At 35.3% G+C, this 53,136-nt stretch overlaps 2 protein-coding genes across 3 annotated transcripts in view; one reads left to right on the forward strand and one right to left on the reverse strand.

Moving 5' to 3' along the window:
• cd40 (CD40 molecule, TNF receptor superfamily member 5) overlaps positions 1–259 on the reverse strand; it is an 8,894-nt gene extending 8,635 nt beyond the window's left edge. Inside the window, exon 1 of the mRNA XM_051880303.1 lies at positions 88–259. Coding sequence (XP_051736263.1) covers positions 88–177 — 90 coding nt within the window. The 5' untranslated portion in view covers positions 178–259. The remainder of the gene's footprint in view (positions 1–87) is intronic.
• A 5,077-nt stretch (positions 260–5,336) lies between these two features.
• On the forward strand, positions 5,337–45,073 carry LOC127505047 (formin-H). 2 transcript variants are annotated; one of them, XM_051880301.1, is made up of 18 exons: positions 5,337–5,509; positions 5,597–5,709; positions 6,251–6,373; positions 6,787–6,861; positions 6,955–7,128; positions 7,610–7,767; positions 9,481–9,741; positions 9,851–10,415; positions 12,358–12,520; positions 20,797–20,908; positions 24,296–24,386; positions 28,995–29,081; positions 34,367–34,519; positions 39,880–40,009; positions 40,114–40,146; positions 40,435–40,532; positions 41,828–41,911; positions 43,899–45,073. In XM_051880301.1, the coding sequence occupies exons 2-18, from the start codon at positions 5,683–5,685 to the stop codon at positions 44,001–44,003; spliced, it is 2,439 nt and encodes an 812-aa protein (XP_051736261.1). In that variant the 5' UTR covers positions 5,337–5,509; positions 5,597–5,682; the 3' UTR covers positions 44,004–45,073. The 2 variants fall into 2 exon arrangements, with proteins under 2 accessions (XP_051736261.1, XP_051736260.1); XM_051880300.1 differs by lacking the exon at positions 5,337–5,509 and having other exon boundaries at positions 5,565–5,709.
• Positions 45,074–53,136: the final 8,063 nt, after the last annotated feature.

Consider the following 53,136-nt stretch of genomic DNA (forward strand, 5'->3'; position numbering starts at 1 on the left):
CAATGTAAATAACAAAAGACACTGACATTCATGCGCAGTTATCGTGCACGCGCAAAGCGTTACTCAAGCGCAAAAGACACCACTTACCAGCAGATAAAGAACGAATACAGCCCTCATGATGGCAAAATCTGTAGAAACGGATCGTTGCAACCAGTTGTTAATGCCTCGCAAACCCATAAGACACTAAACAGTCTGCGACAGCTCCTCAACTAAATGATTCACGGGCGCGAGAGGGGGGGATTTCTTCCCGCAGACACGCCCACATCTGACATGTGACCATTTCCCATTTCCCCATACTATTCCAAGAAGTGAGAACACAAAATCTAAGCTATTGACAGACTAATTCATGACAAATTTGGCTATGACATGTCAATTATATTATTAGAAGTATTATTTTGAATTTTAGAGATAAAGTTGAAAGAGTAAATTATTATTTCAGTTATTTTTAAATTCAAAATTATTATTTTGTGACACAAACAAACAAAACAGAACATCCAAACAAACAATAAAGACACAGATTATAACATGTGAATGGATTATCTTTCAGTATAATTTGTAACTCAACCAGACAGAACTTCCCAGTTTGACTCTCACTTCCTCCAGATTCACGTCACCAGTGACAAAGCTTGTGCCTTACGTGCCTCTATCTATCTATCTATCTATCTGTCTATCTATCTATCTATCTATCTATCTGTCTGTCTGTCTGTCTGTCTGTCTGTCCAAGAATCTAGCAATCAATCTATCTATCCAAGAATCAATCAATCAATCAATCCATCCATCCATCCATCCATCCATCCATCCATCCATCTATCTATCTATCTATCTATCTATCTATCTATCTATCTATCTATCTATCTATCTATCTAAGAATCAATCAATCAATCAATCAATCAATCCATTCATCCATCCATGAATCAATCAATCAATCAATCAATCAATCATCTATCTATCTATCTATCTATCTATCTATCTATCTATCTATCTATCTATCTATCTATCTATCTATCCAAGAATCAATCAATCCATCCATCCATCCATCATCTATCTATCTATCTATCTATCTATCTATCTATCTATCTATCTATCTATCTATCTATCTATCTATCTATCCATCCATCCATCCATCCAACCAATCAACCAACCAACCATCTATCTATATAGTGTAATTTCACCTTATCATCTTCATAAGCAAAATATAAAATAATTTAGAATAGTAATAGTTTATCTAAGATTTACTGAATGGACTATGTGACTAATACAGAATGCTGACTAAAGCCTTCCATTGCATTTTGTGCTTTACTAAAAAAGACTAAAACAATAGAAATTGTCTCAAATTTATGTCAGTTATTTTTAGGGGGTGTAAACAGTTAGTGTTGACCCTTAGACTACTGTATCAGTGCAGTAACCTTATGTGATTGTAGCAAGCTGTGACTTCAAAGTGATTTTTTCCCCCACCAAAACTTTGAGTGTTAATGTGCTTGTGAACATAAATACATTTAAGTACAAGATACATTATATTTTTGTGTATGTGTGCAATACAGTATAAATAATATTCAAGTCTGATATAGTGCAGTGTTGTTATTCTTAAATAAAAATGTTCCTATTATTTTAAAAGAAAGCTGAAATAACATGAAATATAAATATTAGATCAAAAACTTAATCAAAAATTAATCAAACGTGTTGCCTTGGCAAATAACTAAAAATATAATATTAAATAAAATAAAATAAAAAATATTAAAAATGAAATAAAAAGAAACTATAGCTAAACAGAAATATTTTAAAAAAAGACTAATAAAAATTACAAAAGCACATAACAAATTTACTAAAACTTAAACTAAAATATAAAAAAAATATAAAAAGCTACTGTATCTAATATATATACAATAATTATGAATATATAATATAGTACAATAGCCTTTAAGACAAGAAAACAATTACATTAAAACAGTTCATGAAACAAAAATGTTTAGATAATGCCAGCATGCTTTGAAATAGTACATTTGCCACAGTTTGCCACTGTAAGAAAAGAGGAAATTTAGCAAAACAGTATATAGCATGAGAGTTTTAAAGCCATAGGTGAATCCCACCCCTAGGGCTCTCCCTTATAACAAGAAAAAAGCCCAGGTTTGGATTCAAGAGACAGCAGGAGGAAATCCCCATATTACAAGGAAGTTGTTTTGGAATATACACATGAGTAGTTTTGGGGACATACCATGGAAGAGAAGAAATTCTCTCTGATCATCAATGATTCAATAAGCCAGATCCCAGCACAATGACATCTGATTTTTGACAGACTTGGAAGATTTTCATAACATAAAACTTATTGTATCACTTCTGTACCAGGTACACAATCTGAGAATGATTTGAGGTGTGGCATACTATAATTAAACATTCTAGTGAAAAACCCTTTAGTCCCATGAGGAACAGTTCAGAGAATATGCGACGTCATATTTTACAGCGGTTCTCAGAGGAAGGCTCTTGTCAAGACACTTTACAGAGACTGTATAAAAGGCATTTACAAATTACAGTTATTAGACAATAAAAGGGAGCATACAGTCTGTATGTTAAATAATTGACAAGTATGCAAAAGATAGAAACACCAGTATACAAAATGCATGCATGTAAACTTGACAACAGTGGCAAATAAAATAGGATGTGCACACTTCCTTTTTGTCAGTCTGTCACTTTTTGATGCACAAGTTATTTTAAGCAAGTGTTAATTGACAACTATGAATATGTTTGGGGTTTTGGGGGCATTGCTACATAAGAACATGAACTTTAAACTTTGTTGAACTCTTAATGTGGTTATTAAATGCTTGAAAGTGTATTCAGAAAGTCAAGATAGAACTTATTTGTGAAAATAAAATGATAATTGACTATATGCACAGAGCGTTCTTTAGAATTTCCGCAATAATCTAAGCCAGCTGGAAAACGTCAGGTGAAATGTCACTTGCTGGTGTGTTGAGCATCAGTAGTGTAATACAATTAGTTTATAATCAGAATATAGTCACTTAAATAGTCAGGCATAGTATTAATTTTGTTATTCAAACGTAAGACGACAAACAAACAAACAAACAAATAAATAAATAAATAAATAAATAAGTAAGTAGGCTAAGTAAGTAGCCTAAATAAAGACATAGTGTTCACCTCCGCTAAATTCAATTCGACCATCAGTTTTCACACTTTTATGTGAAAAAAAAAGCGTCAAAATTAAATATTTATTGTGCATTTTATTTAGATTTATTGAATAAAATGTGTTTTCACATGTGTGCCAAAATCATTGAGCTTGCGCTGCAGTGACTGACAGTTTCTGTAACTACACAGGGAAAGCGCGGTGCACGCTTTCTGTGTAATTCATTCACAAGAAAAGTTATTGTTTTTCATGAGATTTTGTGAGTACTTCATACTTCACCTTGACAAAATGTATTTTTAAACCTATAGTTATTTTAATATTTATTCAAAAGCGAAAAAACTATTACAGGAAATGGCTGATAAATGCGCAAATAAATGCTACCGCCATCTGCTAGTTATAGTGGTAATTAATGTCTTTTTTATTTTTAAATAAGTGTTTTCTATCAAATGTTGGATTTCCTACATTTTTAATCGTTCGGTTTTACAAATGGGGACAATCTCAGTAGGAAGAACAAATAATGTTTGTGGTCATCACATTAAAAATAACATTTGAAGTGCTGGAAAAAAATGCGTGTGCGTGTCTAACTACAGACACGGCATTTCTTAAACGGTCCCAATAGTTTCGTCTTTATTGCAATCAATAAAACTGGTTTATTGGCAAATTCGGTAAATATGATAACTGCATTAAAATATGAATACAACATTAAAAAGTCAACCACTGATGGTTTTGTGTTGATGTACAGCAAGTACAGAATGAACAGCTACCATTTCACCGGAAATGCCCAAGCTGGTTTAACGACAACCAGGAAGTAACCGTGCATATAGTCACTTTCCCTCCAAATTATGGTATCCATTGTTTGCCAAAATACAGAAGTTAATAGTTATCTAAATGACAATGATCTAAGGCAGATGTTTTCAAAGTACAGCAACAGATCCTATATCTATTTGAATGGGGAAATATCAAAACCACAGAAGCTAGTTTAAATAAACAACAACAACATAACAACATTAATAAACAACATTAATATCATAAATGGTATCATAAACTGCTCACATCCCTCAAATGATATGATCAGTAAGTCAAGGCAACGTATGTTTTTACATTATACTTTAACTCATCAAAATAGCCTAATTTAAGCAATTTCAACATTTTTTTTTTTTTTTTTACAAGTTATACAAGATTCAACTCAGCTTTTTAAGTCAGTTAATATACGTTGAAATGACTTGTACAACCAAGGTGATTATATTTAAAAATTTAGGTAGCAAATGAACTTAAGTTTTTAAGGTGAAATAGGTGGATATTTTTACAGAGTACTTTTCAGACTGGTCTTGTGGATGCGCATGCGCATTTTATGGTAAACAACAAATGGGTGCGGGTCTACCGCATAGCGTTAGGATTAAGAAATAAATTAAAAATAGGTTATCTGGGGCCAGTTGCATGAACATAGCTATTAAGTTAAGACTTTGTCTTAAGAACTAGAATGACCAACTAGCAGTTAGTTAGGGGTAATCAGTCTTACTTTTGCGGTTTTCAGTAGGAAAGGTGTCATTTAAGCGGCCTCTAAAGTAATAACAGTTTTTACAACGGAAGTGATTCAATCAAAATCCAACTTTAGCTCGATAATAATTTTCCTATTGTCACTGTGAAGCTGCTTTGAAACAATATGTATTGAGAAAAGCGCTTGACTTGACTTTTCGGTATCAAATAGACCAATCTACGTTTTTATGTAACTGATTTAAAAATATATGAACAGTCTTAAAGGGAAAAAATTATGACTAACCTATATAAGACTAGTCTTAGTGTTTTATGCAACCGGCTCCTTATGATTATTGAATTAAAAGCAACTGTAGTAGTAACTAATATTTTGGCGGAATCTACATGTTTAACTTGGTGAAGTGTCGTCACGGCAACCACGAGGCGCTAAACATTACACTTTATTTAAGCTAAAATATGATTTTACAGCTGTAACAACTGCTTTAATGTTTGTTGTGGGTAAGTAACACACCACTTGCATGATCACAACACTAATATAGAACTAGTTTTTACTTTATTTCAAGTTTAGTTGTCTTTTACAGCGCCATAGTGATTTGTGTTGGCTGTACTCCATCTAGCGGTTGAACCATAGCTTTACAACTTGTAAACAAATTTGGACATCCGTGTTTTATTTTACTTAGGAAATTTGAGAGTACAACCAGCAACAGAGACAGCTTGTTCACAACAGCAGAGACAAAGACATAATATATAAGATAAACATTTTGCTTTTTAAATGACTCTCAACTGAGAGACAGACGTTTTGGTGTCTCTCACAGAAAAATGAGAAGTCTGATAAAGGGTGGAGGTGTATGACTTCATCTTTTTCTTTTTTTTTATCTTCAGGTAAGCCACATTTAAGGAAGTTGCCTAGTAATAAATACACATTCCATACAAGCAAGTTCTCTCTCACACAAACACACCCCTTTACAGATGTCTGCAATCCTCAGTCTAAGGGTGACAACACTTTATGGTTGATCTGACATAAGTCTTGGTCTCCTGAAGTCCAATGAAGAAACATGGATAACAAAAAGAATTTTCCTCAGGTAAGGGACATTTCTAATAGATATTATTCAAATATTCAGTTAAAAAGTCTGTTTAACTACAACTATACTGTGTTGAAAAAGAACAGACAATCATTAAACTGTTTAATTTTTTTATATTTAAATGAACAAAAATAATAGCAAACCTCAAAAACACAGTTCACTTTGCTGTATTGTGAATTCATTAAAAACAAGCTCTCTATGTTCTCTATTTTATTTACAGATTAATGCAATGCATTTGATGTACCACATTGATTGACTGCTGATTACATTAATCAAAAGAAGAATCATCCTCTGTCTATATAGTGTAATAAAAAGTTAAAATTTTACAAGAAGACCAAGCATGTGTCACAGGGGTGTCCGCACTAGCATGAAATACAAGATTACAGTGACGGTTAATTGTGTGCCAAAACATATAAATTATCAAAACTTCCTCATTTCAACAGTCTGTCGTCAGTGAGTTAAATGTTGCCAAACAATGACAGCATGTGCTTGTCTTAAGAAGAATCACAGTTCTTGACTTAAACTCGCATTGTTTCTACAGCTCAGCAACGAAATGCAGCTGAATCTCATGGACATGGTGAAATCGGGGAAACTGAGTATCGATGAAGCTGTAAATCAGGCAAGAAGTGGCACGATACAGAAGCAGAGGAACTTAGACCTCGAGGTGCAGTATGGGATATATCTAAAACTGACCTTCATGTTAAATGAAGATCTACAGTTGCCCAGAAAAAATCACAATGCAATAGAATGACAATGCAAAAAACGTTTGAAATAGATCTTTTATTTAGTTTTATTTAAAAAAAATATAAAATAACTTAGCAAAAAGGCTGTGTAACTCATTCAGAAAATACAGTCAGACTGAATTAGTTGAACATTTGTCAATGGAATGTTCTTGGAAGTGTTTGGCTAGCTTAGGCACAGTTCTGGTTAAGGAAATGATTTGTTGTTTAACCAGTCTTTGTGGGACGGGCCCTAATTTTAAAAGGGATTTTAAACATCCCCATTGTAAAGTGACCTTTTGTGCTGAGGAAGTATTCTTGAATTTTTTTTTTTTACATTGTCATGTTTCTGTTGTAGGAAGAACAGCCGTCACAGTATAACTTCAGTGTTCGCAAGTACAACCGCTACATATGGCAGAAACGAGTGCTGCAGGTGTGAATCTACGCACACTGAACTGCTCTAACACGTATTATTACATTTTAATGCACATAACAGACATAACAAATGCACGCTTCCATGCTTCAGATTGATTTCAGCACAAACCTAATGTGCAGCATCGAGAAAGGCATTGTGAAACGGCAGCTCCTGTTTTCTGATGTGAAAAACTGCCATGAAGCTACAGGTACCAGGTTCTCCATTTCGTTCAGAGGTCGGACTGACTATGAACTGGAAGCGGCATCTTTAGAGGACAAGCAGAAGGTGAGAACATCACGTGCAACGTGGATTGAATTCATAGTTTTTGGCAGATCATTAAACACGTATCAAATCTGCCATCTTTTTAAAACCATTATTATTAAAGGGTTAGTTCACGCAAAAATGAAAATCATCCCATGATTTACTCACCCTCAAGCCATCCTAGGTGTATATGACTTTCTTCTTTCAGCCAAACATAATCGGAGATATATTAAAAAATATTCTGACTCTTCCAAGCTTTATAATGAGAGTGAATAGTAACCAATATTTTGAAGCCCAAAAAAGCACATTCATCTATCATAAAATTAATCCATACAGCTCCAGGGGGTTAATAAAGGCCTTCTGAAGCGAAGCAATACCTTTTTGTAAGAAAAATATCCCTATTTACGTTTTTGGATGATCTAACCCTTTAATACGAGTCTGGATGGTCATTTGATGATGAACCATCTTTATTGATGTATTTAAACCCATGTAATCTCATCTTCAGATCATGCTGCTGGTAAATCAGATCATCTACAGTAACATATACAGCCCTCCTGTGAACTGGTCTGTTGAAAGGAAAACCTCACACTTATCTCCAGACAACCTCAAAGAGGGCCAGCTTTTACTCCAGAGAGGAGGACTGGCATCATTCAAATGGAAAAAGTATGAACATTTTTTGGACATTTCATGTTTTGACTGCTTCTTGCAAACCAGTTGTTATACTAGTTAGACTTGAACATACATCACAAACATCTTATCCCTAACATGATCAGCTTTAGGCCATGTTTGGTAACAGTTTAGTGGTGTTTACTCACTAAGGCAGGCTCATACTTTTTGAACAAACCCCTAACCATAAGTATTATACTATGCTATTTTTTTAAAAGTAATATTAGATATATTTTTTTTTAACCTCGTTTTTGCCCCCTATAAAACTAGCAAAAGAAAATCCCACAGGCTTCCATTGGATCATAAATAGCAACCAGAATATCAGCAACACCTAGAAATAAACTAGAATCGTACACCTTTGCAACTGCAAATTTCTGGCAAGTACCCAGCATTGTTGCGTCAAGTTTTGCACAGCAAGCACCACAAAATTTCTTCTATTGCAAATTTAATGCAAGTTCATATAGAAAATATGTTGGCATTAGAAATTTATACAAATTACTTTTTTTTTTTTTTTTTTCTTGGCACCTCTAGCCACATATCAACTATCTTAAAGACTTATTAAAAGCACAAACATTTTTTGTGATATATTTGTGATCCAGTAAATTAATAAGTATTAAGCAATAAGTATTTATGTTTTGTCAATGTACCGCCAATTTGATCCTAATGTAAAGATTACTGTTGTGGCCAGGTAAAAATATTAAAAAACTTGTAATCTAACATTATATATGTAACATATATAAAATTTATCACCTGTCTTTGTATATGCTGTTCAAAAGTTTTGGATCAGTAAGATTTTTAATTAAAGAAATTAATACTTTTATTCAGAAAGGATGCATTAAATTGACCAAAAGTGACAGTAAAGACATTTATAATATTAAAAAATATTTCTATTTCAAATAAATGCTGTTCTTTTGAATTTTCTGTTCCTCATAAAAAACAAAAACATGGAAAAATAAATAATAAGAAATGTTTCTTGAGCAGCAAATCGTCATATTAGAATGATTTCTGAAGGATCATGTGACACTGAAGACTGGAGTAATGATGCTGAAAATTCAGCTTTGACAACACATGAATAAGTTACATTTTAAAATGTATTAAAATAGAAAACATTTATTTTAAATTCTAATAATATTTCACAATATTACAGTTTTTACTGTATTTTTTATCAAATAAATGCAGTGATCATAAGAGACTTCTTTCAAAAACAAACAAACAAAAAATTATACAGACCCCAAACTTCACATGCACATTGGCTCATCTAGCCTGAAAAATAAGCTTTTTTATTGCTATTTGAGCATAAGAAACAACATTTATGGGACAGTTCATGTCAGATTTTGTTGATAATTTGAAATATTTAATTTAATTCTGAGTTCGGCAGTCAGTTTTTGAGATTTCAGGATTCCCCCATTCAGATAGATGGACTTGGTCTTGGATGACCAAAATAGCTGCCTGGAGGTGTTGCAAATATGGCTACCGAGTGAACAGACTTTCCTCGGAAGGGACTTTGATTAGGGGGCTCGTAGACGCGGTTTAGAGTCACGGACTAGATGTTCACATGCTCTGACACATTCAATTCCCATTCTCATCACTGATCCTGATCCTGTTCCCCAATTTTCTATTGTACAATTAATAAAAAAGATGAAAAATAACGGAAAATGTATGTTTTTTTTTAAAGATTACTAACAGTTAATCTATGTTCTGCACTATTAGATATGAAGCTCATCTTCAGACTGGTCAGCTGACCTTGTGGTCTGTTGCTCAGCAATCTGCCAGCAGTAATGCAGATGAGTTCGCTTCATCCAGCGAGACTATCTGGAATCTCTCCGACATTTACGACAGTGTGGGTGATAACAGGTGTGCTGGAAGTGACGGGACAGCTGTTATCATCCATCTCTCAGATGGTAATGTCAGGGTGGAGACCTTCTGCACCACCGACACGTTCATGCTGATCAACGACAAGAATGACTTCCTGTGAGTCATGTGCTCTTTCTTAATCTTTACCTCGAAAAATAGTAGTCAAGAGTAAATGATTGTGACCGAAAGATCTCAACAGCACTCTTTTTTTATTTATCTTTGTCAGGTTCCGAATACCAAGAAGCGACTATATGACCTCAGAGGCAATAAAATATGAGCGAGACGCCTGGGTGAAAGCGATCAAACAATTATGTGTGGACTGGAAACGAAAGTCACAACATGAAAACTTCTATGAAGCCCCTGAAACTGCTCTCATTGATGATACAAAGTCACAGAACAGCCACGTGCCAATCACACCTCCACCAGTGCCACCTTCACCGAGACCACGCTTATCCAAAACATCCCCAGCTGAGCCTGTAGATAATCCAACAACACTAGAGCCAGAAATCGTTTCCATGAAAGCATCAGAACCGGAACCGAAGCCATCCCTGACAGCACAGTTCAGATCTGAGCTCAAGCCAGCCGAGACGCCCTCAGCAGTGCCCGTGACCTCACCAGTGGCCACATGTTCTTTGACTTTGCCGTTTTTACTGCCCCCACCATTGCCTGTGCCGTCAGCAGTGTCAGGTCCTGCACCGCCTGCCCCTTTGCCCCCTCCACTGCCCATGAAATCCAAACAGCTTTCAGAGAGGACAAAAGCTTTTCACTGGGACCTAGTGGCTCAGGATAAGGTATCTGCTCTTTTGTTCTGTTTAATCTGTGGGAAGGGCTCTAGATGTGGCAGATTTTTGGTCAGATTTTTAGTGTAATTGAGATACTATTATAGTTTTTATTAATATTTTGAATTAGTTTTTTAATTTTATATTTTTCATTTCACTTTAATTTTAGTCAAGATTTAGTCATTTTAGTAATTTCACTGTGTTTTTGTCATTTTTATTAGTTTTTGCTTTTTAAAAAATGTCTATATATTAATTTTTTTTACTATATCAAGTTAAACTAAAAAGATGATAAATATTGCCTTGGCAACTAGTTGAAATAAAATACATAAGGTTAAAATTATTTAACGTTTATTTTATTGCAAGTAATGAGATGGCTTTTTTTTATGGTGTTAGCTTTAGTTTTAGTTAACAATAATAACTCTCAGTCAGACAAAATACTGTTTAAGCCATTAAGAATAAATGGATTTGTACAGTATAAAAACTGCTGCAATTAAATTGTTAGTTTATTCTAGAGCTGCCATGATTCTGAACAGACAATTAAACAAAGGCCCCGTTTACACTAGTGCGTTTATGTTTTAAAACGCATAACTTTTGCTACAGTTACGCCTGTCGCTTACTCTACTCCGGCGTTTTCGACCCTCAAAAACGGAGACTTTCGAAAACGCTGCAGAGCCATCATATATCATCAAATATCATGTAATTTACTAGAGGTTCTGACAAAATGTTAATTGCTGCAGTCTATTTAAAAAATATTTGAATGAATGATTCAATGACTCACTCAAAAAGACTTAACTTGTTTCATTAGCGTATTTGAGCGAATCTCTTAAATGAATGATTCAATGACAAATACAAGTTTTCAACGGTCACTTGTCGCCACCTACTGTTGTAACAATGTAATTGATTCAATTGTTATTTGAAACACCAAGTTACATTCTACGGAGCCCTGCACATGACATGCAGGGAAAAAAAAGTAACACAGTTTACTAATTTGTTCCCTCAATTTGCTTAATCATGCGCACGATTTATAAATCGAGGGAATGAAATAGTAAATCGTGTGCATGTTTTTTTTTTTCCTGCATGTCATGTGCAGGGCTCCGTAGAATGTAACTTGGTGTTTCAAATAACAATACCGTAGACATCAGAGTTTATATCTGAAATATAAACTTTTATCCCAATTCTTTGTTTAACTTACAATCAATTTATTGTGTCCTTGCTGAATAAATTTATTAATTTCTTTAACAAAAAATCTTACTGACCACAACTTTTGAACAGTAGTGTATGTATACTGTTCATAGTATGGACATTTCTGTATGCAGAGAATACACCATTCACCTTTTGCATTTGGAAAATGTGCAATATACAAACAATATTCCCAGAATGCAGTGCGCTTGCTTGACTTGACCTTCCATTTGTAGTGTTACAAATGAAACTTTCTCAATCAGACTTATTATTTGATTGGCCCATCAATAGTATTAAAAATTTAAAATGCAGATTTAACGGTATAGCTGTAGCAACGTGCAGTGAGATCACATGACAACAGTTAAACATTTTAAACATTTAATGTTGCATAATGTGTTCTTTTTCACATACTATTTTAACAAAATTATCTTAGTGTTCCATTTTGAACAACCATAGTTTTATGTACAAGAGACTTTATGTTTTTCGAGAGACCTTAGTTTACTTATTTTTGGTGAAAGAAGGCCCCAACAGGGGCTCATTTTTGTTAAATGTGTGTGATGATGCTGTTTGCTTGTAAATTCAGACAAAATGAGTCATTCAACATTTCATATTGCAATCGCAGCATGACATCATTGAAATAGTTGTTGTGCTAAATCTGTTTCTTAATATGTGATCATTTTTACATCTGCTAAAGATCACTTGCATTCAAGGCAATGCTTTGATATGAAATAATATCATATGAAATAATGGTATTGACTGTTCCTTGCCTGTGCAGATTGAGAAGTCAATGTGGTCTTGCAGAAACCCCAGGAAGATTGAAATTGACACCTCACGCTTGTACAAGCTGTTTGGAGTGAGAGAGACAGGCAGCTGCCGCGAAGTAGAGTCCACCAGTACTATGGAAATCATGTTGAATTCAAAGATCGCTCACAATTTCAGTAAGTAAAAGTACCCTTTCATTTTCATAATAGAAATTATCAGCCAGGATATTCTTCAAAAAAATGTACATGTACAGAAGAAAGTCATACATGTTTGGAACAGCATGAGGGCGAGTAAATGATGACAGATTTTCATTTGTAGGTGAGCTATTCCTTTAAAGTAAGAGGATCATGGCCTCATGTTGTTGCTTGAAGAGAAATGTCAGGCAGTGGCTCATTATAAATGGTGTATTTGTTGTAGAACTTGTGGAATCAGTCATGGTGGGTGGGTTATTGATCTCTGTGGGAGGATTAGAGCAGCAACAGAGAGGACCATTAAAAACCTCTTGTGGATTGACTTTGAATAACAATAGATCTGACAAAACAATTTACACATAGTTTAGTTCTCACATAGTTTAGTCCTCAATAGATTTTATAGTTTGACAAAACACTATAAATTGAAAACCAAGCTTCTTAGGAGACTGCTACGCTGATTACTTTAGAAGAGAGAATTGTTTCTTGACGTTTCCTATGCTCATGTGTTTATTAGAGGTGTTTGCAAAGGCAAATCTCACGGTAAGTATTGTTCATGCTCTTTTACAACCCAATTTGTTACTTGGACATGAATAATCATGTGACTTACTGAGGAGTGGTTTGCTATATTACCTTTCTCAGTTGAATATTTTTTGCCTTGCACTTAGAAGATTATAATATATATATATATATATATGTATATATGTATTTTCAGGTTGTCATTTGCTGTACAGCTCATTGATATGGAAACACATTGAGCCCAAAAAGCTGAGATCACATTGAAATTCTGACTATCAAATGCTAATTAAACCTGGAAACAAACCTTTAGCACTAGCATTTTGAAAAAAGTTAAAAAAAAAAAACGTTATGATGTAAAATGAAGAAGAAATGTGTAAGATTTTACTAAACTATTAAGAATGGTTTCCGTTATTAAGCTGAAATAAAATAAGTAAAATTAAATTAAAATTAAATTAAACAATTTAAAAACTACAGTTACAAATGTAAAAGTACTACACTAACTAAAACTGAAATAATAATAAAGTTAAATAGAAATATAAAAAATAGTGCTGTCAAATCGATTAATCACGATTAATCGCATCCAACATAAAAGTTTGTGAATATATGTATGTGTGTGTATATATATATATATATATATATATATATATAAACACACATATATATATATAACACACATATATATATATATATACACACACATATTATATATTTATAAACTTTTATATTAGATGCTATTAATCGCGATTAATCGATTTGACAGCAATAAAAAGCTAATAAAAATGACAAAAGCACAAAACAAGATTACTAAGATTTTAACTAAAATTAAAAATAAAAACCTTGAAAATATTTTAAAAAAGCCAATTCAAATATTAATGAATACTATAATAAAGTATAAATAATACTAAAATAACACTGGTACGGATGATTGAAATTCAGAGTTTCACTTAAATTGTTATACTGATACTATAATTTGTAATGAAATATTTTTAATTAGAAAAATGAAAATAGTGCAATTTTTCAGTAGTGCATTTTCTCAGACTTTTGGAATGTACTGTATGAGGCATTTAGCCTTAGCATTATGCATAGACAGAACAAATGCTCAGGAACAGTTTACATACTGACCACAAAAAAGGTCTAAACCTGATACATTTCTCTGTTGACCATCTAAACAGCTCTGAAAGCTACAACTAGGTGGCAGTGTTGCATCAAACTGACATATAGACTACTTGAAAATTGCAAAATAAAAAAGTTACTGCAACGTTCCAGTGTCCTCCAACTGACACTAAAGCATGGAATATGTTGATTCATCACAATGGGTTTCAAGTGTTCTGCTGAAAATACCTCTTTGTGATGCGTTTCCCTGAAGCCAAGCTCTATCTTGGATAATAAGGATGTTGATGTTCTCTTAAGCACGTCAGAGGTAGCACAAAGCATCTTATTTTTGACCACCTTATTTATTTGGGTCTAAAACATTTGCTTGAATCTTGCTAGCTTCAGAAGCTTTGTAATGCTGTTCACTGACTCAAAAAAAAAAGCATTAAAGATAAAAAAATGATTTGCAAATGGAAGAGGTCCTTGTGATCTCTGCTATTAATATTTAAAGCATCCCTAGAAAATGATATAAAAAAATTTGGGGCCACATCTTGTGTTTGATTGTTGGATTCTAATAGACAAGCACCATTTTATGTCTCTTTGAATGACCTAAAATGCACTTAAAACTAAATTGAGAATTGAAAGGGGCTTTTGTGCAAAGTTCTGCACCTAAACAAGACATTTCCACATTTTCAACTTAGCTCTTCACAAAACGGGCAAATCAAGGCCTCATCTACTAAGGAAGAAAAGAGATTGGATTTCAAAAGCGAGCAAATCCCTGTAAATCTGAACCACAATAATAACACCAGCAGCAACCAAACGGCTGTGAGTTTCTCACACAGGTGCCTCAATTAGGGAAGCAGTATGAAAAATGCATGGCATCCTTACAAGCCTGTGTGTCAGCTATCTCTTCCTTTCCAAGTGTCCTCTTCCCCTGTCTCTGACAAGTTGCGGTGGTAGGCAATCAGGGCCCAGAGCAACCCCCAGGCAATTTATCTCTCAGCCAGTCTAACACGAAGGGGCAAAGGGCTACGGAGCTCGGCAAAATGATAATGCCTTCTCAGATGAATATTGCATGTTGATCAGTAATAACTCAGCCAGAAAACTCCCCCGACTTCATGAAAAAGGAAAGAGACTCGCGGGGTGATTGAGCTCGTAGGAGTTCTTGGATGATGGCAACTGTGATAGCGTGGAAGGAAATGCCCCATCACATTTGTCCCGTTGTATAGTTTTTCACGCCTGTGACCTAACCAGGATTATGACATTCATTGTTTATGTACCTTTAAGTATCTCAGAATTTCGCTGAAGCATTACACGACACACCGACGGTTAGAAATGTGATGCCTTAGTTCATTACGGTGTAGCTTTATTCCACAGAGACACACTGTAGCAGAGCTTAAAGTTGCTCTGCGCACGGATGGCTATGCGGTGAAAATACAGATGGAGGAATTATGGGATTGTGTATTTCACTCGTGTCTGGGTCTTATCATGAATCAGCTTTCCATCCGTAAGTAGTAGTTTCGGCTAAACTTTACCACCCCCCTCGTGCGAATAAATAAACAAAACGACTACAAATCATAGCTCAGTGAGGTTTATTTGAATATAGAGTCCAGAAGGGTTATGTTATATATTATTATTATTAAAAAAAGGGTGAGTTGGTTTTGGAAGCTCACTAGGTTTTGGAACAGACCCATTATGTCCTGTAATATGACTACTTATTTTAGCTCTTGATATAATTTATTGAAGGTGTAGGTCCTAATAATATGACAAACTCAAAGACTAATCTGATGCCAGACACTTTTGAGGACTTTTAACACAACCTTAGAGTCATCATTAGCAGCAGCACTTTTATCCAGAGGACAGTTTTATTGCTTCGAGGTTGCTCTTTCATGTCTCTGGAGATTTAAGATAAGATCTCTGACTTGTAATTGCAGACTTTGGTATCTTGGCAAATCTGAGTTTGACATATCTTAAACTCTAGAGGTGACACATGAAGTGCTCGATTACTAGGAGAAAAAGTTTACTGTTATTGATGTCTTAAATGATATCTTAAGACATCAATAACAGTGAACTTTTTCTACCCACAGATATGGTTTTGTATTTAGTGGGGTCCAAAAGTCTGAGACTACATAGAATTTTTATTTAAACAAGAAAATAATCAGAAAGTTTTAGGATTTTGGAAGATTTTACATTTGGCATATAATGAAAAAGATTCTGCAGATTTCTAGATCACTAATATCAGCAATTTTGTGACTTTGAGCATTTAAACTTTGCACCAAAGGTCAGATTTTCATGCTTCCATTGAAGCACAAGATGCTCTTTGAAACATCTAAAAATTTCTGGATAATGATGTGTTGATGCCATTAAAGCTTAAGTACCAAATATTAAGATTCTGAAATTCATGTACATTTTCCATTTAACCTTTTCACTCATTATTGACTATATGGACAAAAGCATTGGGACACACCTCTTAATTACTGAATTCAGGTGTTTCAATCAGACCCATTAGCCCAGGTGTATAAAATCAAGCATCTAGCAATGCTGTCTGCATTTACAACATTTGTGAAAAAATGAGTCGTTCTGCTGAAGAGCTCAGTGAATTCAAGTGTGATACTGTGATAAGATGCCACCTTTGCAATAAGTCCGTTCGTGAAATTTCATCCCTGCAAGATATCCCACGGTCAACTGTATGTGTTATTATTGGAAAGTGGAAGCATTTAGGAACAGCAGCAACTCAGCCACAAAGCGGAAGACCACATAAAGTCACAGAGAGGGGGGTAATCGAGTGCTGAGGCACATGGTGCTGATTCCATAGCTGAAGAGTTCCAAACTTCCACTGGAATAATATTAGTGCTGGGACAATACATCGATTCTCAATTCGCGATACAATGAATCTGGATCGATTCTGATATTTTCTCCTTCGAATCGATTCAGAGCTTAGTTTTTAACAGCTCTAGGCTAGTTTTGAACCACACACTCAAATGCTCATGAAGAAGAGTGCTGGAGAGCGCTTGTGCATTCGGCTGAGTCATGGAAGTGGTTAAATATACTTGCTCCTCAGCTCAGAATGCTTTTATGACGCAAGATAAATGTAAACACAGTCTACTGCAAACACCCTTGTAATTTGCTTCGGACTTTTTGAACTTCTATTTCATCAGAATCGATCCAGATTCATTGTATTGCGAATCGATAATCAATGTATTGTCCCAGCCCTAATTAATATCAGCACAAAAACTGCGGCGGGAACTTCATGGAATGGGTTTCTATGGCCGAGCAGCTGCATGCAAGCCTCACATCACCAAATACAATGCCAAATGTCAGATGGATTGGTGTAAAGCACGCCACCACTGGACTCTGGAGCGGTGGAAACCTTCTGTGAAGTGACGAATCACACTTCTCTGTTTGGCAGTCTGATGGGCGAGTCCAGGAGAACGGTACTTGCCTGACTGCATTGTGCCAACTGTAAAGTTTGGTAGAGGAGGGATAATGGTATGGGGTTGTTTTTCAGGGGTTGGGCTAGGCCCCTGACTTTTAGTGAAGGGAAATCTTAATGCTTCATCATACCATGACATTTTGGACAATGCTTAGTCTCGTGTAGCCAGACCTTCAGACTGACGGCAGAAGTTCTGGACTCCATTGCAGCTTTCATTGGCCAAGGCATTTGACTGACATGTAACGCAACCAATCACAGTTTTATTCCACATCATGTTTAGGGGCTTGGAAATGTAAAGTCGATGTCCCTACAATAACAGACCGGCGTGCATCTAATAAATTATTAATTCAAGAACGTTGTGCAAGTTTACAGCGACAATGGAGCTGCGAATACTTTTGAAAATCCAGCGTTTAATTGATTTTGGTAAGCTCTCATTGTCACAGTTGTTAACATGACGGTGTTCTACTTCCACGAGGGGGTTTGGCGTCACAGCATTTGTTTCCAGGCGGACCATTAAAGAATGCAACATGTCTCCCGGACATCGTGTAGAATTCAGTTCAACCAACCAGATGACGACTTTGATAATCCTGAAGTGTTTCCAGTTAAGTGTGCCATATGCATCAGACGTTTAGCCAATGGTCCAATGGTCTGAGGCCGAGACTAGACAATGCTATGCTTCCAACTTTGTGGAAACAGTTTAGGGAAGGCCCTTTTCTACTCCAACATGACTGTGCACTTGCAAAGCAAGGTTCATAAAGACATGGTTGGATGAGTTTGGTGTGGAAGAACTTGACTGGCCTGCACAGAGCCCTGACCTCAACCCCATCGAACACCTTTGGGATGAACTGGAACGGAAATTGCGAGCCAGGCCTTCCCCTCCAACATCAGTGTTTGACCTCACTAATTCTCTACTGGATGAATGGGCAAAAATTCCCACAGAAATACTCCAAAATCTTTTGGAAAACCTTCCCAGAAGAGTGGAAGTTGTTATAGCTGACCAACTCCAATATTAATGTCTATGTATTTAGAATATGATGTCATTAGAGTCCCTGTTGGTGTAATGGTCAAGCGTCTATATAGTGTTTATTTGTATTGATTTTTTTGTGTTAAACTAGAAAACTGCTAAAGAGAAGCATTTTCACCAATGGTCTCAGTCATTTTTACTGATCTTTCAATCTTTCTTAGAGCTCTAGCTAATAGCTTTAAAGTGAACATCACCCTTGAGTCCACAGTCTTTATAAATAAAACAAAAAGTTCTGGCTGTTTCTGAATTCAAAGGCTGTATCATAGCATTCCATTTCAATGTATTTGAACTCTTTTGCTCCCACTGCATATACCACCCGTAAAGAAAATAAATCGCTAATTGAAAACCCATGATTAGAGCCGCAATTACAGCTTGAAGACTTCATAGGGGTTTGGCTGTTCAGCTGGTGGTGAGCTGCTGGAATCATGAGTGAGGAACTGTAGTCTGAAGTCCCTGTCAGTTCCTACAGCTCTGGCTGTTTTCAGTGCAATCACACACCTGGGAAATAAGGACAGCATATAATTTTACAAAAGTGGCACATAAAAGCACAAGTACAAAATTATATGTTAATGCAAGTGAAGATGTTATTCTCACTCATTTATTATTTTTTTCAGTTTAGGATTTGTGTTTTTTTAAACGGTTGTTTCCAAAAAATAAATAATTAGCTTTGAAATTGTCATTGTACTGAAGCAAATTATTTAAATATTATATTTATATTCATTAAAGGATTAGTTCACCCAAAAATGAAATTTCTGTCATTAAGTACTCACCCTCATGTCGTTCCAAACCTGTAAGACCTTCGGAACACAAATTAAGATATTTTTGATGAAATCAGCTACGCTATTTTTGTTGCAGAGCTTCAGTGTTTACGTCCAAACAGCGGCTCAGTATTGGCTGGCTCCTGCGTCAGCATCACACACTTGCGTCGTGCTGCTCACGTGACCAGAGACGGCCAATACTGAGTCGCCGTAAACACTGAAGCTCTGCAATGAAAATAGCGTAGCAGTACGACAGGGGACAGACGAATTTGTTGAATAAAGTCCTTATTTTTGTTTTGTTTTTGCCTACCAAAAATATTCTCGTCACTTCATAATATAAAGGTTGAACCACTGTAGTCACGTCGACTGTTTTAACAATGTCTTTAGTACCTTTCTGGACCTCAAAAGGTGCAATGTTGTTGATCAGATACCCTCGGTTTTTGTCAAAAATATCTTAATTTGTGTTCCGAAGAAAAACAAAGGTCTTACTGGTTTGGGACAACATGAGGGTGAGTACTTAATGACAGAAATTTCATTTTTGGGTGATGACAGCATATCTGAGATAAACACAAAGATAAATCAAAGCAGATTTTTTATGTAAACTGAAAACCAAAGTAACACATTTCAGAGAGAAATAAACTTTTATTAACTGCTTAAGTGTGCACACCTTTTTATAATTGGTTTTGTGAGTGTTCAGAATAAACTAATCATCAAGCTCACGTGAAGTAGTATTCACATTTTTTTTCTTTCTACAAAGAAATATACTGCAAATTCTGATATTAAAATGCACACTTTTCACGTTCGAATTGCCAGTGAGTGAATTCAACACCCACCCTTCATTTTTACCTTATCAAATATCAAAGTGGGCATCATGAATGCTAAATACTCTGTTAATATATTTTGTGTTTGAGAGGCTGTTGGTTTTTTATGATTTTTACATGGCCTCCTATGTTTATAAGTATGTATGAAATCAAGAAGATATCTTTGCTTCATATATGCTATGAAAGAACCTTCCTTTCATACTGGATTGAATGCTATTTTTTTCTCTGTTCTGCAACTTGGTGCAAACAGGAAAAAGAGGCTTAACATTGTAATTGTACCCTTGAACCTGGTGCCACTCAATCAAAGTGTGAATATGTTGCTGTAATGAGCGTCATCCCAGCTCCCATTATTCATGCCTTTTTTCTGTTTACAACTTCAGCACAGCTAGGTTTATTAGGTAAAATGAAATTCCCATCAATTCAGGTTTTGTACAATGCAAATCAGCATGGATCTGGCCCTCCCTGGATCATGTATAGAGAGGTAATTAAGCACACAACCCTTTTGTCTTCAAAATGCGCTTGCAGTTTTTCATTGCAGGTGCTGTCAGGAGAGGTTGTTTCAAGACTGAATATATGTGTGCGTGTGTAATTTTTTTTTATGTGTATTGTCCCCACAGATATTTTCCTCAAAAGTTTCCCTGTGCATCCAAAAGAGCTCAAGGACAAATTGTTGATTATAAATGAAGAGGAAGGGGGTCTCTCAGACGAGCATATTGCCTCTCTCAGGAGGTAAGTGATACATGGAGACAAAGCAGCCTGCCAGACTCCACACCTGACACAATAGTTCATGTCTTGAATGTGTATTGATTAATTGTTGGTCTATGAACACATACAGACTGATGTCTTTGACTGCTTTTTCAGCATCTCTTTAAGAGTGCCATGTTTTAAAGATGCCGTATCATATATCACATTCAGATCTTGGTTAAATGTTAGATAGCAAATAACACATGCTGTTATAACTATCAAAGAGACTATCATTATATACTGGCATGTATATAATCAAACAACTTACAGTCTTAAAAGTTTTGCAGCCCATCCTCAAACTAACCACATGCTCTACACTTCACCACGATGGTAACCCTACAAAACTAACATAACAGACCCCCTGTAAATCCCAACATAATGCAACATTAAACACTATTTTATGTCTCCCTATGTTAATATTGTGTAAAAACACACAAAATAACCCTTAATTTCACCATTTTATTTATACAGTCTGACACAAAGCTTGCTGGGAATTAGAAATCTGCTGCAACTCAACTTTATCATATTAGGTTCAGCTTACTACAATATAATTTTGAGTTCACACAACTTTTTTCAATTAACTTTCATTATTATTTGACTGAAACAAACTCATTTCATTTAAATAATTTCACTGTTTTGTCTGCCTCAGTTCATTTTTTTGTTCTTTATTTGTTTATTAGTTTATTAGCTTGTTGTCTATTTTTATCTTTGGGAAGTTTATATGACAAGTAGAGCAGTGATACAATACCGTTCAAAAGTTTGGAGTCAGTAAGATTTTTTAAAGATTTTGAAGTCTTTTTATAAGTTATTTGATCGAAAATACAGTAAAACTGTAATATTATGAAATATTACTACAATTTAACCCTTGTGCGACCTTATGGACATTTTTGTCTTTTTCAGTTTAGTTTTTTTCATCATTTTGCCTGTGTTAATGCCAACTGCATATATTTTGGCCCAGGTGTGTATTTTTATTGGAATTTTACTATTTCAGCCCCATTTCCTTTAAAAAATCTATTTTGCACTAGGTATAAAAAATAGTTCCTCTTAGGGCCTTAAAGACAAAAATGCCCCCATTGAAACCCATTAAAATGGCATTTTTTTAATCCAGGGGTCATTTAACTATAAATGACCCCTGGATTAAAAAAGGCTTTAAAATTAAATTACAATTTTTACTCTTTTTTTTTTTTTTTTACCAGATGGTGCCATTTTCTCAAGTTTGGCCCATAAAGCAAATATTCGCTTTATTCCTGATTTCTGCTTATGCATATTATAGAGCCAAGAGGATAAATTATGCAGCTATAATTGTGTGGGTGTGTGCTGCGTGTGTGTGCTTGTAATATTTCGCAGAGAAACTCTACTGCCAATCACAAATCCAACCACTGTGTGTACCAGTGGAGTTTTGCTGGCATCTTATGGGGAAAATTTGGTACTGCACCCAAACAAAATCTTACTGAAAGCTCATTTTATGAGATATCGACCTCAAATTTGGAACACAACTTGTTTATATTAATAGCTTTGATTTTCTAGCAGTTTTAGAGTTCAACAGGTTTCATAAAATATATATTTTATATAAAATAATGTTCATAAATAATTTTCATAATCTTAAACCTTTATAACTTTTTTTGGTTTCACTTTTTATTTATTTTTTCTTCATCAATAATCTGCCAAGGGTCTTCTTTAAAACGAGACCAAACTTAAGTCTGTGCTCCCAAGCTTCAAATTTTTATGAGCTTTTTGACATGGGCATTTTTGTCCACTATGGGCCTATGTGTAACTTTTTTTAATTGACACACAAGGGTTAAAACAACTGCTTTCTATTTTAGTGTAAATTTTTGTGTAAAATGTAATTTATTCCTATGATGCAAAGCTGAATTTACAGCAGTCTTCAGTGTCACATGATCCTTCAGAAATCATTCTAATATGCTGATTTGCTGCTCAAGAAACATTTCTTAATATTAGCAATGCATATTTATATATATATTTTTGGAAAGCGTGACACATTTATTTGAAATAGATTTTTTTGTAACATTATTAATGTCTTTCACTTTTGATCAGTTGAATGCATCCTTACTGAATAAAAATATTAATTTCTTTAAAAAAATCTTACTGACTTTAGAACAGTAGTGTAGCAGTGTGAGATGCTAAATTATACCTTTTAAATAAATTGTAAACACATTTTATATTTATTTGATAGTTTTTATGCACTTTTATGACCAGAAAAAACAGAAATATTTTAGTATTTTTTTTTTTTTAATCCTTTTAAGAAATTAAGGGTAGAAGGGTAGAAACTCTAAAAGAGTATACACACATCCAACTATACATGCATGCACACTGAAAAAAGATTCTTGTCCATGTTATTAGTCAATGACCCTTTTATAAAATATAAATGAACATATAGCGGTTGAGATCAGCAGACCAAAGTTAAATGTGAAAGAACAGAGTGAGGTCTGTGTTTTGTAAGATACTCCAGTGGTGGATGTAATGAAGACCACAGAGACACGAGAAGTCACGGGCAGTTCATGTTGAGGAAGACACCATAGCGTTTCTTTAATGCTAATATAAAAGAACATATGCCAGGCTCTCTTAACAGAGCAGCCTGCTTATAAAACTTTTATCTGATGTATTTGAGGAAAAGAAAACTATTGAGTTGCCCTGAGGGAAGCTGGAGAAATGCTTTCTCCTCTGCATTTGACTGCAAGAAACATCCTTAGATGACTGCTGGAGGCCGACCTGCATGCGGGAGGCATAATCTAATGTACCTACTGAGAGATTTATATTTATTTAGCCAAATACGACGAATATCTAAGTGCGGCCACATGGGCTTTTGAATACAATCTTAATCGAGATGGTCCCAGCAGAAACTGCAATATTAATGGAAGGTGGCTGTAGTTTCTCCATCGGAACATCCTTGGGCTCATGAAATAGTCAGTGTGGTATGGATTTGAAACACACTAAAACGACCTGAACACAGGTCTATTTTGGAGGTGAGCTGAGTTCAAACAGGATGCAAGTCAGGAACAGCCAAACATCAACTACCTGAGCACTTTATACAAGCTGACTGCAACTTGGCTTTTAATCAACCTCTGTTCCTCGGGCCACTGGAAATCAGAGTAGCATGCACCCTTTTCAGAGGACTAGATGGAGAGATGCAAAGAGAAAAAGAGGCAATCTTGCAGAAGAAAATAGGCTCGCTAGGCAGTCAACCTGTAAAAAAGGAACAAGGGTTGTGTGACATCCTTTTAGAATTGTGCACGCTTAAAATGGGCATCTGTGAAGTATTTATGAAGCAGAGAGGTTGGACCGATGTAAAATTAAATTAGGGCAGGCATTTCAGTGCTTTGCCATGTTTTCATTTGTTGTGTTCTTCATCAGATATGTGCCCACCGCAGATGACATTGAGATGTATAAATCGTACAAAGGAGACATGACTGAACTGCATGTGGTGGACCAGTACATGAAGGAGGTAAAGACATCACGCTCTGGTTAATCGCTGAAATAATGGAGCCGATAACAAGCAGATGTGATACTCATGTGATGTCTGCAGTATTTCAAATTCCTCTTTCTTCAGATATCTTCTTTAAATAATGCAACTTTTGGTTATTCAAACAAAAAGTATGCTATCATATACAGTAAGATTTCGTTTTTGCATTATCACATTATTTTCATGACATTCAATTATTAAATTATTTCTATATCATATACAATATATATATATATATATATATATATATATATATGGGTCATTGACGTGACGGGCCATTTTTTTTGTCCAAAGACCTTAGTAATAATAAAAATAGATAAAAAGATAAAAGATATGACAAAGATATGACATCCAAAGTATGTAAGGTAGTACAACTAGATCTCTTTTATTGAATCCAAAAGGTTTTAATTATAAAGGTATTTTACAGATTCTGAAGTGTCAAAAGGTCATTCGGTTTAACCGTCCAAAGGCCAATACAGCCATTTCATTTAAAATATCTTAAAATGTAATAAATGTATAATTTTTTTATTCTGGAATGATTTTATAACATCATATATCAACATAGTGCAAAATGGTAACAATTATGTATAGAAGTCGTTTCTGTTATGAGAAAGAATGTCCGGAAAAATGAATTTCATTGATGTCATTCGGAGTAACCAATATAAAGGGACCATTTTGGATAATGTCATGCGTTCAATATCATGTGACAGGATGTGACATCATTCAGACACCTGTACAGGACCACATGGTCGTGAAGAAAAGTAACTAACTCTCTCTTAACTATTTAAAAAATTTATGTTTTCACTTGCTCATACGCATGTGCCGAAACATCAGGTCATTCGGTACAACCGCTACAAAACATGGAAAATGTTGTAATATTTTAAAAACTTGTACTACTAAATATAAAATGTTTGATTGTCCTTTTGCTAGCTAGCTAGATATCAGCCTGTTAGCATTGTTTGAAAATATCGTCATTCGGTATAACCAAAAGTGTCATTCGGTAAAACCGAAATTTTGGTTAAACCGAATGACTTTTTTGGTGACAAATTTTGTCCATCTTGTGTTAATTGATTATAAAAACCACATAATCTCATTGTTAACACTGAATAAAACTTCAAAATTTTATATTTAATTTTATATTTAATTATGTCTCCAATAGTTTTTTTTTTTTTTTTTACACTTTTAAAAACGTTATTCGTCAATGACCCATATTTGCATATATATATATATATATATATATATATATTTGTGCTGCCAAATTGATTAATCATGATTAATCGCATCTAACATAAAAGTTTGTTTACATATTATATGTCTGTGTATATATATTTCTGTACACACACACACACACACACACACAGACATATAATATAAATTTAATAATATACACACATACACACACATATATTACTAGGGTTGGGAATCGTAAGAAATTTTCCAGTTTCGGTTCTGGTTCCATTTCTGCCGATTTCATTAAAGTGATTAAACAACTAATAAAAAAATAGCGGTAAGTAATAGAGTTGGGTATCATTTGAATTTTAACAATTCTGATTCTTATTGATTCCTAATTTAAGGTAAAACAACTCCTTAGATATCATTCACATTTATTTTAAGTCTTATTGCAGAACATTTCATTGTAGCTGAATATCATGAACAAAAATCAATAGGCTAAAAACATTTACACAAGGAACTTTTGCCTATGGTTTAAAAATACCATAGCAAAAACAACTAGCCTAACTAATATAAATTTCAAGCATTATTAAAGACAAGTAAACACTCATTAATTGAAATAGAACAAATAAAAAAATCGCAACAAATAAATGCAACTGAACAATTATACGATTGAAATAAACAGTGTTTTAAGATTCTCAGGTATTCAGGTTCAGAAACTAATCAAATGCAAAATAACACTGCACTTTATAAATAAAATTTACATTACAAATATAGTTACAAATGTTATTAAATCAAGAATGAGTAAATTTTCTCTGTCTTTTGTTGTTTGATTAGTGTTATTATAGAGACAGAAGCAGGAATGTTAGGCTGCTGTCACTTTAAGAGTTTCACGGATCCATTAAAGCGCAAGATGACTCGCGGCACTGTTTTCTGTGCTGCATGGATGTGTAACAGTATAAGTTTACAATTTAAAATCACTTTTTCTGTGAGCGGGCTTTGTGTGTGAAGCACAGAAAACCACGTGCAAATCTTTTGCGCTTGAATGGTTATTCAATCACATTAAAATGCACTCACAGGAACCGATAAGCAGAATCGCAATGCTCGTTTCTTATCGAATCACCGGTTCTCAATACCCATCCCTATATATTGCGTAAACACAAACTTTTATGTTAGATGCATTAGGGCTGTCAAATCAGTTAATCGCGATTAATCGCATCTAACATAAAAGTTTGTGTTTACGCATCTCATGACAACACTCGGAAGAGTTTAGTGCTGCTGCACAAATAGCATATATGAAATCATTTGTAGCAGATCTATACATACAGGTGGAGCTGGGGAAGTTGGAGGGTTTCAGAGGAGCATGCTGAAAACTGCTATAGGAAACAAAGGTCAACTATTTAAATGTTGAGCAGCAAGCTCATTGGCCGCAGATGCAACAGAGTATATATATATATGTCTCTGTGTATGTATATTTCAAATCAACATTTAAGAAATTTATATTAGCATGTACTACTGTCTTTGTAAATATATGATGTGTAAGTATTTTAGTAAGTACTTTATAAATACTAAGAATTGTGCATTGCTGTTTAGAGAAAATTTGAGAAAATATCACAAATCTAAATTAATAATGGTGCAAAGCAAGTTTCAATTGCAAAATATAAATTCTTATTTTATTTATTTTACTCTTGGGGTGAAATATGTCTGATATGTGAGATTCATCCAGACATTGTTGTTGACATTAATGGGTATTACTGCATTTTCTAAAAGCACCCCACACGGTTTTGTTGTTTGTGAACCATTCCCACTTATATGTAGATTCTCATGTGTTGGTTCGAAATTTCTCATGTATATTATTCTGCATTATGCATTACCTATAGATTCTGGGCCATCTAGTCAGTCGGCTAGGTTGGCTTATGTGCGCAGGGTCATGTTTTCATGTGTCTAAGTGCATCGAATTCTTCTGAACCTCATTATGTGAAAAATCCATGCGGGGATTTAATTTGACAGCTGTTGGTTTGAATTCTTAACCTTCATCTTCACACTGCAAATGAACCACTCGACTTGATAAAGGGATTTTATATGAGAATTTAGCAGTTGCTGTCTTCTGTTTCAGAGGAATCTTTAGTAATTTTAACAACCATGGACATGCCGTTTGTGATGCATTAATCAAAGTGCCAGTCCATTCCAAAGGTCTGAGACTGGGATTTATAGAAGTGATTTTTTTAGTGTTTCACAAATTTCTGCAAACATCGTTCCTGGATAATGAGCCCTGCATAATGATATCTTACTGGAACACCTTCCAGCAATGGTGGTCACTTAAAATGCATCAGATATGTGAGATACATAATACATAAAACATGTAAAATATAAATGTCTTTACCTTGAAATATGTATATGTGTGTATCTAACCTGAGGGCAATACATCGTTTGTTGTATTTCAGCCGATATCTTGCAACCTGTTGAATGTGTATGACTGAATCTCTGGCAAAAACATGTCATATTTCACCCAAAAATCAAAAAACTAAAATTATAAAGTATGTTCTGTTTAATAAAAACCAGGATCATTGTGGTTTTTGTGCATTGTGACATTATTTTCATGAAAATTAAGCTAATTTCCTGCCAAATTCTCAAGAGCATAATGCAAAAAAATCTTTTTCATTACCATAATGTGAGATAGTATATATATTTAAATGGAAAAGTACTTAAAGATATATTTTTACTGATTTTAATAAAAATATAATTGTGTTACATAATTTTTGCCTCTAATACTGTATTACAATAAAGACGATCACTATTAAAAGTAATGTGAATGAAAAAAATAATCATTAAAACAAATTTTCACTTAATTGTCATGAAAATAATGCATCAAAATGCAAAAATATATTTTAACATTTAGTTTATTAAATAATAAATGCTATAAAAAATGTATTATTCAGTGTTACTTCATGATTCCTTCGCTGTAAAAAAGAATTGTTGGTTTAACTTAAAGTAAGTTACCTGGTCGTCTTAGTTTTAAGTTCATTGAAATTAAAAATTTCAGTTAATACAATGAATGCGATTGGTTTAATCAACAGAAACTCAAAATATTATGTTATCTGAACCACATTATTAAAGTTGATTTGACAAAAGAAAAAAATTGTTGTGATGATAAACTTTTTACAGTGTATGCATCAATAATCTTAACATGTAGAATCCTATTGTAAAGTGTTTAAAGGGGTCCTAAAATATACTCATATAAATATATAATTTATTGGTTTTTGTTCGCTTTTGATTTCGGTGTGAAATATGACCTGGATTTTTTCATTTTCTTTTTGTGAGATTCACCAGTATGAACCAACCTGAGCATGTGTGAAGGTGTTGCTGCATATATTTGTGACATTGTTCAGGCTGTCTTATGATATATCACCTCTTCCTCAGATGTGTAACATCCCGAACCTGAGCGCCCGCCTGGACCTGCTCCTCACGCTGCGAGAGCTGCCCATCTGTATGGAGGACCTCACGCCGGTCAGACTCGCATTACAAACACCTCATATGCACCTGTCAGTCATGTTTGTGTCAGGCTGTCTCGGTTTCTCTTGCCTTTTGCCTCTCTTTTTCACTCTACTGAATTACTTACAGATAGGGCACATTCAGAATACGCCGCCAATATTATTTTTTTCAGATGATACAAGAAAAGAGAGGCACTTTTGGATGCATTCATTATTACTTTTAAGTTATGATAAGCAGCATGTATGTATATGTGCATTCATTTGCATTTTTGTGTGTGCGCTGGCATTTGATTTGCAGTTAGCACTGCACTGATGATTATGATTGACAGAAGAAGAAAATGAAAAGTTTGTTTGTGGAAAAACAATCTCATGTGAACTCAAGTCTCACAGTACGCCTGGAGGAAATCAGTATTGAAGCTTCGCAAAGGTGGCTCCTGAGGCACACAGCTGAACGAAGGGGGGAAAAACAAAGAGAAAGAATAAAAAGCTCATTTACTAATGCAAAAGATAATCTTGCCAGACAGCAGGTGCTTGGAAAAAATAAATGAAATGGACTTGAGGTGAAAAAAAGTATCGTGCATTAATACACAGGGGTTCTGTTCCCAATGAATCAGCACTTAGAGTGGGCTGAAGGAGTTTCTAATGGCAAATTTCCTTCAAGTCATTTATTAGTTAGAGAGAAGTAGTGCCGGGGAGAAGGAGATATAGCCCAAAGAGCACTCTGAAGGCTTTTTCTACCTGCGAGTAAAAAAAACTGGAAATCACTCTTGTACTTTCAGTGCATCTCAAAAGTTAGTTTTTATTTGAGTCCCTTATACCCACCTGGCTCCTCTACTCTGCACCATTAATACATTTCTCTCTCATGTTAAGTTCACTCAGTGCTCCGAAATCCCTCTAATGAACAAATGTAGTGTTTTATAGGTATGCAGACAGAGACGTGACATTCATTTTCAGAAGATTTTCTGTGGGAGCAGATGATTATATACTGGATGAGTCCTGTGGAGGTCAGGATCATGGACATGTGGGGGATTTTTTCAGAGGTTATGGGTGTTATATGGCATCGAAATAGGCCTGACTCAGCATTTGAGTGTCAGTAAGGGCTTACGTTTTTTTGCCTCAGGGAATTGACAGCTATTTTAGCCGATGTTGCTGTTCTGTCCACCTTGCCCTGCTCGGTGGTGTCACAGACTGTCGTCAAAGATACCGGAATTTGAATATGTGTTGGTAGTGAGAATGTATATCTGAAAATTCACTTGCATATAGCATTTAGTTTGACAAGCCCGGCTACTTTATTTATTTAGACTCTCAAAAAAACAAAAACAAACAATATATTCAACAATATCTTCCCTTTTGTGTCATTCTCATACGTTGTTTACATCCAGCACTTCCAAGTTCTATGTCAGAACGCAAACTCATTATTGGCCGGCTTCTGCGTCAGCATCACATGCATGTGTCGTGCTGCTCATGTGATCAGTTTTGATCAATACTGAGCTGGCATTCGGACATAAACATGGAAGCCTTAACTGTGCTTACTGCAACAACTACGCAAGGATAATGACAGGGAAGAGAAGAGATTGTTGAATAAAGTCGCTATTTTTGTTTTGTTTTTGCGCACAAAAAGTATTTTCGTCGCTTCAAAAAAAACGTTGAAACACCATAGTGACATGGACTAATTTAACAATGTCTTTAGTACCTTTCTGGACCTTGAAAATGTTGGTTAAATTGCTGTTGAGTCGATTTCATCAAAAATATCTTAATTTGTGTTCTGAAGATGAACGAAGGTCTTACGGGTGTGGAACGACATGAGGGTGAGTAATTAATGACAAAATTTTCATTTTTGGGTGAACTAACCCTTTAATGTTAACCAGCAATAAATTGCTAAGTATTGTAACGATTTTAGAAATGCTGCATTGTTTACAACAGAAATCTAAAATAATTCCTAAATAGCTATTTGGTTACTGCTTAACATCATTTATGCTCTTGTCAGCTCAAAAGGCGAGTTATTATTTCGATTTTTTGGAATAACTGCATCAATAAACGTGTTTTAAGGTAATAAATTGAGTGCGTTTTGATTTCATGTTCTCTTTAAAGGAACATAAGATTAAATAAATGGATAATTCACCCAAATTTGAAAATTCTGTCATCTTTTACTCACCCTCATGTTGTTCCAACCCTGTATGACTTGCTTTATTCTGTGGAACATAAATGTTTTGTCTATACAGTGAAAGTCAATGGGGTCCAATGTTGTCAATGTCAACGTTCTTCAAAATATCTCCTTTTGTGTTCCGCAGAAGAAAGAAAGTCATACAGGTTTCGAACAACATGAGTCATCATGTTTGGGTGATCTATCCCTTTAACATCCATGCTATTTGTTATAGCGTAACTTAGTTTGGACCCCACGAAAAGGTCTTCCATTGTTAAGAGTTCCCAAAACAAGTACCCAGAGTTCTGTTTCCACCACTGCTATTAAATCCACGGGATTGTCTGACATGGTTGACTTTTTAAACCTGTAACATTAAGGCGGATTTAGCCACCATCTGACAGGCTGGGTGCTAGGGTGTAAAATTGGTCTGGCTTAGAGTGGGGAATACTGAAGAGCTCTCTAGGTGTGTTGTGCTTTGTCTAAAAGCTGTCAAAGGAATGCTAACTCCTTGTGGCATTGTGAGCTTTTAGTAAACAGAGAGTGTGCAACGCTCAAAGAGCTCATGAGGTTAGCAAAACACAGGAGTTTGAGAGAACCAAAGTAAAAAATGCAAGAAGATCACTTATTTGGAGTGTTGGGAAGAAGCTTAGTTGAAGTTTCTGCCCACTGGGACTTGATTAGCATAGCTAGCTTTGGTTAAATTGGTGTTTAAGGGTGTGAAACACCAGGTGGAAATGAAGGAGAGGGCTCAAAGGTAATGGATTGAAGCTGAGGTTATGATGGAAACAGATGAACATATGGTCTCATAGATCGTAGACGTCAAATCAAGCTGTGTGTGAGGACCTTTTCCTTCGGATGCTCTCTCCGCTGTTGCTTTTTTCTCAGGGGTTCAGTACACTAGCTTGTTAGAAAGGCTGGAAAATAACAAACTAATACCACAAACAGCGATGGCAATTAATGCTAGCAGCTCACAATGCCTCCTTTCGGCCTAACCTGTTTATCTTGGCTAAAACACAAGGGCCTTTCCCCAAAAGAACCATAAACTTGTTACTTGTGGTATTAACAGGAATGTTAATCAGCCAGCCTAAAATGAATATGGTGTATCTAATTTGGTGAAGTTAATTTGAAGTAATCCACTGTGGTTCTGGGAATATTACACATTCACATCCTGATCCACTGTGAGTTTACTATTCACAAATGCAATCTATCAGACTAAACCTAATACGTTATTTCTAGACAAGTGCAGTGGTGTGAATATGGACATTTATGCATTTTGGTATCTGTACATCACCATGAAATCCTGAGACACCATTTTTCAGCATGAAACGTCATTTGGAGGCCATTTTGATTATGTCAAGTATTTCAAAATTTCAAAACAGATGTTATTTATTTATTAAAAAATGATTTTATATTCTGAGTTTTTGATAAACGATTACAATTTTTTTCTTTATGCACAAGAACAGGGTCAATTTTGATTTTTTTATGTTGACTTTAAGTCACCGAAATTACCCGGAACAATTTCTCCCAGGAACTTTTTTCCCCCAGACCTGTTGCCATCTGCGTTTCCATCAGCAAATAAGTCCGGTGATGTAGGACTGTGCACGACTTCCCAGTTCCCGCTGGATTTCGTCCTCCGCATATAAGCTTAATAAAACCTGAACCTCGTTGTCGGTCTGTCTGTCATATTTAAACTCCATTGTTGATTCGAGCAAATAACTCTTACTGCACGGACCGCAACAGACTTTTAAAAATGGTGGTTGAAATAAAATGCTGCATGGAGTCAACCAATCAAAATGCTGCGTGAACTCAACCAATCAGCATGTTCAGTGCCCAAGTCCCACCCTCGAAAGTTCCTGAAGTACTACCTCTTGAGCAGGGACTTTCTGAGGGGGAAATTTTTACCCGGAACTTCATTTAGACCCTGGTCCCTGCGGTTGAAACACACCGAATACTACCCCAAAGTCCCTAGTTCCTGGGGAAAGTTCCTGCGGTGGAAACGCAGCTTTATGGCTTGTTCACACCAAGAAAGATAACTATAAATATAACGATAAAGATATACTTCTAAAAATCATTCTAAATATAAAAGAATAGCACTGTCCACACCACAGCTATAACGATATAGAGAAACAATATCGTTGGGATCACTTTCAGAACAATTTTGTTCCAGCTGTTGAATGATAAAACACCGACAGCCAATCAGAATCCATTCTAATTTAAGCGCTTGCGCATTTAAAATGGCAGATGACATTGAGGAGAAGTTAATCGCTGACATCCAGAAAAAGCCACCACTGTTTGACAGTTCAAACCTCCTTTTCAAGGATACTTTAAAGAAAATGGATATACAGTATGAAAAACAATCGGTCATACCCTCGGAATAAATGGTGAGAAGTATTAACGATGAGATCATAATGCCAGACTAGCAAACAGCGTAGCATAAAAACACCCTTAGGTATCCAGCGCTAGTTTCGACAACATTGTCTTGCTTCCTTTGAAGTTGCAGTGAAATAGACTAGGCGTTGTTTTTATTCCACTATATTGACTTCGTCAGCTAAATTCACTAAAAGATTAGATCGATTACACTAGCTATTCACTCGAAACATAGCATGCTGAGGACATCTGCTGGTTAAAGCCGTGTAAATGCAGCAAGAACAGCAAAAACATGTTGTACACACTTTGAAACCGCAGCACGTGAGCATGTGAACAGACCGCTATTGTTCGTTGGTGTGGACGCAAATATAGTTATCGTTATAGTTATTGTTATTGGTGTGAACGGGCCTTTAGTCATACACCATTCCATTCCAGAGCTTTGATTTAACACGTATATTGTCAAGCGGTCTTGTAATAGCCCTGATTTAAGTGTGTTGTTGACGTATGGTACTTGTTGATGGTACCTTGTACTTCTTACTTTAGTAAGAACCCCTTAACCTAACAACTACCGATCCTCAGGTTTAACTTTCTTTCCAGCTTCAAATAATATATTACAACACTTCCTGTGTAGGCTCTAATATACACTTGACAAGAACGGTCTGTGTCAACAAGACCGCTGAGAAATCCTCTCTGTGCTTAAGTGTCTATGGCTGTTAAGTGAGAGGCAGGAAAAAGTTTGCAGTTCGATTAGTTGGAGATGACATGTTCTGGCCTCTCTGTTTGTCTTGCAGCTGATTATCCAGAAGATCCGCATGTGCCAGCAGCTGTGGGCTTGTGAGTCATTTGTCAGTGTGCTGGAGTACCTTCTGGCTGTGGGCAATTACCTCAACCAGAACGCAGGCAAGGACAGGGCCAAGGGATTTCGCCTCTCATCCTTAACTAAGGTAGGACCCGCATCGCCAGCAAATGACATTTGGGGGATGGCGAGGAATCTTATTGGCATACAGGTTTTATTTCTCTTTCTTTTTCTACAAGATTTCATTTCTCCTCCAGTTGTTTAATCTGTTCAGCCTTGGTAACAGCATTGAGGGTAACTAATAATATGGGTTGAATTTTTTTTCAAAATGTAGCTTTTCCAGTTTTTTAGCAAATAGCAGTTTTTGGTCATACTGTGTTGCTCGCACAGCTTTGCACACAAACTGAAATAATAGTCACATCTCCTGAAATACCCTCTCTCACATATTCTACCATTCAAAACCAGTAGTGTTTTTTGTTTTTGTTTTTTTAAAGAAATGAACACTTTTATTCAACAAGGCCACATTAAATGGATTAAAAGTAACAATAAAGACAGTTATAATGTTACAAAAGATTTCTATTTCAAATAAAATGCTGTTATTTTGAACTTGCATCATGAAATGCATCATGGTGTACACAAAATTGTTTTCAATATTAATAACAATAGGAAATATTTCCTGAGCAGCAAATCAGTTATCATGGTCAGTCTGTCTTAAAACGTTGGTGTTAAAAATCAATTTACATATAGAGAAAGGGAATAAGATTTTAAGTTCTGAAAGGCTTGAAAACAAACTGATTAAGAAATACAAAATATTTTATTTTGTTGAACATGATAAAAAGTCCTTTTGGCACAGATGCCCGTCTGTGCAGTCAGAAGGAGGAAGACGGAGAGCCATCAGAGCCTGCCGTTAGATGGCAGGGGCGAGAGCCTATCCTTCGACTTTGACCCAGCCTGGAGGCAATAAACTGAGGCCGTTATCTAGAAGTTTTTTGTTAGACAGGGACCTAGACTGGTGGGCGTTGGAGTGGTGGTGGGAAATAACATACTCGGCGAACTGTTAGCATAGAAAAACATACCATTAATGGGGTTTTAAAGACAAAAGAGACATTGTGATTGGCTGGACAATGGGATGAATGAGTGGCATAATTACTACTATTTACAGATACCTATTTTTTGCCTGAGTGATGTCTATCATATTGTGACATAATTCCCAATACCCTGTGGCTTTGTCCTATGTACCTATGAGTTTCTCTTTGTTGTTAATTTCTACAAACTCTTGCCGCAGTGGCCCAATTCATTAGCCACACGGCATGGCTTTTTTTCCCTAGCTCGCTGAGTCATTAGTGACACACGGTGGTAATTTGTATCGATTTTTGCAGCCAGGATGCTGAAAACCCAGTTTCTCAGTGGCAAGATTTAAGGGCACTTGCACAATAAGCTGAATGACTTCCTCCTTTGCTAATGAGGTATTTGAGTGCACCACCTCTGTGCTTCCTCCATAGAAACATGACTTAGAAGAAGATAACATTCTTACTCTGTGATGAAGTAAAACACTACAGGGCAGCTTTGGCGATGAATGAAACACCCTACCCTGGCATGTTCATCATGAATGTCATTTCATCATTTAATATCATGTTACCACACTGAAAAAAATAACTTGTAGGATTTACTTGATAAAATCCTTGTAGCACATTTTAAGTACATTTTACTGCTACTGCTCTGTACAACTTACCTGTTATTATCAAGTAAAATCTACTTACTATTGAACTTAACATTCATAAAGAAATTAAGTAAATATAACTTAATTATATTTAATTTCACATATAGGTGTAAAATCTGCTTAACTAAGTTAAGTAAATTTAACAAAATTAACTTTTCACTCAAATAATATAACATTGAATTAAACCATGCTTTTAAAGTGTTTGAAACATAAGTAAATAATACAAAAGATATCGTGGAGACAACATATCTACATCATCTACAATAATGCGGCGCTCACCCGAACACAGTGACTTTAATACTTGGTACACAGTGACGGTAACATTCGATAAGTCGTTTTTGAATATGAATTTGTCATTTTGAGAAGAAAATGAACTCCAAATGTCACAAAATCGCAAGTTACTAAACCTAACAACAAAAGCAATGATAAAACAGTGTGAATACAACTGAAAAACAGCAAAACCTTATAATTCAGGTCCCAGTGCATGATGGGAACACCAGTATCAGAAAAGTTGAGTAGGTTTTACTTAATTTTATATCATTGATATTTACCCTTTAATTTCTACAAGCTTGAATTGAGTACTAATATAGAATTTACTTTTTACAATTCTTCAAGTTTTTCATATAGAAATAAATTAGTTTTTTTCTGTAGTATTTACCACCAATTGTTTTTATCAGTGCAGTGTATGAAATTTTCATGTTCAGTCTTAACTCTATAAATTGACATTTGAACTTTGTCACAGTTTAAAGTAAAACATTTAAGACCTATATATATATTTAAAGCTGCTGTCCGTAAGATTTGCCTCTTTGTCGCCATCTCTGTTTGAAACCTGCAATTGCAGTTATCTTCGGAATTATTATCTTTACGTGCGTTGTGCATCGGCACGGCTCCTCAGCGCGGATGAATCAAATGTTTGCTGTCAGTCACCATACCGGTGTGGATACTGTACTTAAGAATCACAGATTGTAGTCTTGAAGTATGACCAAAGTATGAATTTTCACCGGAAAATGTCATCTGAACAAGTAAGCAACATGTCTGCCACTTTTGTTCTGACCAACTGAGGGAAAAAGCATTAGCCTACAATAAATCGCGCTGCCAATGGTGATTAAATCTAGCGATCGCTTAGCTCAAAATACAGTAAAATATTGTGAAATATTATTACAATTTAGAATAACTGTTTTCTATTTTAATATAATTTATAATGCAATTTATTTTTGTGATCAATGCTGAATTTTCAGCATAATTACTCCAGTCTTCAGTGTCACATGATCCTTCTGAAATCATTCTAATATGATGATTTGCTGCTCAAGAAACATTTCTTATTATTATCAATGTTGAAAACAGTTAATATTAATATTTGTGAAAACCATACATTTTGAAGAATTATTTGACAAATAGAAAGCATCTATTTGAAATAAAAAAAACACAAAAAATGTGAAATTAATCAATTTAATGCATCCTTGCTGAATTTTTGGACTTTTTGAAACTGCAATAAATGCCTAAGCTTTGAACAAACAGTGTATTTGATTCCTTCTGGTCATCTTTTAGTTTTGTAGAATGGTTCAACATTGAAATAGTAAACAAAACAACCTATAAACAGAGTACAAGTGTACCTAGAAACCCTTTCCACCCATCTGAAGATAAGCATTTAGCCCCCTGTGAGTTTTAAATGAGCGGCTGCTGAAATTGTGGCAGTGGCTTCATGTCTACATGCATTACCATAAAGAATGGGTCTAGAGAGCTTGATATATCACCGCTCTTGTTCTCTACAGGCCACTTCATATGGAGAGCAGTTGAAACAATCGCTCTTGAACATGCTCGCTGGTTTTTGTGGCATGCATACTCGCTTTACATTTTCTTTCTTTAAGAAGATGCAATTGAGATTGGAGTGTTTTGTGTTTAGCACTATTTGATTAATATTTAGTGCTTAAGTTATTCACATTACCATTTGATAAGAGTTAAACCTTTTTGAATTAGCAGCTATATTTATTCTGCATGATGACTCAACATGCATTCCTTATCATCATCACCCTTTACTGTACAAATTCTCAATCTTTAAAAACACACACACGTGAGGCTGCGGTACTCCAACAGCATTTGCATTGTGTCTGTATGGTTAATCAGAGAGCAGAGCCTTACAGATGTCAAGGAGATCCTTTTGGAAAAATGTTAACCGGTTTTTCACATGTGCACAATAGAGGTGCTCTTCAGTACAAGGACATTATCTTCTGCCATTTTTAGTTGATGGTAATATGCACGTGGGTGTTGAATTGTCAAACCTCGCTCTTTCTCTGGCCTTGGGCAAGGTATTGGTATTCAAAGATGCGTGCGTGTGCGTGCATAAACTCTCACAAATGCACACTCACACCCAAGATAAATATTTGTTTACCTGATCCTCTAAATTTAACACCCTCAGGTCAGATGGGATATTTGATTGGGGATATATGACCAATCGTTCTCAAACCTCTGCCTCATTGCCTACATAGACAGCTACCTTCTAAGAAAGCATCCCGACGATTATGGACCCTTATAAGTGACCGATTTGGAACACATTGGCAACTCTCTGTCACACGAATAGACAGACAACTGATTCCAATAGAATTTGTTGTTAATATGTTGCTAATGGCATTAATAAGCATTAAAATACATCACACACATTTTTAATATATAAAACAATATGTTTATTACATATTATAATTATATATTTTGTATTTATAAATTATATTAAATTATATATTTTTATCATCTAGTATTTCTGCATTAAATGGAATGCAAGTTTATTTATAGTTATTTCTCTTGCCTCTTCTGCCATCTTGAATTTATTATTTAATTTTCACTGAGTTTGTCACAATTCAATTCAGGGATTGCCTTCACTGCAATCAAAATAAGTGTCTATGATACCTTAAAGTGCTGCCTAAAGCTCACTAGGTTATGGACACCAAGCAAATCTATCATAAAATAATACATTTTTTATCACACATTATAATGATATAATACAGTATATTTTATATTTATTTTATATTTATAAATGATATGAAATAAAAAAAAAAAATTTCGGTATTGAATTGAATACAAGTTTATTTATAATTATTTATTTATATATATTTTTTTTAGTGAGTTTGTCACAATGCAATTCTGGAATTGCCTTCACTGCAACTTGGTTAATTCGAAATACAGCGACTATGATGCCTTAAAATGCTCCCTACATAGGCAGCTCACTAGGTTTTGGACACACAGCAAATTTGTTATAAAATAATAAATTTTTATTACATATTATAAAAATCTAATACATTTTATATTTGTTTATTTAAAATTTATAAATTACATTAAGTAAATATTTTTATCAACCCATGTATTTATTCATAGTTATTTATTTATTTTCAGTGAGTTTGTGACAATGCAATTTAAGGATTGACTTAACTGCAGTTTGGCTAAATAAAAATAAGTGTCTATGATGCTTTAAAATGCTCCCTACATAGGCAGCTCACTAGGTTTTGAACACAGTAAATCTGTCATAAAATCATAAATGTTTTATCACATATTATAATTATATTATATATGTTAGATGAGTTTATTTTATATTTATAAATTATATTGAATTAAATATTTTTATTAACTATTGTTTTCGGTATTAAATGGAATACAAGTGTCAAAATAAGTGTCTTTGATGCCTTAAAATGCTCCCTACATAGGCAGCTCAATAAGTTTTGGAACAGCAAATTTACCATCTTTTTTCAAGTGCAGGTGCATGGAAAAACACATTCATTATTTTTCCCTCTTTTTTCCAGCTTTCTCAGCTGCGCGGGAACGATCGGAAGTTCACCTTGCTGCATGCCCTTGTGGAGCAGATCATGTTGCGAGAACCACGTTTGGCCACCTTTTTCCTGGAGCTTGCAGAATTCGAGACTGTTCCTGGGGGTACTCTAATCAAAATTTCATTGGAAGGGAAGATGTGATAGATGTTTTTTGGGCTGATTTGATTGAATGCCTTCTGATTGTGTGTATCTGTGGTTTTCCTGCAGCTTCGGTTAAAGGTCTAACAGCAGAGGTGGATGGTACGTGGTCTTATCTGATGTATTTTGTTTTGTAGATGCTTTTGATGCTTGATTGAGCACTTTTGCTTTCAGAATATCAACAAACCCTTTTGCTGTTATTTTCAAGTGTGGTCAAGCATTTCATACAATTTATAACTTTTTAATCAGCTGAGCGTTAGATTCAAACCTGTTGCTGCTTGGCTTGCTTGTGCATTAATGCATAAAAGCATGGCAATTTTATTCATAGAGTTTAGTTGGTCCATTATAAATGTCCACTAACAGAGATTTCCCCCTTTTGTGACCATTTAGTTGTGAAGAATGAGTTTCAGAAGGTCATCCAGTACAGGAAAGCACAAAAACGGAAAAACGCAGCCAATCAGCACCCCAAATTTGTCAAAGACTTAAAGGTAAAATTACAGATTTACCTAATCATCTTTGCGTTGTATTATTGCACATCACATTATTTAAGCTTGTTTCCGCCACTGAATAAAAAATAAAAAAAAGTATAATTGCGACTTTTTATCTCACAATTCTGACCTTTTTTCTCGCGATTGCAAGTATCTCGCAATTCGGACTTTTTTTTCTCAGAATTGTGAGTTATAATGTCAGAATTGAGATATAAACTCGCAATTCTGAGAAAAAAGTCTTTATAATTCACAATTGCGAGTTTATATCTCACAATTGCAAGAAAAAACATCCGAATTGCGAGTTTTTATCTCACAACTATGAGTTTATAACTCACAATTCTGACTATTTCTCTCAATTGTGAGTTTATATCTCACAATTTTGAGAAAAGAAGCCAGAATTGTGGGATAAAAAGTCGCAATTACCTTTTTTATTTAGTGGCGGAAATAAGCTTCCATATCACATTATCTAATTACTTGTTCTGAATATGAATTTGAAAGAAAACAGATATTAATGTCATGTTTTCTTATTAATATGATTTATTCAAGTGGTTTCTTCTGTGGAACTCGAACACAAAATATTGAATTATGTACTAGTCTCTATTTTTCATGCAATAACCATAAATGGGGATTTAAGTTTTTTCCTTTCTACAAAAAAATGCAAAAAAATCTATATTATATGTGTGATATATTCTAAATCTTTGCAATTTAAGTCATCACTCTTTCAGTGAGCTGATAATGACTGTGATTGTATCACTAATTCAGTGAGTTGAACTTCAAAATCAATCAGATTTTGTGAACTGAATCAAAAGATCTGATTCAAAAGAATGACTCAAATTGGACAAAGCTACTTCTCAGTGAACAATGACTCAAATTTCAGTCTTTTCCTCTCAGTAAGCTATCATATGACTTCAGAAGACTATATAATACATTATAATGCATGTATACTCCTTTTTAGTCCGTTAGGAGCTTGACAGCCCCTGTCCATATTTATTTTCATTATATTGAAAAGACTGGCCAGGATATTCTATAAAAAATCCAATGTACTGTGTTATTCTTGCACAACTCCATAGAGAAAGGAAGTTAATCTAGATCGTATAATGCACAAACCCTTGTGCGCTTGTGGTTTGATACACGTTTTGACTATATAAAAGCTTTTTCTGATGTGGTCTGGTTGGAGAGAAATATCAGTGATCAAAAGCCTCTGAGGCTGAGAATGCCAGTGCTACCTCTCAAAAAACGGAAAGAAGGAAAATGCATACCCGTAACACCTGCTCTTCCTTTATCTCCGGCTCTAGATGGCCATCGAGAAGCATGAGGCCGATTTCAGACAGCTGATGAAGAGGTGTGAGGAGATGAGGAAGCTCTACACTGACATATTGGTAATCCCTGAGTTATTATTTCAATATCTTCTGTTGTGATGCCTTGAGAGACGGATGGGCCGGAATCACCGGCTATCTGGAGATTGGCTTTTTCTGCTTATCTGTGCCAGGCGGACTTTGGGAAGGGGGAATATATTTCAGCCCACCCATTCACCAAGGTTACAGTGTTTTTTTCCTCACTGCGAGGGGCATGATGCTGGATTGAGACTGACTTATGATGACAATTCTTATGATGTTCATTGGTTGTTTATAGCACTAAATATGTTATGAGCACAGAAGATTGTCTTCGGGGAACCAGAGGGGTATTTGTTACAAAAATCTGAAATGAAACTAGAAATGCAGAATTTTAACAAATATGTTATTTACTTTTTCTTTTGCTATTTGTTTGCTATTGTTTTACTATTTTTGGAGCAATATTATAATGATTTCTAAAAGGATTGTGTGGCACTGAAGACTAGATGCTGAAAATTCAGCTTTGATCACAGGAATAAATTACATTTTTAAAAAATATTCAAACAGAAAACAATATTTGTAATATTATTGATCAAATAAATGCAGCCTTGGTGAGCATAAAAGACTTCTTTATCTTACTGACCCCAAACGTTTGAACAGTAGTGTATGTGTTATGTTTCTACTCATTTCTGACAGAAAACAAAACTGCTTTTTGCACTAAAAGTCCAGTTGGGCCCAAAAAACACTGCTTTCTTAATAATAAAGGAAAAGAACAAATTCTTAAGGAGAGTCCTTTTCCTCTGTTTGTAACATGTATTGTATTTCCCAACTGTCCCAATTTTCTTCAAGACCATCCATAAAGACTGTGAGTGTTTCATTGTGAACATTCAGCCCATTGTGGGTTTGACAGGATGAGGAGCGAGTCTCCTGCCAGGGATGAGAATTGCTTTAGTTTTACAATTACAGCCCAAACTTTCAGCCTTGGGCAAAAATACAGCAAACAGCAACTTGGGGCTGTGGAGACAGGAATAATGGGGAGAGTAGAGTCGGGATGAAGAGAGAAACTTAGAGTGATGGGAAAATAAACAGGTTTTTTGCTATTAAATAGTTGATTTCTCTTAGTTTATTAGCATTAAGGTTATAAATCTGGCCTTCCTGGTGTCTCTGCAGGTGTGAAGATGATGCCATTCAAAACTAGTTTGATGTTGTTTGTTAGGTGAATGATTAAGTTTAAAACTGAAAAATATTTCCATTTTAAAGAGGAATTGTTTTTCCCATTTTCAAAGTCTTACAGCACCTACGTTGTTTAAATAGCATTTGCACTCGCACCCATCTGTTCACCCATGGGTGTGCTGGTCTGAAAACGAGGTGTGTTCAGGTGCATTGTTGGCGTGTTGCTATTTTGAGGCAATTGAAATAGACTTCACCATTGACCAACAAAAAAATGCTCTAAAGTCAAAGGCTCAGTATTTTTTTTATTATTTAAAGAGCACGTTAGTAATATGCACCTATAGGCAGGTGCACAAAGCGCATACACTTGCTTGTTACACACACAGGGACACGCAACAGCACACAAACATGCCAAATATTAAAAATTTATTTAAACTGACTCGTCCGGTTGAGAGTGTCTATAATCCGCCATGGTGCAAGCGCACTTGGCTTTTAAAGGGAATGGGAGATGACACTCTGTTCAGTTCCTGTCTCTATGAAGACCCTTCTTCCGAATGTGCTCTGATTGGTCGGCTGGAGCAGCGTGTTGTGATTGGTCAAGCGCTTCAAGTGATTGGTCAAGCGGCCGACCGTCGGCTTGGTGTGTTCCGGGCTTTAAATAGTATGACTTATGGATTATTAGTGAAAAAATTCAAGGGAACAAGGTGATATTTGGATATTTTGATTTGATCAGAGGTACTTTATTAGAACTTTCATGTTTTGACTTTGAATTAGATGGTAAGAGTCACAATATGAAGCCATTTGAAGCGTTATATAAATAAACTTGACAATATCACTGTTCATTTGTTTTCTTTTTCTTCCACAGGTAAAATTCGGAGAGCCTTTGGATCAAGACTCCCAAGAACTTTTCGGATGGATTTGCCAATTTATCAGTGACTTCAAGAAAGCATACACTGAATGCTCTCAATGAACCTGAGTTTAGCCACATCCAATACAGTAGGTGTTGAATATGTATGTGTGAATATGCACCTGCTTTCTAAAGCATTTCAATCCAAAGGTGATATGAATGTCTGTAGAAACAGACTTACCTGCAGACTACAACCAATGTTTTCTGGATCTTTCCCATTGCTGGTGTTTGGTTTGATTAAAAGTCTTGGCGAGCTGGATCATGCGGTTCTTTGACCCAGTGCTACAGCAAACAGCTTGGATTGATTTTCCAAGCAGGAGCAAACGTTTACTGGAGGCACATATCATTTTTGTTCTTTTAGAGTGTATGTATAATGAATGTTAGTGATAAATTCACAGATGGCTGGTGTGAAAGAGGCATTCTGGTTCCGACAGCCAGTTGAACAGCTTCCACGCGTGTCTGCTGAATCTCAGACTCATTCTGTGGCCTTGAGCGAGTGTGTGTTTTCTCGATGATACAGAATCGAGTCCTCTGTGGCGGTTCAGCACAGGACATCTGCATTTCACACTATTCAGAACAGACCCCTCTTCATTTTTCTTTTCTGAGGATTTCATTCATAAAATGAAGAGGACGAATAAAAGAAGAAACACATCTTTTTGAAGTCTGATTTCCTTTGCATAACACTAGGATTTACATGCTCACGACTTGTAATCCTTTTGTAATGAACATCCATTGCAGGGATTGTTCAGCCAGAAATGAAAAGGCTGTCATCATTTATTCACCCTCATGCTGTTCCAAACCCATATGACTTTCTTTTTTCTTTGGAACATAAAAGAATATGCTTGGCAGAATGTTTATGCGGCTCTTTTCCATATAATGACGAATGATGCTGTAGAGCTCCAAAAGATACAAAGTAGCACTATATTAAAACCCTTCTATTTTATTTTATGTTTTATTTTTTATTTTATTTAAGTTTTTTGGGGACTAATTTGAGTTAATACGTTACCCATTCTTTTAAACCACATAAACCTGCACAGTAGCAACATAGCTGTGTAAATATGACCTTGTGACCTATTTGTTGTGGGCTACGGAAACACAGATTCATTGTACAGTATAACAAGCAAATAAAGTAAGTATTGCGCCCTGCAGTAGGGTATATAATGTATTCTGTGTGCCATTTCATGACCTGCAGGAGTTTGTCAGCTCAAATTCTCTGCTTAGTCAGACATAAAATGCTTTGCTTCTACAATGTGGCAAATTTTTTATTTTTTTTCTCCAAAAATGGAGCATGATATGCTCTTGTATTTCGCACTAAACTTGACTGCAGAGGAAATTACTATTTTATTCATTAAAGAAATGTATTTACGTTAGAACACTGGCCCCTAGTTTCACAGACAAAGCTTAAAGAGGTCCTTGATTATGATTTCACATTTTATTTTTAGTTAGTGTGTAATGTTGCTGTTTGAGCATGAACAACATCTGCAAAGTTACGACGCTCAAAGTTCAATGCAAAGGGAGATATTTTCTTTTCAAGAATTCTCTGTTTAAGGACTATAACAAACGGCTGGTAGGGACTACAACGAGCTTCTTCCTGGGTTAGTGACATCAGTAAACCTAAAATTTACATAAACCCTGCCCCCGAGAACACGCAACAAAGGGGGTGAGGCCATGTTGGGCTGCTTTAGAGAAGAGGAAGGATTTTATGCCGGACTGCTTCAAAAACAAGGGTCAATTCAATGCTGGATTTGCACATGACGGCACATGCTAGTCGATGAGTTGAATCAACTCCACAGCAGCTACATAAATGTATCCACTAACCATTCAGAAACGTCCAGTTTCATTCTAAAAGTTGTAACTTCTTCCTGAGTCTCTCCATCAGTGTCCGACTCCGGTTTGAACAATGTAAGGCTGAACACCGTTACTGACAATCCTCATTTTGGCTGCGTGAGATTCTCCAGCTTTGTTGTTGTTGAGCAACCGAAGCGCAAGCTGTTAAAGCTCTGGGTGCAGCAGCTCATTTGCATTTAAAGGGACACACACAAAATTTGTTTTGGGGCAAATTTGACAAGCTATAATAAGTGATTTGTGGGGTATTTTGAGCTGAAACTTCACAGACACATTCTTGTGGACACCAAAGACTTATATTACATCTTGTGAAAAGGGGCATAATAAGCCTTTAAGCCTAGTCCCAGACTAAAATGCATGTTTGAGCTGTTTTAACTGAAAACAATGTCATTGCCATTTTTGTCTCAAGATGCACACCAGTAATGTTTTTTCTAAGGCACATTAATAAAAGCAACTTAAATGCCCTAATTGAACAAAGGCCTAATCCTGGCTTAATTTAAGCCCTGTCTGTGAAACCAGGCCTGAAAGATTTAAACCAAACAAGCTTAATTTGTCTTCCGAAACAGGACAGGGTTTCTGCGAATCTTAAAAAAGTCTTAATTCACCCTTACACAAATGAAGGCCTTAAAATGGTCTTAAATCAGAGCAGAAAGTGTTAGGCCCTGCCTAAGGTCTTAGACTAAGCCAGGATTAGGCCTTAGTTCAATTACGACATTTACATAACTTTTATAAACATGCCTTAGAAACATAAACATGCCCACTAACATATAAACATTTATAAACATGCCCACTAAAATATTTTAAGATATATCGGTGCAAGTTGTTTCTTAGTTAAAACAGCTCAAACATGCATTTTAGTCTAGGATTAGCTTAAGATTTGTCTGTGAAACCAGGGGTTAAATTCATAAAGTCATGGCATTAAATGTTGCATGCATTGCAAAAAAGTGAATATCTTCCTCAGTATTTTTGTCCTGTTCTCTAATATAGATATCTAAACAAGTTTAAATCAAGACACATTTACTTTAGATGCAAATGTAAAATGTCTTGAGAAATTTAATCAAGTGAAATTAAGTGAGTTTATGCTGAAAACAAGAACAAATATATGTCAAAACTTCTAAATTAAGCTGATTTTTGTGAGCCCACTGGCAGATATTTGTTCTTGTTTTAGTCATAAACTTCAATTTGATCAATTTCGCAGAAAACAAGACTTCATATTTCATGTCATTTTACATCTGAAGTAAATGTATCTTGATTTAGGAATCTTAAGATATTTGTACTGGGGAAAAAAAAGAAATACTGTGGAAAAACATCACTTTTTTGTAGTGTCATCAGAAGGTACAGTAAAAGTTATTTCCATTTTGTAGGAAATTTAGCTTTTTTTTAGTAAAATGAATTAAGAAGTAACAGATATCTGTTGGAAGACGTATTTTCAAACTCTGAAGTGTTTCTCCCTAGATATTGGTGTATTGTGTTCCCTTCAGTTTATTCCTTAAATTTCCTGTCTTAAAAAGGTCTTAAATAAGTCTTAAAGTCTCCCTGTGGTGAAAATCAAGTTTTTAATGTTGTTTATATGTGTTTTTAATGTGTTTTAAGACAAACCATGTGCAAATTCATATCGTATTTTCAATCGTTTCAATGTGCATTTCAGTCGATGCAATCGTGCAGCGTTTACCTCAGTAAGTTGACCGAGTGGATCTCTGAGCTCATGTGAGTGAGTGGAGGCGGGGCTAATTTGCATATTCATTGATCCGTGTATACTAAATAAGGCAAGGGTGTAGATATTTTAAGGCATGAAGAATTTTTTGTGTTTAAATATGTCATTTTGGTGATCAAAGATGAGTTTTAAGAGATAAAATGATTGACTACAGGGGACTCCTTCATAAAACCTGCAGAAACCCTGCAGTAGCTACGTTTGTGATTTGCATTAATAGTCATTTTTATTTTACACTTTTATAAAACAAAATAATAAAAACAACTCTTCTGGTATCACTAAAATCATGTCCTGCTGTCACTATCTGTATTCCCTCTGTGCTTTTTTGAACATTTTGTACTCTGTGAACATGTTTGGTTTTATATTAGAAAAAAAAATGAGGGGATTACATCTCTTGTTTTAAATTATTCCACCTGCAGCACACACAGGGCTTTTACGGTGACCTTAGTTTAAATCTTACATCTGTTCATCTTAGGTACTCAGCTCTTGCTTTGTTGCCTTATATTTGACCTCAACTGGCTTATGACTGGCCACACAAAGATTAGGAAGCCAAAACTGTGTTTTTTCACAGTACATGTTTTTCTGTCTCCCTCATCTGTTGCTGAGCTGAATGGTTTCATTCATACAGCTGGTATGAGTAAGCGTATGTTGAAGTGGTCTGTAAAATCAAGGTCTGCTGGTCATTATTTTCTCACAATTCAGTGTGTAAAGACACGATTATGTTTAAGTGAGATCGCTGCTGTACCGATGGAGGGTGTTGAATCACTTTTTCAGATAATGAGACCATGTTTTTATCTGTTGAATTCATGAAGCTGTGGGATTTTAAATGCTGTTTGCAAATGCAAGTAACTGATCCTATTGCTTTTTGAACAAACCCCTAACCTTGCATATTAAACTTTAGCATTTCATTTGTCCCAAACAGTTTGGATATTATTATTAAGGAATTAAAAGTAAAGAGAATAAAAGTTTTCAATAATGTTTTTTACACACACTACTGTTCGAATGTTTTGGGTCAGAATTCAGAAATATTTAATAGTTTTATTCAGCAAGGACACATTAAATTGATCAAAAGTGAAAGACATTTATAATGTTACAAAAAAATCTAGTTAAAAAAAAATACTTTTAAACTTTCTATTCATCAAAGAATCCTGAAAAAAAAGTCTCATGATTTCCACATAAATATTACTGTTTTCAACATTATATAATAATAATAATAATAATAAATGTTTCTTGAGCAGCAAATCAGAATATTAGAATAATTTCTGAAGGATCATGTGACTGAAGACTGGTGTAATGCTGAAAACTCATAGGAATATGTTACATTTTAAAATATATTCAAATAGAAAAGAGTTATTTTTGACTGTAATAATATTTCACAATATTACTGATTGTACTGTATTTTTGATCAAATATATGCAGCCTTGGTGAGCAGAAGAGACAATATCTTACAGACCCCAACTGCTTGAAAGGTATATTATTTTAAAATAAATATTAATCTAGTTCATGTTACCTTCATTAATTAAACGGACTTGCATGTGAAATATTTGAATTTTATTATTTTTATAATTCCTTTATCATGAAAGTTTTTGAATGAATTTGTTTCATGTCTACGGCAACAACTAAACTTCTGAGATTTGTTTTCTACTCTGAGCTTCTGGCTTCCCTTCATCAGTGCATGGAACATAAAAACCGAAAGTGCACCGATGCATTTGCTGCCCTCTTGACCAGCGCTACACAAAAGCATTTAGGCTGTTGAAGAAAATCACTCCAGCCAAAGTGCTCGGCCGTGACCCCATTGTATAGACCTCAGATTAAACAATTTCTCTTGGCCTCCTTTGTGGAGCGCCTGCCAGGGGTGAAAGCAGCAAGCTGCCAATCTTTCGTCAGCCTGCACAGTCAAGCAAGATTGGGACCAAAAAGTCGCTTTTACCTTCAGATGTTTTTCAGTCACCCCATCAGAGGTGGGTTAACAGGTGGCTACATGGTGTGCTGAGCAACAGTGTGATCATAATGATTATTAGTAGCTGTCACTGCTGTCAAAGAGCTCGTGCTACCTCAAACCTATAGTGTAAATCACCCAGCTTCCCCTTGACAGACATTTTTTTGGGAGCTACAGGTAGGTGTTTAAATGTTTCAGCCTACTAATGGTGGTCTTAAAGGAAAAGTTAATTAAAAAATGTATGTTCTGAATAGACTGAAATTTAGGTCATTTTAAAATATGATGTACAATGGACTATTTTTATGATTATTTTTAAAATAATTTTAAGTTCTGTATTTTTTGGTGATCTATTCCTTTAAGAGTTGCATTCTAGAATGGACTGTTTGAAATAAATAAATAAATAAATAAATTAGATAAAAATTGATTTTCATTTCTGTTCGGAATGCACTACAAATACTCACAACACAACAAAATACAGAAACACGCTACAAATACTCACAACTCAACCAAATACAGAAACACGCTACAAATACTCACAACGCAACCAAATACAGAGAAATGCTTCAAATACTCACAACGCAACCAAATACAGAGAAACGCTTCAAATACTCACAACACAACCAAATACAGAGAAATGCTTCAAATACTCACAACACAACCAAATACAGAGAAATGCTTCAAATACTCACAACACAACCAAATACTCACAACACAACCAAATACAGAGAAACGCTTCAAATACTCAACACAACCAAATACAGAGAAACGCTTCAAATACTCACAACACAACCAAATACAGAAACATGCTTCAAATACTCACAACTCAACTAAATACAGAAACACGCTTCAAATGCTCACAACTCAACCAAATACAGAGAAATGCTTCAAATACTCACAGCCCAACCAAATACAGAATCATGCTGCAAATACTCACAACTCAACCAAATACAGAGAAATGCTTCAAATACTCACAACTCAACCAAATACAGAAACACACTTCAAAGACTCACAACGCAACCAAATGCAGAAATGGGCTGCAAATAGCACAGACCACAACAGAAATGTTTTAAGGGGACCCCAATAAGTGACGAACCTGGCTGGGACATGCTTATTGTTCAATGTAATCGTCAGTGGTGTTGTCGATGACCTGAAAGGTAAGTTTTTTTTTTTTGTGTTTATTTTAACATCCTGATCTTATGTATGTTCGTTGTATTTGCAATACATGTGTTGTCAAACTGATGAAGATGTTTTCTTAATTTGCTGGTGTTTTTTCTATTTGCATGTGTTTTCTTCAGTTGCATTCTCTCGGCCACCGTAGAATTTTCATTTTTTGATGATCTGTTCCTCTAAGACATGCATTCTAGAATGGATTATGTTTGTTATAAATAAATAAGTTGTAATAAATAAAGTATAAATTAATAATAATAAACTTAAAAACTGTTTGTTCCTGTTCAACTCCAGTCTAGGGAGCAAGGGAGCGTTTTTTTCATTTTAATTCTGTGGATTTTTTTAACCTTCTCTCTAGACTGGCAGATTTGTTTGGATACCCCTAGAGAAGCCGGTTTGTTTGAACTTCAGGAAAAGTGCAGGGCTTTGTTTGATGGATTTTAATGTCATTTGCTTTCTAAGTCAATGTCAGCTTTGGGGAGATGTTCACCCAAAGGCCTTTACACCCAAACGCTGCAGGCCCAGAATTACTTTGAGCTTTGTGCAAGGACACACAGAGTTACACCCGCACATAAACACAGACAACTTCACAGCACTCAAAAGTCCTCTGCTCGCTCCTCAACCCCAGTGAATCATAACGTTGCTCTAAAATGGTCCAATGAGGCGGTCTATCTCTCTCTTTCCACAAACAGTGTCAATGGGGTGGAGCGAACTTGCCTTTTCTTCACGCTCCCAGCCATGCTTACCTGGCTGAGAAGACAGCTAGCCTGTAGGTCACAGGGGGTTGATTCATTTGCAGTGCTTCAAGTCCAGCTCATTTATCTTACTCTCATCCAGGAATAGATTCACAGTTCTTTCTCCCCAGCTGCTGTCCAAGCGACTGGTCCAGCAAAAATCCAATACTCTTAATCAAACATTAACTCCTTATGTCATCATTTGTGTTAAAGGGTTAGTTCACCCAAAAATGAAAATTCTGTCATTAATGACCCTCATGGCGTTCCAAACCCTTAAGACATTCGTTCATCTTCGTAACACAAATTAAGACATTTTTTGATGAAATCCGAGAGCTTTCTGACCCCCCCCCATAGACTGCAACATAATTACCACTTTCAAGGTCCAGAAAGGTAGTAAAGACATTGTTAAAATAGTCCATGTGACTACAGCAGTTCAACCTTAATGTTATGAAGTGACGAGAATACTTTTTGTGCGCAAAAACAAAACAAAAATAATGACTTTATTCAACAATTTCTTCTCTTCCGTGTCAGTCGCTTCATAACATTAAGGTTGAACCACTGTAGTGGTTCAACCACTATTTAAACAATGTCTTTACTACCTTTCTGGGCCTTGAAAGTGGTAATTACATATGGGGGGGTCAGAAAGCTCTCGGATTTCATCAAAAATATCTTAATTTGTGTTCCGAAGATGAACGAAGGTCTTACGGGTGTGGAACGACACGAGGGTGAGTAATAAATGACAGAATTTTCATTTCTGGGTGAACTAAACAACTTTTAAAAGTCTTACAGATTGGTGTAAAAGTAATCATTTTGGAAACTTTAAGAGTTTTACTACTTTTGTGCACATTTTGCACCAAAATTTTCTTACACCATGTTGCCGGTTTGTGGTTTGTCCCTCCTCGAACACACAAGCCTTGCTATTTCAGAGATACTCTGACCCAGTCACCTTGCCGTAACAATTTGGCCCTTGTCAAAGTCGCTTGGATTTTTATTTCTGCCCGTTTCTCCAGCACCCAACGCGTTGATTACGAGAACTGATTTTTTTTGCTTACCATCTAATGATATTTATATATGTGTGCCCTGTTTATGAAATCACAACCCAGACATCCTCATCATTAAAGAAATTACCAGCGAGATGTAGGTTACAATCTCATTATGATTTTAAGTAGTTAAGAGATGAATATTACCGAATACCCAAGTGTCTTTTTTGTGAATGACTTTGATCCAGAACTGTGAGGTCTAAACATGTGAAACATTAATGAATTTTGAAATATGCATGACCACATCAGATGCTGTTTTTCTCTAAGCAAGAGGAGCTCCATCCACACTTGGGCACTGTAAATGTGCTTCACTGCAATGCTGTCCTGTTGTTCACACAATGTAATCATGAGTTTACACTCAATATTCCTTTCTCTTATAGAAGTGTAACATTGGGAAAGTGGTGAGAGGTGCTGAGAGGAAAATGAAAAACATTATGAAGGTAAACAGCCATAACAGCTCACATTTATTCAATAATTTCCCAAGTAACTCAATAGGTTCCCAGCTGAGTTAACTGTTAATTTGTGCTTGCAAATATTCCATCCTTAATTTGTTCCATAAATGAAAAGCCTTGCATTGCTCAAGTGCGCACCGTGCATCCTCCAGAGAGCTTGAAATCAATGAGTTGAACCGAGTACAAAGTGTATTATCCATTTTTCATTGACTTCTGAATCTGAACTTCATTCCTAGATCTTGAAAAAGATTATTTTGCAGTCTCAATGACTTGATTTCATGACCCTGCATTTAAGAATTGAGTCCTGA

Source organism: Ctenopharyngodon idella, chromosome 22, assembly GCF_019924925.1.
Source record: "Ctenopharyngodon idella isolate HZGC_01 chromosome 22, HZGC01, whole genome shotgun sequence".
NCBI classification, from domain to species: Eukaryota; Metazoa; Chordata; class Actinopteri; order Cypriniformes; family Xenocyprididae; genus Ctenopharyngodon; species Ctenopharyngodon idella.

Bases quoted from the DNA above. Each gene is read 5' to 3' on its own strand.
- LOC127505047 (XM_051880301.1), top strand. From the start codon at position 5,683: ATGGATAACAAAAAGAATTTTCCTCAG. The intron at 6,374-6,786 runs GTGCAGTATGGG...TTTCTGTTGTAG, and splicing joins AGAGGAACTTAGACCTCGAG to GAAGAACAGCCGTCACAGTA. The intron at 24,387-28,994 runs GTAAAGACATCA...CCTCTTCCTCAG, and splicing joins TGGACCAGTACATGAAGGAG to ATGTGTAACATCCCGAACCT.